The 69,226-nt window shown below is 40.4% G+C and overlaps 6 protein-coding genes across 7 annotated transcripts in view; 4 read left to right on the top strand and 2 right to left on the bottom strand.

Annotated features, from left to right (window-relative positions):
- The first annotated feature begins 12,391 nt into the window (after positions 1–12,391).
- cers4a (ceramide synthase 4a) lies at positions 12,392–27,024 on the top strand. Its single transcript, XM_059341965.1, has 11 exons — positions 12,392–12,508; positions 14,006–14,182; positions 16,688–16,805; positions 18,560–18,678; positions 19,678–19,735; positions 19,995–20,045; positions 21,707–21,799; positions 22,937–23,065; positions 24,358–24,464; positions 25,706–25,862; positions 25,956–27,024. Exons 2-11 carry the CDS (start codon positions 14,007–14,009, stop codon positions 26,151–26,153), a joined length of 1,206 nt encoding a protein of 401 aa, XP_059197948.1. The 5' UTR covers positions 12,392–12,508; position 14,006; the 3' UTR covers positions 26,154–27,024.
- A 2,244-nt stretch (positions 27,025–29,268) lies between these two features.
- Positions 29,269–32,466, bottom strand: LOC131977882 (kelch-like protein 23). Its single transcript, XM_059341341.1, has 4 exons — positions 32,437–32,466; positions 30,869–31,899; positions 29,947–30,358; positions 29,269–29,572 (listed from the first exon to the last, which is right to left on the bottom strand). Exons 2-4 carry the CDS (start codon positions 31,857–31,859, stop codon positions 29,269–29,271), a joined length of 1,707 nt encoding a protein of 568 aa, XP_059197324.1. The 5' UTR covers positions 31,860–31,899; positions 32,437–32,466.
- On the top strand, positions 32,159–34,106 carry lsm7 (LSM7 homolog, U6 small nuclear RNA and mRNA degradation associated). Of its 2 annotated transcripts, XM_059341343.1 has the most exons (4): positions 32,159–32,213; positions 32,464–32,554; positions 32,688–32,759; positions 33,579–34,106. In XM_059341343.1, the coding sequence occupies exons 1-4, from the start codon at positions 32,208–32,210 to the stop codon at positions 33,719–33,721; spliced, it is 312 nt and encodes a 103-aa protein (XP_059197326.1). In that variant the 5' UTR covers positions 32,159–32,207; the 3' UTR covers positions 33,722–34,106. The 2 variants fall into 2 exon arrangements, with proteins under 2 accessions (XP_059197326.1, XP_059197325.1); XM_059341342.1 differs by lacking the exon at positions 32,159–32,213 and having other exon boundaries at positions 32,221–32,554.
- A 1,505-nt stretch (positions 34,107–35,611) lies between these two features.
- On the top strand, positions 35,612–45,720 carry tmprss9 (transmembrane serine protease 9). The gene is made up of 16 exons (XM_059341816.1): positions 35,612–35,742; positions 37,095–37,327; positions 37,462–37,589; positions 38,435–38,502; positions 38,589–38,764; positions 38,916–38,960; positions 39,693–39,806; positions 39,984–40,149; positions 40,805–41,079; positions 41,327–41,469; positions 42,477–42,762; positions 42,849–42,962; positions 43,037–43,205; positions 43,309–43,574; positions 44,217–44,353; positions 45,018–45,720. The coding sequence occupies exons 2-16, from the start codon at positions 37,177–37,179 to the stop codon at positions 45,177–45,179; spliced, it is 2,400 nt and encodes a 799-aa protein (XP_059197799.1). The 5' UTR covers positions 35,612–35,742; positions 37,095–37,176; the 3' UTR covers positions 45,180–45,720.
- A 992-nt stretch (positions 45,721–46,712) lies between these two features.
- On the bottom strand, positions 46,713–48,833 carry timm13 (translocase of inner mitochondrial membrane 13 homolog (yeast)). The gene is made up of 3 exons (XM_059341815.1): positions 48,607–48,833; positions 48,166–48,234; positions 46,713–47,390 (listed from the first exon to the last, which is right to left on the bottom strand). Exons 1-3 carry the CDS (start codon positions 48,724–48,726, stop codon positions 47,292–47,294), a joined length of 288 nt encoding a protein of 95 aa, XP_059197798.1. The 5' UTR covers positions 48,727–48,833; the 3' UTR covers positions 46,713–47,291.
- Positions 48,834–55,167: 6,334 nt separating this feature from the next.
- The window catches only part of enc3 (ectodermal-neural cortex 3), a 14,721-nt gene continuing 662 nt past the window's right edge, over positions 55,168–69,226 (top strand). The window contains exons 1-4 of the mRNA XM_059341258.1: positions 55,168–55,457; positions 57,274–58,308; positions 58,746–59,525; positions 67,768–69,226. The exon at positions 67,768–69,226 is cut by the window's right edge and continues 662 nt beyond it. Coding sequence (XP_059197241.1) covers positions 57,286–58,308; positions 58,746–59,492 — 1,770 coding nt within the window. The 5' untranslated portion in view covers positions 55,168–55,457; positions 57,274–57,285 and the 3' untranslated portion in view covers positions 59,493–59,525; positions 67,768–69,226. The remainder of the gene's footprint in view (positions 55,458–57,273; positions 58,309–58,745; positions 59,526–67,767) is intronic.

The raw sequence follows: 69,226 nt of genomic DNA, 5'->3' as shown, positions 1-69,226 counted from the left end.
AGATGTGTTGCCGTGAGTAATTCAGTGATGTCACTGGAAGACAATGAGAAGCTGAGGTGAAGAGAGGCAGCTGTGCGTGTCTCAACCTGTAAAGCAAAGGGGACGAGGTTGAGGGCAGCTGGGATGAAGGTGGACTGACGAGACAGGATGACAAAACTAGAGGAGTTTATTAAAGAGGGTGTCTTCGCCAGTCTTTTAGATATTTGTCCACACACCAATGTAATTAGTACGATGTCTGAAGCCTTGCCGACTGGTGAAGGACATGTTACACAATGACTGGGGTAAAAAAGATAAAGGTTGCTGGGAGAGCAGGGGAAAACATAAAAAACACATTTTTATTTTAAACTACAACAAAACGATGTTCATCTGGGACTTAGAGCTAAAAGGAAAAATATGTGCTAATGCAACATGGCAGGCAGTGATGGTTTCCATTTGAATTTGGAGTCCTAGTTCTCTGGATTCCAGAGTTTCTCTTGTTTCCAAATATTAGTTTGATTGCCCCAAACAATATGAACAACACACGAACATACAAGAATTGTTAAAGGATAAGACTGGCAATTTATTCTATATTTATCTTACAAATTCCTTGAAAAGACCAACGGCAACAATGAACTCAACCTATAGTAACAAGTACTTCCTGCGTATCCAAAGCCTCATACACCTTATTCCATTGTCCCATACCACTGTTGTCCAAAAACTATTCAAAACAAATCAATAAGCTGCAACTTGGCTCTGGGTGTTGTTGTTGTGTCTTAGTCATAATGAACATGGACACTGTGGATTACTGACTCAATTGCACATGAATTTTTCTGCTGATGAATATACTCAACAGTGGGGGGGTGCATTAATCATGTCTGAAAATAGTCACAAACAAAGTCACTATTTATTCCTGTTTGAGTAACATTTGCCAAAAGCTCCAGTGTCCAGATGTTTTAGGAAATTACTCAGCCTTTGTAGAAGTGAAATTACATATCTGTGATCAATTTTTCAAGATTTATGCATTTACTGGAAACAAATTGGCTTGTGTCTGAGTGCCACAGAGAGGGAAAGAAGTAATAGATGAACAGATGCATTGCTGGTTTCATGGGATTTGTTCACAATAAGAATATGACAGAAGAATACCAGGCTTATTGTTTGAATTAGGCACTTTGAGCTACGTATGAATAATTACTTCCAGTCAGAAACATTCCTTTTCTGCCTACAGCTGTACGCCCTTTATGGCCTTCAGTAGAGGTGTCAGGTCTTGACTCCATTTATCATCCCTACTGTCTGATGAAGTCTGTAAATGTGTCAAAAAAAGGTGGATGACCCACTCTGTTGTGGAAAATGCAAATGTCATGCTCTCAATCTGTCAATCACAGTTTTTCCCTTATTAGGATTCTTTTGAACACATCTTTCAGTGTATCCTCACACAGTTCACATATCTCACATTATATGTTGTTAACGTTTATTATATTCTTTAAGTTTATCAACGTTACTGTAACTTTTTTTGTTGCTTAAAAATCGACCAAAGTCCACAAAACCAATGAGTGTGTATGTATAGTCACCTGACTTTGTCCTTTGCTTTCGTTAAATTCACTACAGCCACTAAAGGTCGCAGCTGAACAACAACCAACAACCAATATAGGATCGGTTATAATAAGCAGCATCTCCTAGCTATCATGAGCCAGAAGGCTATTCGTATATAATGATGGGTATTATACGAATTAAGTGTTGTGTTAGGTATAAAAACAAACAGTATATGAGTACAGCCTGCTTTTAAGAGTTGTATGGGTAACTTGATCTTGAAATATGTTGATTTTACAAGAAAACTAGGACAGAAGTGAGAAGCAGGAGAAATAAGACAGTTTTCTTTGTTGAGGAATGCCATGAAACAGACCTACACCTGTGAATACCTGCGACCTTTACCCTCTAAACAAAAGTAGCTGAACACCAGCTGGACATAATAGCAGGTCATTAGTGAGGTGTACCGTTAGCTAGCCGATAGCAATGATTTTAGTGCTCAGCTTCACCTGGTTTCTCTTTCCAGACGTTTCAGAGCTGTTTGGTGAAGTCGCAGGTACAAGTTAAGCATGAAAATGAGTCTCGTCAGAGCCTTTATTCACTATCCAAATATAAAAAATATCAACCTGGGTCAAGTAATATTCTGTTGTTCTATGTTCTGTTCATTCCGTTTGAGAGACTTTTACCGCAAAGAAAATTTTATGAAAAACAAAATGTTAGATAGAATCTCACGAAAGAATTTAAAACTCAGTCTTCTGCTTTTGTTCAACTTGACTAATAGCGTTGTTCTAACCTCGCCCATATGTGTTTCATGTTTCTTGAAACAAACAATACTTAGTATTTGCAAACACAATACATGGCTCAGGTTGGTTCATTTCTGTTGCCATTATCTTAATAAAGTTATGTTTTTAGGACATTTCTATTTAACTTTATTTTCTTTTTTAAAATATGGTTCAGATTATAAAGGAGATTTTGGGTTAGGTTGTACTTTTTGTGAATTGAATTTGTCTTTTGTTTCTTGTGTTTCTCAATTTTTGTATTGTTCATTGTTTCAGTGTAGACATTGTTTCAACTTAGTCTGGCATGAGAAGAACACCTGCCCACACAATTAAAATGAGCAATTTGACCTTTATAAAGTCTAATTGAATTAAACTAAATTAATCTTGTATGCTGGGTTTCTGTGATTGTTTCTTCTTCTTCTTCTTTTTGCCTCCTCTATGTTTCTATTTAAAAAATAATAACCTCAGCGTTGGTATGTTCTCTGGGAGGTTATGTCTTATGACCTCAGGGTCTCTTAAATACTTCCAGAATGAAGCAATGAGAGACTGACCCCCATGATGACGTAGCCTCCATCTGACTTGAAGTTTGCCTGTTAATTAAGGCTGTAAACAGGTGGGTGAGAGAGGCTTTGTAGCTGACTTTATACTTGACAATCAAACTTCCTCACTCAAAGTTTAATGATGTTTACCTCCTCAGGCTCTCCTTGAAGGATGGAAATGTACTTTTCACTGAGCACACAAGCACATAAACACACAAACACACAAACACACAAACACACAAACACACGTCTGTACGCAGACAGACAAAAGCACACAATGTGAGGAATACCCGTACAGCTGCTTGTTCTATTAGGTCAAATGTTCTGGCTTCCACAGCAGAAATAAATTTACAAAAATACCTTCCAATATTCTCTTGGCACGCATAATGCACCTGAAAATAATATTGCCTATTGTTTAGTTACTAGGTGACCACTTAGAGTGTTTTTTTCCCCATAAATTTCTGGATAATAATAGAAGGATGTGGTGTGCTTAGCAGCAGCAAAAATAAATAACACAATAACTTTCTGCAATTACTGAATATCACATAACATATACTACTTATAAATAACAGTAACTTCAAAATGAGTATAACTATTTATCTTTTTAGAGGGTAAAAAAATCCAGTCTTTCTTATCTGGGTTTTTACTAAAAAGATCAATTATACATTTTAAAATCATACATTCCAGCATAAAAAAACTGGCTACTTATTGTGAAGGAATATATTTTTTGTAAGATGGTGCTTTTTTTTTCTGTGAGCTGCAGAACATGTTGATTAAAAATATGTGTTGACAGTTTAAAGAGATATCTCACATTAGTTATAATGAATTATTGGAGAAAACTTTCTTTCTTGCAAGTCTTCACGCTGACAGGGGAATTAAATATGGAGTAAATCCTCAATAAATGCCTGGTACAAGTAACATCTGTGTCATTCGTGAGATTTTGGCCAAAATGCATGAGTTGTGTGAGACTTAATTTGTAAACAAATGTTTTGTACAGTTTTGCTGTTGGTGATTACCATTTACTTCAAGCCAAGATTTTATTACATTTTCTATAAAATTAATTCATCATAGAGGCATGGGAGAGTTTTTCCTCAAGAATTCAAGGTAACATGGGATGAGTAACAAATGATCTTTCAGGGTTTAGAGTCAACTTAGGGAAAGTGAAGAGGCATACAGCCATCAATTTCAGTTGCAACATGAGTTTGGCCATGATAGTTATAGGTTAGAGCTCCAAAACTGTACCTAAAGTTTACAGGGGGTTTTCTTTTTACATAAAAAAGACATAGGTCTAGCAGAAGTGGAGGATGTACACACAAATTTACTTATAAAAATACCAATACCACAATGCAAAAATACTAAGTACTTAAGTAAAAGTATTAATTTCATGAGCTAGACTAATCTAAAGTGTTAAAAGTAAAAGTAATTGTTGTTCAGATAATCCCTGTCAATATTTTAAATTTAAAACTAATGCATCAGTGCACATTTTATATACAGTTACATAGTTTTGGTCAGTGGTAAGCAACAACATACTGGAGACTGTTTGATACCTCTGCAGATCCTGTAATGTCTGGCGCCCTCTGCTGAAATAAAGTGGTATCAATCAATATTTAGTCCAACATAGAAATGAGGTCACACCTTGTCTATGAGGGAGACTTCAATTAACCCCAGGACCTCCATCTTTACTGTATGCCCCCAGATGTTGTGTTAGCCTGCTCTCAGATAGAGTGTGTGTTAAAGAGGAGGCCTCACTCTGTTGTCTTTAGAGCTTAGAGCTGGAGAGTGAACGGGCTTCACTCTGGGGGTCCGAGGGAGAGCTGACACCAAAATCAACAGACAAAAGAATGAGAAACAACAGTAGAGAGTTTGAGGAATGCCTTGAGAGAGAATGTGATAGATGAAGAAACAGAGAGAAACTGGGAAAGAGGGGAAACACGCAGAAAGAGAGCATGCATGTGAGAGCTCCTTCCACAGGGAGCTGAGAACAGAGGCCCTGTTGTGTTGGCAGCCACGGGGTGCCGACATAACACCTGGCAGAGTGCAGGAGAAGGGGATGACAGGGAGTGTCAGAGCTCAGAGAGACCAGGGGGATATTGAAAAGAAAGGCCAGAGCATGTGCTGAGAGACTGTGTGTCTGTGTGCTGATGAAAGAAAAGAGAAGGGAACAAGAAAATCAGATGAAATCATGTGTTTGACCTATAAAAACGTGCCTGTGTATGCTCTTGTGTGTCTAGACAAACAGCTAATGGATAAATGTGCATGAGTGCTTTTAACTATAATCTGCAGTCAGGGTCCTGTGGGAAAGCAGTGTGTGTGTATGTGTGTGTGTTTCCTGGAGGAGCCCCCCTGGCCCCAGCTGAAACGTGACTGTGCTCCAGCCCGGTCCTCAGCAGCTCAGCTCAGCTCAGCCAGGCTCAGAGCCACCACCGCTGCTGCTGCTGCTGTGAAGCACTGGTTTCCTGTGCACATTCCCCACCTCCATAGCTGTGTTATTGTTGGCCCAGACAGAGGGGGTACGCAGCTAAGAACCAGGGGTCTGCAGAGGCCTCTATGGTCCCTACTCCTCATGGCCTGCAGAGCCCAGAGAAAGGTTGCTGCATGTAGATGTTGGACCTTGTGGTAGCAGCATGGCCATATAGATAGTGATTAGTGATAGTAGCTTATGCTTGCATTCCTTTGAGTTTTTTATGTACCATCTAAAGTCCTTATTAATGTTTCTGTGTATGTTAATATACCAGACTGAACACTCATCTACCAGGCCTCCTTGTTTATTGTTTTTTTTGTGGTAATGCTTTCAGTCTTCCTGCGGTAACCCTGTTTTAACATCACAACACTATAAATTGTGGGCATTTCCCCCAGGCAGTCTGGAGAAATGCTGACATAAGGGAAGCATGCATCAAGTGCTCAAAATGTCTGCAGGAGGGCCCTCAAGCCCTTGACGATTTGACAGTGAGATATAAGCCTTTGCAGACCTTGCAGAACGTGCCATAAACTCTGTGAGCATGGACATTGAGATTGGACGTCAGTCAGTCAGTCAGTCAGTCCAACACTCTGGTGCAGACTGAAATACCTCAACAATTATCGGATGGATTGCCACGCTTTTTTGTGCAAACACAAGAGAACATCGACCCAGTGACTTCTCATCGAGCACCACATTCACACTGTGTTACATTCACATTTGGGTTTATCAGTAAAATTTCCAAAACTATTACATAGATCGTCATTAACTTTGCTACAGACATTCATGATCCCATTTGGAGGAATTATAATGATTTTGGTGACTTTGGTTAAGTCTTCATAAGGCGCCATACTTTGGTTTATGACCAAATACCAAATGCCTAACTAATGGCATTCCCAGCTGACCTTTGTTTTTAGTGCTAATGAGCAGATGTTAGCATGCTAAAATGCTGATTTAAAATGTAACACATGGTAAACATTGCTTTTGCAAGAAGTTAGCCTTTTTTATGCTTTTCTTGATCAGGGTTAGGGGGAGAAAATAAATCCTGATTTTGGGCAAATATTCTGCCGAGAAGTGCTTTTGGATAGCCTTGAAGACTAACTGCTCCCATCTTTTTTCTAACCAGTAGCTTTGTTTTCTAAACCAAGTCAGATTTCTGGCAGAAAGGCTAACTTTCAACAAATTGCTTTAGCTTGCTGATGTTAGCATTTGGCTAAACCACCACTGTGGTAAGTCTTGTTTCACTTTTCTGCATGCTGTACCCTCCTTGTGGCTGTAAGAAAAAAACAGCAGAAACCAGAGATACTTTAATCACAGAGGATAGGATGGATAAACAAGTAAAGGCAGCAGACATTCAGTATTTCTGAGCATGCATATGTATACATTATTTATACAGACTACAGTCACTTTTACACATGATTTGTCAAAATGTCTCCTGTATGCTCAGCATTTAATGAATATTTACCGCCTTACCCGCTGTGCCATGTCTGTGCATCTGTTGTTGTGATTGGCCGTAAAACAGGAAATGAACTCAGTGGTAGTCACACTTGTTTGGTCACCGATGTTCCACTCATTATACCAATTATTATTATCCACACCTAGTCACACACAGGCTTGTCTGGGCACACACACTGACACCAGTGTCCCTCGGAAAAAAGAAAAAAAAAACAGTCTATAAAACCATATGGTTTCATTTCAAAACCAACAGTGAGGTGACTTTTTTTTCATAACTGCTCTTTTACAATGTTGCAGAATATTCATTAGAATTAAATTATGTGTTTGTCTCTCTTCACTCTCCATGCAATGTTGACATCTGTGTGTGTGTGTGTGTGTGTGTGTGTGTGTGTGTGTGTCTGTGTTTACTGTCTACCAGCCTGATCCATTAAATGATGTAACCTGCTATTATTCCCAACAGCATACATTCCACCTCTGATGTTAATAACATATTTACGTCACATAGATTTTCTGATGGAAAATAAAGTCAATAAACACTGAGTGTATGATCAGGAAGTAAAAAAGGGGGCCACGCATTTGCATAATGTGTGATGATGTCATGTGAATGTACATACACATGGTGTGCTTGTGTGGGAAACGGGTCATCTTACAGGTATGTGGACATAAAAAAGCATTAGCTAGACATGTGAAAATGACAACAGCTGGCCAACACAACAAACATGCAATGATAAGAGATCACACCCAGCTGGCAGCCTTTGTCTCACTGCAGAGATGATATCATGGGATCACGACGACAGAATTACACGCGTCAACCAGAGGGCTTATCAGGGTTTCTGTGGTGCAAAATTAATCGTAACCCTGAAAACAAAACTCAGGCTCAGAGGCCCGAAGAATACATTATACTTTCACTATTTCCCGCAACATTATAGTATGTCATTGACCTTTTGCAGGATCTATTACATGTATTTCAAGAATTTCTAAGCCACTGACAGAAAAATCTCTTCATCTCGCTGCCTCATCAGTCACACGCTAATGTGTACACCGAAACAAGTCCTGTGAAATAACATATTTGTCACAAGACACATGTTGGTTTAGAGAAAGCACACCCAGGCATTCTTAGACAGCAGTCTATTCTATAGGTGTTGCCATACACTGAACTTTAAATTTACTGCCTGGCATCCACAAAGTGAACAATCGAGAAGTGGTGGTGACAGGAATCCACCGGTACTCACAGATCTAGGGTTACTGTGAATATCCTGCATTAAATGTCCTTCAGGGTTTGTCCCCTGGGCTCTGTATAGAGTAACAAATGTGGCAAAGAATACACTGCCAGTCATTGACTGTGTACAGGGAAATGCCTAGCTAGACACCTCCTACATATTGCCTCTATTGCTTAAAGTGATAGTTCAGCTTTATCAAAGTGGGGTTGTATGAGGTATTCATTCATAGTCAGGAAAACTGACACAGAAGCTAAACAATGTAGCGCAATGTACCAATTCATAGCTTAAGGTTTTTATGATACAAAGAGAAAGGAGAGTGTGTATATATTATCTACATTAAGAGTTCTAAATTAAATCTCCTCTGTAACTACTGTTGGAGTTTGATCGGTATGAAAAGCAGTGGCATGTGAGCACAGCTCTAAATCTTATCAGCTTTGTTGACGTGAATGATGAATTATATCAGAGGCTGGACATACCCCGCGGTGTAGCTTCCTGAATCCACCCAGTGCAGTGAAAACGTGTTGTTATTTTTGCTGATGATAAAAAGTTTAAAAACAAACTTTTAACATTGTTAAATTATATGTCAGTGTGTCCTCGTGCCATGAGTGAGAGTAGATTAGCTGTAACCACGAGTATATAAGCTGCAAACAAACATGACTGTTGAAAGTCACATTTTCTGTGAAATACTTAAAGTCTTCAAGGAATTTCCTCAGTTGACATTAAGACCTTCTGTTGTAAGTTGCTAAAATGATAAGCTCTTTTACAAAATAATGAATTACCTCTTATAAATGTATCTCTGTTGTGTGTTTTCTGCAAAAAACTGATACAATTGTGTGATCTCCTTTTCCTCCTGTTGTTATTGCACTTTTTTTGGTGCAGTATAATATGGAGATGCTCATCTCAAAAATTAGAATATCATGAGAAAGTTCAATATTTTTTGTCAGTCGTTTCAGAAAGTGAAACTCATACATTATATAGATTCATTACACATCAAGTGAAATATTTCAAGCCTGTTTTTCTTATAATTTTGATGATTCTGGCTTAGAGATAATGAAAACCCAATACTCAGTGTCTCAGAAAATTTGAATATTGTGAAAAAGTTCAATATGTGAGTCCTCAGTCACTGGTGATTTGGGGCCATGTCCTCTGCTGGTGTTGGTCCACTGTGTTTTCTGAAGTCAACAGTCAACATAGCAGCCATCTAGCAGGACATTATAGAGTCTTCATGCTTCCACAAGCTCTTTGGAGATTTGATCTGGTTTCATTTTCCAGCAGGACTTGGCACCTGCCCTCACTGGCAAAGGTACCAAAAGCTGCTTCAATGACCATGGTGTTACTGGGCTGGACTGGCCAGCAAACTCAGCTGACCTGAACCCCATAGGAGTCTATGGGCTGTTGTCAAGAGGAAGATGAGAGACACCAGACGCAGATGACCTGAAGGACGCTATAAAAGCAACATGGTGCTGTAGGCTGATCACCTCCATGCCACCAAGTATTAATGCAGTAATTCATGCAAAAGGAGGCCCAACCAAGTACTGGTGTATAGAAATGAAGATACTTTTCAGAAGCATGACATTTGTGTTTACATTTTTCAAATTTTCTGAGACACTGGATTTTGTGTTTTGATTATCTGTAAGCCATAATCATCAAAATTACAAGAAATACAAGCTTGAAATATTTCCCTGTGTAATGGATCTATATAATATACAAGTTTCACTTTCTGAAATTATTGACAAAAAAATTGAACATTTTCACAATACTCTAATTCTTTGAGATGTACCTGTATACTGTATTATAGGTCTTTCGCAAAGAAATCAGTAACAAAAGTGAAGCCTACTTTTTATTCTTGGACTCCAATTTTAATCTCCCTCTGCTCACCTTAGGAAGTGGAACAAGAGGAAAGTGGGACATCTTTCAGGCTCCTGTGGTTTTCTCGAGAAATTTCCAGGGCTATTTCTAAAAGCTAAATATGCATGAAATTAGAAAAACACTGAATGATGTATATGGATGCTTAGCTCCAAGAGTCATATTCACATCCATTCTGAAGACAGAGTAACAATAAAATCCAGTGGAAATACTCCACTACAATTCAAAATCCTGCTTTAAAAACGGCATTTAAGTAAAAATATGCAAGTATTATCAACAAAATGTATCACCCAAAGAGACCAATCAAGGAGTGTAGGAGGGGGAAATGACACAAGGTCAAATTACGTCATATTCTTGGAGTACTCATGCTGTGATGTTGGAGGGTTATTGCAGGCAGCGACAGTAAAAAATGATGGTTTTAATCCAGGTGTTCATACACAGGTGTTTCAGCAGGTGCAGGCCAGATTTTGCTCTGCATGTGTTATACCCCAAGGCTATGATGTCATTTGAACCTGTGTCTTCTCTTCCATCTACATTCCTTGGTTTCAAAGAGGATGAGACTCAAAATGACCACAGAGAAACATAAACTGACTATGAAGACATATGAAAAGACTGCAAAGACACCGAAACAACTCCAAAGAGATGCAACACAGCTACAAATAGACGCACAGCAGCTTTGATATGATGAATAGCTACAGAAGACCAGAACAACTACAAAGTGACATAAAACAAATACAAAGAGACAAATTGACTTGCAAGAGACACGAAAAAGCTACAGAGATATAAAAGGACAACATAGAGACACAAAATGACTACAGACACAAAAATACCAACAGAAAACACAAAATTACTACTAAGAGACAGAAAGTTTAACAAAGAGACTCAAAATTACTATAAAGGCCAAAACAAAGAAAGTGATATGAAATTAAGTTTTATTACTTAGTTCAGGAACAGGGACCACACCTTAAACACACACAATTTCCGCCACCAGTATACTTAAGCACACCTTATCCGTTCCCTTCCTCTTGGTCTCAGTTTGTCATATCCCTCCCAGCCAAAAGAACCCTTTTCTTCCTTCCCTTGTTCTTTCGCCTTATCAATTTACCAGTCATCATCATACTAACTTTGTTGCCAGGAACCTGGGGTTATTTCCGGGCCAGGCTCGCCAGAGGTGGCTCCACTCCCCCACCCGGACGGGTCTCTCCATCTCCACTTCACAATAAACAATTCCAAATTCATACATCTGTCGGTGTGATCCCTGTTAGTGAAACAACTACAAAGAGACACAAAATGACCACAAAGAGACACAAAACAACAACAAAAAGAGGCTTACAGTTGTTCAATTGCTAAAACACTAATTCCTGATGTGTGAATCAATTGCTCAGTTGTCTAAACTCATTCACCGAATCGAACATCCTTTTGAGAAAACCATAAACTATCTTCATCTAGTAAAACACTATTTGCATTCCTTTTGCAAAACTCTAAACACAATTCTCATGCAATAAGACACAGTTGTCACTGTGATTCACTTGTCATACAACAACAAGTGACAAAACACAAACACAAATGAAACATGTGTCATTCATTGAACACAACGTCTCATGTCAAGACAAGATGACAACCAATATAAACCAGTGCAGAGTGCAGGCAGGTTGGTCCTGCAAGCTCATGACAACAATAGATCAAAGACACAGAGGACGAGAGGAGGGAGAGACAAAGAGTGGCAATTTCTGACGAAATTCGGGCTACCGTCATTGACCATGTCATGGTGCATGGCATGACCATGAGGGAGGCAGGCCAAAGACCTTTTGTTTGTTTTTGTTTTTTACCTTTTACCATGCATTGTAGGCTGTACACTTTCATTTGTATTTGTCAATTTCAGGGTGATTTTTTTCACAGTGCCTATGTTTCAATGCAGAGTAAATGCTGAATCCACTGAGATGTGCAATCTTTTTTTCTTTTATTTATTTATTTTTTACCTTTGAGATGCAAAATGCATGTGTTATACTTTAATGTGACCAGTAAACATTTCTCCATGAACACTGTGTTCTCAATTATTTGGTATATTGTGTAATGACTGCTTAGCAGTTTTTCTTTTTTGACCAATTAGTTCAAGATCTGACAACATTGTTTGGTTTTGAGAACAGGTAAAACGATTTTGAGGCGATGGGATGGTTTTGCTAAAAGAATCAGAGGTTCTGTGAATGCAGTGTGAGAAAAGAGTTTTGTATTTAAAATTCTGAGAAAAGAACAGGAGGGTTCGAAAAATGTGTTTTAGCAATTGAGAAAAACTGTAACATTATACATATAAAGTCTGTGTCTTGCTGCTGTGTAGGAGATGTGGTGGGACCCTTTTGCATGTCTGTGCTGGGGCCCATTGTCTCATAGTCCACCCATGCCGACATGACAGGATGTTTTCTCATATTTATGAACATTACTGCGTTTATTGACAGCATGATGTTGTGCTGTAACGCAATGACTTGATGACTGGCTCAGATAATAAGTTTTGGCTGGTGGAATATGACCATATCTTTGTCTCACGCAGGGTGACGCCAAACCCAATCAGATGACGGTGGTGACAGCGCGTGGCTGTCCCCGCCCCCAGCAGGAGCAGGTTGCGTCGAACTCGCTCCTCCTCTCTCATTTGCTGCTGTGCGCTTTACATCTTCTCCATCACAGGAGCGCGGACAGGTAACCGCAATGTCGCATTTATATTCTGTTCTGGGACAACCAAATGTCGTCTGTACGGTGTTTGCTGCATGTGAAATAGATAAATGTGACGGAATAGTGAGGCTGTTTGTTGATGGGGCTGTTCAGCTCGAGGCTGTTTGACTGTAGCGGTGATGTGAGAGGATTCCTGCCAGATGTCATGTGGTTATTAATTATATATGTGACGTGTTTTTGGTGTATAATCTGTTTTATGTGTCTCTGTAGAGAAGGTGTGTGTGTGTGTGTGTGTTGTTTCTGTGGTTGCGCCTCGCTGTCACGCGCACGTTTAACATATGCTGGACCGCTATAATCAATGTATGCCAATCAGTGTGACGCCATAGGAAGCAGCTTTTATACACAGGTCGATCAGCTGTGAGCATGTGGTTTCATAGTCGCATAGGCCCTCATCGTGTTTGTGTCTATATCTGTTGGTTTTTCAGTGTGTGTGTGTGTGTGTGTGTGTGTGTGTGTTTATGAGTATGCGCGTGCTTGCGTGTGCCTTTGAGCCTTCTTGAAGTCAGTCATGCATCAGTGCTTCGTTGTTCTTGTTGGGATGCAGAGACTCGAGCTTGGATTGTGCCCTCAAGTGTTGAGGGTTTGTGTATTGGCAAGAATCTTGCAACATGTTAAGTATCAGTATCAGTTTTAGGGCTGCCTCCTCTTAGTCAATTAGTCGACTAATTGGTCTTTGTGTTCTTATTTGACTCAGATTTCTTTTGTCAATTAGTCATTTATGCCTTTTTCATGCTGAGTGAAGATTTAGAGTGGTACATTTGTGTGATTCTTTATGTAGAAACTCAGACAAGTTGACTGAGAATTTATTTAGGCGAGGAGCTGATGACAGACCTAGTTTTTTAGCCATAATCTTGGAATTATTTACTAATTTTAACCAGGTCATTTTGGTGCCTTAACCTAACAACTTGTTCATGAGAACAGTCAGCCTGCAACTTAAAAAAAAGTGTTAAAAGCAGAAACTGTCACATGTTTAAAACAGCAGCTGGTAATATTTCGTCAGCTATTACTGCATTTACATTTTAGTCCGTGTAACATCCAAAATCATAGCACTACTCTTTGTTGATCTGTCTCCTTGAATAATTGCATGTATATGATTATGAGAATCTTTGTTTTCGCAAACGGATTTGCATTTGTATTATACTGTAATGTAATGTTGATCTTGTTGTTGTTGTTTTGATGCCAACTTGAGGTCTGGGAAGTTTAAATTGCAATTCCCCAATTTTCTGATATTTTTATAGTCATACAATTAATCAATTAAGATCAAAACATAAGGAAAACAAACTACAGATTCTGTTTTTAATTGAGATCAATGTTAAGTGTGAATATGCAAGACGCTGCTTTGTTCATTGTGTCTTTTAAGGTCTAATATCTGCTGCTGTTTGGCATAAATATGAATAAGGCATCAATGTTTTATTAACAGGTCAGGCCCGACTAACACTCATACTGTTCTCCTGCTCTCCTCAGGATGGAGGCCCTGCTTAATGAGTGGCTATGGCAGGAGGAGTACTGGCTTCCTCCTGGCATGCACTGGAAGGACTTTGAGGAAAAGGAAGATGGGGGCAGCTTTCCTCGACCCAGGGATCTCATCTACACCTTGCCGCTGGCCTTCGCCTTTATAGTCCTCAGATATGTCTTCGAGAGGTGAGACACACCTGGCTCCATCTGAGCTGGACCATGAAATCTGTAAAGGAAACAGTATAGCATGATGGGGAAATGTTTAAACACATAGTGTGTGTCTTATTTCCTCTTGGCATTGGTAATGATGGCTGGCTGATTAGCTGGTTTCTTCCTGCTAAACTGCCTGTGTAGCATAATGGCTGCTTTACTCTTCATTAGAGCTCCCAGTAGATGGAGGGAATAGATCAGACACGCAGGTGGGGGGCAGGCATCATGAGTGGACAGTTTTTAGCTGCTGACTGTGTGAAAGTCCTTCCTCCTCCCAGAGGGACTGGGCTCGGCACATCGGAGAAAAAAGAACATATAAATGCAATGATGATGTTTCTATAGAGCTGAAGCAGTTACTGGGCTAAAATATAATAATAATAATGGTAATTATAATAATAATAATAATAATAATAATAATAATAATAATAATAATAATACATTTAATTTGTATAGCGCTTTTCTAGACACTCAAAGACGCTTAACAGGCAATAATATACCTTCTGACATTTAATGATGCTGTGATGATTCACTGCACAAATTGCTGGAACAGCCGCTGCAACCACTGGGTGTCACATGGAAAAAAGACAGATGGGAAAACAGTAATGTAAACCCCCCTGGGTGCTTATTAAGAGAATCACGCTGAAGCATCTAGAGATATCGTGGAAAAGATCAAAACACCTCTGTAACTCATATCTTCAGTGCAATATAGTGACAGTACTTTGAAAGATGTTGGGTGTTTCAATATCCGAACAACAGGAGGTGGCTTTTTGTCATCTTTTGAAGCACTTAAAAGGATAGTTTTGATATATTGAAGTAGGTTTGCATGAGGTTATAGTCAGTGTATTACATAGTCAGTGTTATCTATAATAGGTGGCAGTAGGCCTGCTCCCAGTATGGAGAAGCAGCTGGAGGACACAGAAGCAAAGCAATGTGTCACTGTGGAAGGGGACAGCAGCGAAACTAACTTTAGGCTCCTAAAAAGACGTTATCTTTGCTCTCGTCAAAGCCACCAGACTCCATTAATAAAAACAGTCACTTAACATCACAAAACACAGGTGTCTTCCAATGCCTTGATTGGTTTGTTTGTTTCTGTGTGACCTTGGTGTGTTAAAGAGGCTGTACACTGGATTCATAGCGTACCTATTGCCTGGACAAGACTCAAGCTGAGTTCACCAAATGTAATGCCATTTAACAACAAGTTTAAACAAGTTTGTTAAAACAAGGGCAACTAAACTTAATCACAAGCCCAAGTAATGTCAAGTGATTGGTGTCAAAGTCCAAGTCCAAGTTGTTTTTTTTTACTAGTTAAGAAGATGGTTTGTAACAGACACCCAGCAGGTCAGGTGTGCTATATGTTGTCATTTGTAAACAGAAAGTGAGGAGTGTGTGACTGTAACTTGATGTATAACAACTATGTTGCTGCCTGTACACTTAACTAGTTTTGCTGGTAGCAGGACAGGAATTGAGAATGATGGAGACGTGTGATAGATGACAAGATAGGAGCTCCCTATTTGCATGCTTTACCTTATCAGCTTCTGCATTTTCTGTGTCAAAGTTGATGCGTGGGCTCATATGGCATGAGCTGTGTAAGATTAGAGGCATTGTTCGGCGTAAAGCCTCATTTGTACCTTCATCAGGTATTTATTAGCAGAGTAGTAACATTAGATGGATTAGTAGCAGAGGAGGGGTCAGTATGTATATGCTGTGTGTGTGTGCGTGTGTGTGTGTGTGTGTGTGTGTGTGTGTGTGTGTGTGTGTGTGGTGGACAGTGAAATATGGAGGTGTCGATTACGTCTGAGGAGTCAGTCAGCTGGAAGGTGAAGAGGTGTGTCTTAACTTTATCCCGAGCCGCATCTGTTTTCTGTGTTGACAGGTGTACACGTGTGTGTGTGTGTTTGTGTGTGTGTGTTTGTGTGTTGGAGGTTCCTGTAACCAGAGACAATGTTTGTCTCGGTGGAAAGGTGTCGTGACCTTCTCATTCTCTCTGATCTCTCCCTCCCTGCCCACTTCAGGATGATTATCTCTGAGATACAGTTACGCACATGTGATTACACACACATGCACGCAGGTAGCACGCACGCACACACAAACACACACACACACACACACACACACACACACACACACATTTACAAAACAAACCCCTCTCTCTGGTGCTTCTCAAATTGTCCTCTCTCTGTCGCTCTGTCTGTCTCCATCTCTCTGTAGCTCACACACATGCAGATCAAGTGTCCCTTGATGCCATATCAGCTAATGGCAGAGGCCGTCTGGCCAAATGTCACAATACGCCCATGGGATCGGCTCTACAGGCTGTCAGGAGCAGCTTAATGAGCGATCTTGTTGCCTCTGCTGTACTGTACTATAAACACATTGGACATCTGTTGATTTCATGTCACGTTTATTTGTATCCTTGTAGATTGAAGTTGTTTAAAACCTAATTATTTTCTCTCCTGTTTCTCCTCTTGTATCCTCTCTTCTCAGGCTCATCGCCGTCCCATTGAGCAAATGTTTATATGTAAAGGACCGGATTCGGATTCAAGCCGCTTCCATCCCAAAGCTGGAGACCTTCTACAAACAGATCAGTCGGCAACCATCGCAAGTTCGTATCACTATTCTGTCTTGTCCATTATCTATTAAATCCTATTTAAGATCTCTGCACTTTTAAATCTTAACTCACTAGAATTTCTTCAGGGTGATATTTTATGCTGGGTTAATAAAAGATGTTTATCTGCATCCATTACCTTGTTAAAATGAGGGTCAGCAGACATTTACTTACTCCTCTGTGTGTTTTTCAGGTTAAAAAAACATTGATTGAATCCATATTTTGATCTTCATATTCTCCTAAAAAGACACAATAGTGATGACAACAATGTATTTATTGGTTTATTTAACAAGGACAATGCACATTAATAAACATTGCTGTAAATGTACCAGTGCAAGCCAAAACAGCTGTGCTCGTGGTCCCTGGACAGATGTTACCAAGTAATTCAAATGTATTAAAAGTTTCATTTAAAAAGTTATTGAAATCATTTATAACCATGCAGAGCAATAATAAAAGAGGATATAATGTTTATTTTTTTTAAAACACATTATACAGACATCATGTTGCATGTTTCAGTAGCACAGAAGATTAGCAGTGTGCTGCTGAGGGTGGGGGCAGCAGCAAAACATATTTTGACACCTTTAAAACCATAACCCACTTGAAAAAGAATCTTAACTTTACCTTTAATAGGACTGCTCACTGTGAAGTCACCATCATGGCCAGTGTGTTAGGAGTAGTGAAGGAAAATGTATGATAGGCTAATGCAAACACGCATGTTTGCATACATTTGCAAACCAAAAGATTTTGCAAATGTAAAGTAAAAGGTAAATGTGAAAATGCATAAGCAGGAATAGCACAGTTTGATATGTGAAAGTGTGTGTTGCATCTTGGCTGAAGAGAATGATTGTTTGGCGGATCTATTTTGGTGAGATGTCGGCTGGCTCGGAACAAGGAACTGTTTAAAAAAAAAGAAGTTCCAGAAAAATGTGAAAGTCACTGTGAAGCTGAGTAGTATTGCAAAGATACAAAAATGAGCCGTGTGAGGAAATTATACTTCCTCTAAACACCTCCACCATCCTCGTTTATTAGTCACCTTTTCATTAATTCCTTCTGTGAAATGCTTATTAACCTCTGCAACAAAAATCAGCATGGCAACAGTCTTGCTGTTCCGTTACATGCTCCACTGTGTAGAGAAAGTTGTAATTTTCTCACATAATCAGTAAACAGGTGCTGACAAGTTTTAAAAAGTTTCCCATGGAAATTCTCCACCCTCCTTGTGGTTTCGTTTGGCATTGCGACACTTCAGAGTTCCCAGCTCTGCTCTGCTCTGCACCTGGCAAGGACAAGACATGACTTGACATATCAAATAAAAATACACAGTTTTACTTCATAAGCACTGCTTTAACTTTTATCCTTCAATACAACACAAGTGGAGGACATATAATTTAACTCATTGTAATTCAACTAATTATTTCTCTTCAAGCACAAAGACCTTTTCAAAAGCACCACAAGACAATGTAAATTATCAGGATACACAACGAGATAGTGGGTCACTATAATCTGGTTACATGCTCATCAGTGTAGAACAAATGATTAAATTCAGCACATTTATCATTGTAGGAGACAGCTTTAATATGTATGATCTGACTGTCAGGGGGATCAGCAAGGATCCCTGGCTGCTGGTAAAACGTGTGAAATATGAAACAGCAGCCTGCAGCATAAAACCTCTTTGCCAGTGTCTCTAGTCAAACCCTGTATGTGTGCACCCATGCTGTACGTGTTAATATGTGTTTGTGTTTGTGTGTCTTTAGAGTGAGGTTGTGAGCTTGGCAAAGCAGTGTGGACTCTCCCAGAGAAAGATCCAGACTTGGTTCAGACACAGGAGGAACCAGGACCGACCCAGCAACACCAAAAAGTTCTCCGAGGCCGCGTGAGTTTTTATTTCCTTAAACAAACAAACTACAGGCTGCTCTCATGAACAGTTTGTATGATATCCTACAAAAACGAATGCACAATCATTACTACGGGTGTAAATATATGATGTTGTAACATATAACAACACAACAATACGATACTGTCACACCACCTGCCACAATTTGATTTCATTTCAGGGGCCTGCAATCGATATGGGACAATATCATATCCCCATTTAATCCACAATCAGTTAAATTTGTATTAATTCACAAAAAGCAACTTAAATAGGATTTGACTATTTTTTATCAGAAATTAAAAATTTAAATTAATCTATTCCTTTTAATGACAAGAATCAATATATAATGATACACTATCTATAGTTTAACCCCTAATGGTTAGTATGATATCTGACCGTTAGATATAATGTTGTGAAACAGATACACAATCACTGTTTTCAATACATGGTTAACAGTGTGAAACAGAACTACTTGGTTAAGGTTAGTAAATGTGTTAAAATGGCTACTTTCCGTACAAACGACAGGCTTTCTTGGTCCTCACTTTGGCCACTAGAAGTCGCTGCCTAACAACAAGCATCACCACGGGTTGTAATAAGCTCCGCCTCCTGGTCCATACGCAGGTTATTTACGAATTACAGTGCAATAGATTATGTAGCCATAACTATGAATAGTGAATGAGTACAGCTTGCATAGATTTACTTATTTTAACTGATGTCTCTTCAGCAAATTAATTAAATCATCATTCAAAGTAAAAGCGTTTATTTAAGATTGATGTATGTCTTGACAGGAAAAAAAATTAACAACCTGTTTTAAATTTGAGCCGTTTTTAACGAATGAGAATTACATCAGTATCATCCAGCATGTTTCACTGAAACCTTTTATGTTCACGTGAATACCCAGTAATGCTGCTCAACATGCCTCTTTGACATTTCTTCAATCTGTTCCTGTTTTAACTAATTACATTTATAACGGATGATGTTTATTTTTTATCTGTGCAGCTGGCGTTTTGTCTTCTACTTCATATCGTTCACTGCAGGGCTCGCCTCTTTAATTAATGTAAGTCTGTTAGTCGTTTTGATTTATTTCAAAAGATCAGCCTCTATTACTGATTACAGTCATTCATACCATGTGTAGGACTAACACTGGAATGATACTGGGTTTATTATTGGATTTATTTGGATTGGATAGCTGTAATACAAGTGAGCAGTAATATATATACACATATTCGTATATGGCGTCATAGTCACACACTGTATAACTTTATTTGTTTACATGGCTTGTATTAATATAATGTGATGATTGTTTGATTTTACAGACTCCGTGGTTCTGGGATCACAGAGAGTGTTGGAGGGGTTATCCCAAACAGGTGAGCGGGAAATAGCGTGATTTCAAGTGAAAGTTATTGATGTAAACTGTCCAACTTTTCATGCCATGCCTCTTTCTTTCACATTTCCAGTTTGCTAATGAACTCTTCATCCATCCTATAAAGGCAAAAATGATGGAAAAAAAACTATCAGGAAGGATTTCAAGAAACAATCTAGCCTCATGTAAAGTTATTTTAAATGTTTGACATCTAGTTGTCTTATTATTTAGACACAATAGAGAAGGGTTAGATCATAAGACAAAATAGTGCTGCACTAATTAGTAGATTGATTGATTAATTAAGGTTTTGCTCCTTTTCTTTTCTAACAAAATTTGAAAAAAAACTCCTTGAACTTGCAGTGGGTATTTATTTCACTATTTGCTGAGTCACTTTATAGACTAAGTAATCAATTATGTGAAAAATAACATGACCACTGCATAAAAAGACAGATTTATTAGTAGTGATATTATTGTTGTCTTTATACAGCCCTAATACAAAATAAACATTTAAAAGAAAAGTGAGGAGAAAAACAGCAGCTGGGCGGGACCAAGAAAACAAAGTCTGTAAAAGAATTTAGCTGCAGAGGACTTTGAACTTATAACACAGTTTTCACTGTAAACTCCACCCACCAATCAACGTTTTTAAGCTGACTTTGTAGAGCTAATATCTCTGCTGCGTTGACGACAGTTAGGTATGCCTGCAGGTCGGCATTCCTCCGGGGAAGCCAGCCTTTCCTTGCGGGTTCATGGCCCCGAACAGAAAACACTAGAAAAATAGCAGCTCTCCATATCTGCAGTTTGACTGATTGAACACTGAAGTCATTTCGGAGGTCTCGTTGCGTCTGACAGAGGGAAAGGATGTGTTTTTAAGGGTTAAATGCCTCGGTCAGCTTCCTGCCATTGTGCGGCTGCAGACTGTGAATGCATGAGCTGTTTGATTTGAGATAAAACACCACCCCGCTCTCTGAATAAAAATACTTCCTCTTCTTAAAAGCAGGTTTGTAATGTACTTTGCAATATGTACAATAGTGCTTTCGTGATGGGAATGTTAAAGAGTTACTATATATATATACATATATATATATATATATATATATATATATATATATATATATACATTACATAGTACATTTTTACTATTCTTAATTAAAACTGCATAGGAGTAGCAAAATATGGGCTTGTATTTAAAAGAAGAGGCTTGTGGGTCCCCATAAAACCCACATTTAGTCAGATATCTTGAGGTCTGAGGTCAAGAATCCCCTTAGAAAATGGTCACGTCAGTTTTTCCCTCGCTACAATTTCAAATAACTTTTGATCGTTATTTAGGCCGCTTCTCGACAAGATATTTTGACTTGATTGGTACCAATGGAGTCTCTATGTTTTCTAGTGTCATATGCTACCAATACAGTATCATATCAGCTTCCTGCAGACAGTAATGCCGGTTGTCTCAGAGGTTTAAACATCAAATTGAACAACATACATTTTAGCATAGAGTTTCAAAAAATATGTTTCAATGGTTTTGCTTTACTGCTCGTAAATGTTCCAACATACGTCGACAGCATGTTTTCCTGAGGCAGACAAGCAGGATGATAAATGCTTCTGTTGCTTCCAGACATACCACTCACTGTCATTTCTGATTGTTTCTCTCTTCCTCTCATTCTTTAGCCGGTGGCCAAGGCTCATTACTGGTATTACATCTTAGAAATGGGCTTCTATTTGTCGCTGCTTCTGAGCGTCTCTGTGGACATCAAACGAAAAGTGAGTTTGAGCTTGGTTTTAAAGGACGCAACCCACCCCACACACACACACAAACACATAAACTAAAAACCCCAGAGCAACACCCTGTTAGTTTACATATGGTTTCCTCTGTATTTCCTCTTATTTTGTGCCTCAGATTTCAGTTACATGGTCAAAACCAAACAGTTAACCATCATCACTCAGACTCTTGTGTTCATTTCGTTTGGCTTTTTTTGCTCAATTTAATCCAAATGTTGTTTTTCTCTTGCACGATTATACTTAATACGGATTATACACTGGATTATCTCCTATTACATCATAACTCTGTGTACTTTGCGTTTGCTCTCATTTTACAACTAAGTGTTACAGGATTTTAAATTCTTTAGTAAGAGATTAGTGCTGTACAACTAGAAATAGAAGATTTTATTTTTACCCCAACCTATCCAGAGGAACTTCAACTTTTTAAATGTGCTCTAAACGCTGTATTGCTAAGATGATTTATATATATATATATATATATATATATATATATATGTGTGTGTGTGTGTGTGTGTGTGTGTATTTTGGTGTGTATATATATATAACTATTTCATACACCTATCATATCCAAGTACCATGCTAAGCCTATTGTTCTTTTTTATGTTTTTTTTATTATTTCATATTATTTATATTTTATAGATTGTACCTTTTTTTATTGTATATTATTTAAAATAATCAGAATCTGTGTTTTATTGAGCCTTTGTTTGCACTTCTAATGAAACACTATCTTGAAATGTCCGTGCTTATATTCCTATAAGGGGTCCGTGGGTGAAAAATGATTGAGCACCTTTGCTCTATATACAGAAATTACAGTAAATAATTCATCTATTTTTCATGTTTCTGTGTTTTAGGAAGGTGTTTGCTTTCTTAGGAAATATCCTTAATTCAGTGATAGAAAAAAAAACCAAAAAACTAAGGTGGTTTCCTCAGCGCCTCCAAGCTGCTGATCTAAGATATCTCAGCTTCAAACAAATCACTCCAGACAACATGTAAATCTGCCTTTCCAAACCTCAGATATATCTGATGAAACAAAACCACAGACAGGGAGCTGCTGAAGTTAAGCCACTATACACCTCCCTCATTCTGTGTGGTCTCTTTGTGTTCATGTGTTCGCTCCAGGACTTCAAGGAGCAGGTAATTCATCACATCGCCACCATATTCCTCATCGGTTTCTCCTACTGTGCCAACTATGTGAGGGTTGGCACCGTGGTGATGCTGCTGCACGACTCCTCTGACTTCATTCTGGAGGTAAAACACCACACAAGTTTCATGTATTTGGAGAAAAGGGAAAGAGGAAATGCATCATGTAAATGGATTTTAATGTTTAATAGCTTCCTTGTAGCATTCGTGCGGTGCTCTGACATGCCAAAAAGGTTGTACAACGGTCACAGGGAACTTGACTTGAATACAGCCATTGTGTTTTTACTGCGGAAGTTTCCCTTACACCCTAACACATAAGAAACCTGTTAACTGAGCTGCACTGGTGAATAGAAAAGTATGATGGTCTATGGTAACTTTGTGGCTGTAAAAGTCTGATCTGCACGTCCCTCAGCGAGACAACTGCGTCACTGTCCTAATATTTCTGAGTGTAGTATATCACTGATAGCATCTGAAAAAAAAACACGTCATGTCAGAGTTGAGGAAATATGTGGAGCTAGTCATGTGACCTCAGGCGTGACCGGGTGACGCCTGTCATCTGATAAAAGTCAGAAAGAGATGATATGGGAAGGCCCGCCCACAAAAATGGCTCAACCCCTGAAAAAGAACAGGCCCCTCCCTAAATCTGCTTTAGTTATATATGAAACACATGTGCACACATAACATAGCAAGGACATTCACTCCATAATGAGCTAATAGTCCCTTTAGTAAATGTCTCAGATCATGTGACCTGCCACCTGTGATTCCTGTTTTCTTTTAGGTGAAGGGGTTTCATTATGACACAGAAAACATTTTACGAAAGCAACATTAAATACTGTTTTTACTTTTGTTGTTTTGTAATGATGATTTTATATATATATATAAAATCATTGTAAATGTTGTTTTTTGTTGTTTTATGATGGTGAATATTTTTTTGAATAATATTAAGGATAGATTTATTACTCACCTTGTCTTATCTTAAATTCTTGAAAAAAAAACATTTTTCCCTCACATATTTCCATGGTAAACAAAGATCCAAAAAACAAATCCGTGCCAATCTGGACGAGTAACATATGATGATAAACAAAGTTTTCTTGAAGAATTGAAGGTAACACAGGGTGAGTTATTGATGTAAAAAACATAACTTTGGGGTGACTTATTCCTTTAAGGGAAGCCTATAGGCAGCATTTAGGAGTATAGAAGTATAGAAAATATTTTTTTGAATATTTTTTGAATGACATTTTCTATGTTACAATAAATCAAAATCGATGAAATCAGGTCAGGGAAGGTTCAATCAGTAGTAAGACGAAACCGTTCACTGTAAGTCACTCTAAAAAGCCTAAGAGAGATTAATTCTAGATGTAAGCTGTAAGATAACTAACAGACACTTTTCCTTCTGACAGTTTGCCAAGATGCTCCACTATGGTGGCTGGACGAGGGTGTGCGACGTGCTGTTTGTCGTCTTCTCTCTGGTGTTCCTGGTGACGAGGCTGGTGGTGTTTCCCAGCAGGTAAAACATCATGGAGGAATATGATACTTCATTTATGTTTTTCTAAACTTTGCCCTGTTTTCCTATTGGGGTGGTGTTGGGCAGCCACAAGAGGCTCCAAGAGGTATGATATTATCACCACCATATTTAAGCCAGGATATGATATTATTGCTGTTTTTAAGTAATGCAACAACATATATTGCAATTTATTACTTTTTTCAACTGCCAATAATGTCCCCAAAGATTTGTCAATATCTGTTTTATACAATAATTTCAACTTTCAGTCTGTTAGTCTCATTTTAATGCAGCAAAATAGGATTGTTATGCTGAAAGACTGACCAAGACTGTCATAAACCTGATGAGCATCTTTGCCCTAACAATAGTAGTCAACCTTTACACAGATGTTAATATTGCAGCATACACAACCACTTGTTTTTATAGTTCCTGTAGCTTGTACTAAAGTTGAACTGTCGAGGATCTGCTCTGTTGTTCTGGAGCAACCAACTGTGTCCGTGTTGTCTCGTATTTCTTCAAACATCTTTCACCTGCTCTCTCTCTCTCTCTCTCTCTCTCTCTCTCTCTCTCTCTCTCTCTCTCTCTCTCTCTATCTCTCGCTCTCTCCCATCAACCTCACATCACAGGTTTCATACTTGAATAAACAGTCGGGAAGCTTCATTGATCAAAATGCTCTAAACCACTCAAACCACTACTTTGACCGACATTACAGCAGCGTATTATTTATTGACTGTTCTCTGCCACAGCCACTCTGTTAATAGATTTAGCACTTAAACTTCCACTTTCCGCAAAAATTGAGCCCGGTTAATTGTCGTCAACTATTATTTTCAACCAGGCTTCTCTAAATATTCTCCTCCAACCCCCCACTTCTTTTTCTAATAGTTCCTTTTTGGAACCACTATTGTAGTATTAAGTAGTATTAGTATTATTGTAGTTTTAAACCATTTAATGTGACCTCCTTCAAATGTATATGAAGACAAAAACAAGATGTCGAATGCTCAAACTGGGAAACTTTTTATATACACATACACACTCATCTTCAATTTGATGCATTCTGCTTTTATTCACATCTTTGGAATCGGGTGTATGTATGTTTAAATAAATACATTTAAAAGTTGTATTAAATATTTTGGTTTTCACCACTAGAGGTTGCTCATGTGTCAGCTGTGAAATATAGCATAGTTTGAAAAGCAGTGTTCTAAAACTATCAAGACTAAAGCGGAGTGTCTTACTGTGTTTGTTTCCAGAGTGATCTACACAACCTGGGTGGTGTCTCTTGAGTTCTTCGAGCCCTTCTTTGGTTATTATTTCTTCAACTGCCTTCTGTTAGTGCTGCAAGCGCTGCACGTCTTCTGGGCTTATCTCATCCTGCGAATGGTCTACAAGTTCATGTTCATGGGCAAGGTGAGGAGAGTGCAAATGAACAAGGCAAGGGGAGAATGAGTACAATTACTTTAGCTCCAAGAATTGTTACAATCATTTTTGCTTTCTTCATAGGTGGAGGGTGATGAGCGTAGCGATGAAGAGAGTGAGGTAGATGATGAAGAGGAGGAGCCTGAGGAAGAAGGGGAGTGCAACTGGGAGCAAAGAAAGGGCACCATCAACTCCAAACTGGTGTCGCTGGCTAACAACTGTGTCTTGAACAACCTGACCAACCAGAGGAACATAAACAGCAGGCTGCCCAAAGCCAGATAGTGGAGCAGCCTTATTCTACATCAACCAAGCAGTACCGGAAAAATAGGTTATTTCCCCGACAGCCTATTGGAGAGTACTAATTTCTGACATATGATACATACACATGGCTTGTGAACATCGGTCCATTGATTATTTCAGAACAAGAGAGGTCGACATTCTGCTTATTTTCAAAATAAAAAAGGGCGAAGAAGCACAGATGATTGTAAGTCTGCTCACCCAGTGTGAGATTAGGAAGAAAGGCCATCCTTACTGTCACCCGTATCACTGCATACTGCAAAAATATTTGGCAAAACAAGCAGAAATCATGTGTTTTTTTGCAGATTTTATATTTATGCTGTTTCTTTTCATTGTGTTATAATAACTTGTTTGTAAATACACGAGGACCTGAACTGTAATGCAATTAATCATTCTTTGGTCAACAAGGAAAACAAATAGTTTTTTTACACAAAACCCAACTGTTCTAAACTAATGTGTGTGTTTTAAAGAGAGCAAACTAAAGCTAGAATTGAATAGTAATTCACTCCCGCAGCTTTGTATCCACATACACGATAAAGTTGATTGTATATAGATTATTAAGAATATTGATTGTAGTAAATCTGTTGATAAACCACTTTATATATCTATTTTTTATGAGCCATTTACTCAACAGGCAATTTTTATGTTGTTGTAACCTGTGGCAGAATCTAAAAGGCTCCTGCAGAAACCTCTGAGGGACGAATATAAAGTGATATTTTTCTGTGATAGGATTTGGTTGTGTCAGTTACTTCTTAGAAGAGATGTGGCGCCCTCTGGTGCACAGAGAAGAAGTAGTCTCGTAGAGAAGGCACTCCCTATGTCTGATTTCTTTTCTTTTTTTACAAAAAATGTACTGCTCCTTGATATATGGATTTAAAAAACCATATGTTTGTGTGAGAGTGTGTTTTGTTTCTTTTTCTACTTTGAATAACATTGTGACAGGCAGCATGATTTCTCAACGAGGTTTTTGTTAAGGTTTGCTCAACTGGACTTAGTTTTGTGCCTTGGCTGCTGTTTATACACTATTCTGTGACAAACACTTGATATTAGCTCTGTGTGTGAGTAGGATAACCTTTACTGGACAGGTTTTATTGTGACTGGTTTTAATGTTTTGTTTGAAATGTTGGTGAGGCTGGTAGTGAATAGGTAAGCCATGAAACGAATGCACACAGATGGGCATTAGCGAGACGAGGTGTCTACAAAGGTCAAATGCTTTATTACTCACATGAAATGTAAAGATTTAACAATTTATATAAAAGGTGGTTGCATATTTTGATAAGAATGTGCTTTACTGTGCTATCTGGATTTAACATGTCTTTAAAGGGGACATGTTATGTACCTTTTTCAGCTTTACACTTGTATTTTGTGTTTCTACTGAAACATTTTTACATGCTTTAATGTCTGTCTGAATATACCTGTATTCACCCCATGTCTAAAACACTCCATTTTAGTGCCTGTCTCTTAAAGCTCAGTCTGCTCTGATTGGCTTGTGAGATTACATGGCACCATTTGCAAAGGTAGTTCTCAGGCCCTGGGTGGAGATACTAAGCACACATGTGACATAGAAAGGGGAGCTAAATGTGAATGGCTTGTTGAAACCCATTTTTTCTGCTAAGAAACCCACAAAAAACTGTGAAGGTTGTCGTCCTGCACAGTTCACTCCAGATACCTGAATGTAAGAGCATAAGTACTGAAAAAGTGAGTTTTTTGCAATATGTCCCCTTTAAACACAGCGAATGACTATCTCATTATCCGTAAACTGTTTCTAGACTTGTTTCTAGGTTCAATAATCAACAGTACAGCACAGAGATATTGATCAGAAACCATCATCAATTAAAGTACACATCAGTCATTCAACAGCAAAAAACAGATGTTACATTTTCACAGGTTAGTAAGAGCAACTCTTTCAATAAAACCTGGGTTGTGTCTGTCTGCAGCCCACACATGATCAAGTTGATCAATAGCGCACTTAACGTGACCCCCATTGAAATATTTTTTAAATTATAAAATAGATTTTAAAAGAACAAAGTAACATGAGAGTAACACTTGACTGTTCTTTTATGAGTGCACATGGATGCTTTGTTGATTGTGTAGCCAGTTGGAAGGTTTTAATAAATTACTTCTATTGAATAAACTATTATTGCTGTATTCATTTAAGTAGAAGTATGTATGTGATGATTCAATCCAGTTTTGTCTTTCTGAGGCGTTATATTTACAGGTTGTCTGTCCACGGACTGATTCGATTTTGGAGGTTAAAGGTCAAAGTCACTGTGACCTCACAAAAGAAGTTTTTGGCCAAAACTCAGGAATTCATACACTAATTATGACAAAATTTCCCACAAATGTCTAATAGAGAAAAAAATGAAGTGATGACATCTACTACCCAAAAGGTCAAAGTTCAACTTCACTGTGACATCATAATATCTAGCTATTATTTAACGCTATAATTTAGAAACAGAAGGGGAGATTGTGAACGCAACATCTGGTCAGATTCTGAAATGGACACTAATCTTGTGATTGTATCGACCTTCTGTGCTGCCGGGTTAAAGGTGTGTTTAATGCATCTATGCTGTAGAATTTGCAGCGTTTTTTTGCAGCAACATCCATATCTGAAGCATTGTCTGCTGTCATTGTTATCTCTGTATTCCTCTGGTAGTCCACCATGAACTTCAGGCTATTGTTGTTTCACAATATGACAAAGTACTCTGTCAGTCATCTGTAAAAAATGAGTCTTTAAGCGAAGACAGCATACTTCCCACTGGAAGTTAAATTTTACTCAAGTATCATACTTGACAGCAGTTTTGAGGTACTTGAAGTTATTCACTGGACACATACATGTCAATTTAGTGATACACATACTGCCGTTTTTTATTAATTCCTGTAAAATCTCCACTTTATGAATCTGGACAGACATGGATGTACATGCAAATTGACTGGCTGGTGGAGGCATACAATACAATATACGGGTTTTTTTCACCCAAATTATAGCCTCTTAAAAAAAAACCAAACTGACGTGTCTGAATGACACTTCACATGTATGCATATACTTAACCACAAATAGTTGTATTTGGAATAGATTGCTGCATTTTCATTCATCCCATCAAATGATCATCCTCATGGTGACACACCCTCTGATAGGCACGGGGCAGGGTATGGCATCTTCCACCTCAATGCAAGTGTCGATGTAAGGGTCCATCAGCACCATGTTTGGAAATGCTTTGTTAATCCCCCTCTCACTGACCAGGTAGATCTGGCCGCTGACTGTCGTGCAGCCGCAAAAGAACTTTCTGTCCAGACATTCCTCCTCCAGCAGAGTCCACTCGTCTGTCTCCACATCAAAACGCAAAGCTTGTCCTCCAAACAGGTAGAGGGCACCGTTGAGCTCCGTGGCAACCAGGTCATATCTGTGTAAGAGTTTTAAAAAAAAGAAAGGTTCAATTTTCACATGCCAACCAATGCTGAAAGGAGAAGTTATTTCAAAAGAAATACCATTCTGAAACAGAATATTTGATATTGAAACATCATATTCTATCATATAACATCATATTTCTACATATTGTTTCAACTGTTTATATTTTTATTTTATATTTTTTTACGTTGACCTTTTCTATTCTTCTTATTTTCTATTTATACTGTTGTTTTTGACTCACATGACTTACCTTAATCTCTATGTACATTTTTTGTACTTATTTTTTGCACCAATATACGACAGCAAATTCCTTGTATGTGAAAACCTACTCGGTAATAAAACAGATTCTGATTCTGAAAGTTAACTCACCGTGGAAATGGAGAATATGAGATCACATCCCACTGATCCTCCTTCACCGTGTACCTCTGAATCCCTCCAAACACCTCCCCGTTCTCATCCAGGCCACACGCCACATAGAAACACGACCCCAGTGCAGCAGTGGCTGCCCTCTCCACAGCCCTAACCATGGGGCTGACTGCCTCCCAGCCCTCTTCTGACCCCAGGACCAGCCTCTCCGCATCGGCCACAAGCCCTTCATCCATGCTGCCCCCCAGGACATACAGTACAGAGTCCAGGCCTATGGAGCAGTGGCTGTGCCTGGATTTCTGCAGGGCCGGCCCATCCACCCAGCGCTGGTTTCCACACTCGTATATCCTGACCCAGTCCACACTGAACCACAGCACGTCCCGGAAGTAGCCGCCTGTCACAACCACATTGTCTCCTGCATAATGAGAGGATCATAAAATAAGTTTAATGTAATGTACAATGGAAGTAAATTATCCTTATGTCCAATATACTGTACTTATGTTCTTTTATTTTTAACATAATCATTTTATATATTTAGAAGCATCATTTAGCTGTTATGTTGCATGCAACTTGAGCAAACTGTGAAAAGACTTTTGATATGTACCAAATGAAGCAGTTTTTTCAAATCTGGGTTAAAAACATTTTTTCTCTCGTCTGCTTTAAAACTTGCATTCTATTTGGTTTTAAGTACAATATTTTTTATGTCACTTAATTGCATTACACTTATATATATAAAGCACACAAAATCGCCCCGTGTACAAAATGTGCTCTAGAAGAACTTGCTACTCCATTGTGGCATTCAATGTAAGAACAAAGACAGATGATTGAATTGTTTTAAACTACAAATACACATTCAGCCCCTCACTCATTTTGAGCTACATTACTACCCTCATCTTCATCACTATCTTTCCCATCCCGCAATTACCTACTGCAGCTACCGAGTACTGTGTGAGGCTCTTCCTCTGCAGAGGTGGACAGCTCTGCCATCTACCACTGAGGGGGAAAAATTGGTACAGAGACTGCTGCTCCTGATCGTGGTGTCCACCCAGGACAAAGAGGGTCTCTCTGGCCCTGGTCCTCGTCATTGACCTGCCCACTGACCAGGATGTTGGGAAATGTTCATCCAGAATGCGAATGAGCTTGGCTCTGGGGTCAGAGCTTTTCATCCTGGTCAAAAGTTCAGTGATAAATGTTAGAGAGAGCGACTCAGGCCTCACCAGCTGAATGAGCTCCAGGAAATGTTCCTCTCGTTTAGGGTCAAAAGAGACCCAGTGTAGGGTGGCCTCCAGGGCCAGGTCGTCTTTATGGATGGCCAGGTCATCACAGTTAAGAAGGTCTGCTACAGTCTCCTTAGACAGGGACAGGAAGTCCTCTTCAGCAACAACAGCAGAGAAGTGTGTGAGCACCACCTGCCGTGCTGCCGTGTAGAGCTGAGTGCAGCCCAGCCGCCATGCGTACGCCATCATTCCCAGACAGTTACTGAGGTGCAGCTCGCGCTCCAGGAACTTGCAGCACAGTAGCCTGGCTCGCTCCAGTTGTAAAAAGTCTGCAGTCTCAAGGATCCCCAGGACATTTTCTCTGTTTAAAGCTAGGTTGGATGTCTTGCTGTATTCCATCAAAACCCTGAAATGCTGCAGACTCACACCTTTGATCTCCACCTTCCTTTTGCTGCTCTCCAGACCACAGCCAAAAAACAGAGCCCTGAAGTAGGGACTCTGGAGAGCCAGTCGGTGACGGTTCACATAAAAACTCTCTCCCTCCACTCGTAGAACGGCATCAGGGACTACATCGGGCCCAGAGTTAGAGTCCGTCACCTGTGAAGCAGATTCATCCTCCTCAAGTTGGTTTATCTGTTCAGAGAGGACCGTGAATTTAAAGCTCTGCGGTTTCAGCTCAGTGTCGGCTCTGCAGGCCATGTCACAGCCACACCGACCTTCTGCTGCACAGTGCCTCGTCCTAGTTTACAACACACCAACTTGTGATATTAATAGATTTTCCCCCTGACTGACTGCTGGCTGAAGCAAGAAGGAAAAGGAGGTCAGTTTGAAAAACACATTATCATTTTAAAAAAAACAGGCCAAACCTATAATCTAAAGTTAATTATTTCATTATTAAACTCTGGTGACACTTCTGCTGTTAGTAAATCAATAATAGAGTCAACAAACTAATAAACAACAATCAATGACGTCAGGTGCAGGCGCTCAACGATTTGATTGGTGGAAACTTCTGAGGTCACAGTTTAACTTCCGTGTCACGCAGCTAACATGGCGGTGAGTTCGTTTGGTTTTCGCTTTCATTCAAATATCTTTGAACCTTTGCAGCCATAAATATTATCATGAATATTTTAAGCTACCAATTGTTTTATCCAACATGAACTGAGATGTCGAACAAATATGCTAAACTAACGTGGCGTTTTTTCTCTCCTTTGCTAACTTGGCTAGTCTAGCAGAGCTAACCTCCGGCTAAGTGTTTGTTAGCTTACATGTGACTTACAAACAAATGTCGCTTCGCTCTGTGCAGGATAAAGAAAAGAAGAAGAAGGAGAGCATCTTCGACTTGTCCAAATACATCGACAAGCCGATTCGTGTGAAGTTTCAAGGAGGACGAGAGGGTAGGTGCATTCATCCTGATGCTAATAAGCTATGCTAATCAGTGTAGCTGGTGAAAGCGGTGTGTGTTTGGGCATCGTTTCCCTCAAAGTCTTGAGCCTAATGAAAGCTGTACTCTGTGTGTTTTCCTATTAGCTAGCGGTGTCCTGAAGGGTTTTGATCCTCTGTTGAACCTGGTACTGGACGGCACAATCGAGTACATGCGTGGTAAGTTACAAACCCGTTATACTTTAATTTGAAGAAAGTCAAATGGGCCAATTCGGTGCTCAGAAGTAGGCTGACTGTGACGTTATTGAAAACATGACACTGTGAGACATGTTAAACTTTTACATATTAAAATCTATAAATCTAACTAGCCCTAGGTTATACATATTATTGAGTTGTGCGCATACAGTTTTCCAAGTGTTTCAAACAATGTTCCAAACCACAGAAATCTGTAGTTTTGTTCATGGTGACAATGCAGCATATCCCCTTTACCCACTCTAGTCGCTCTCATGGACACATGGCTAAAACATGTTTTTTTTGGACAGTTTTTAATAGGTTTTTCAGGGTAATCTAATAGCTTGGTGATGGAAATAGCCCAGATTGGCAGACATTGTTACACTCTAAAATGCATTTTTTTGCATTAGCAAGTGTGTTGAACAGATTGTATTACTCCTATACAATTTGCACAGCTGATTTGCCTTAAAACCTGTGTTTACATTGATGCCTATGTGCTGGCAGGCTTCTTTACTATCTTTGCTGGCACATTGCTGCATGTGTTGGTATGTTACAATCACCTGTACGTCAGTGGATTAATGTGATACGTTTGGCAAGACTGGGTCATCTATCTGCATCATGTGTGAGACTGAACTAAATGGGCACCCACACACCTTAGCATCGCTCCTTAGCGCTTCCAGTGGTCAAACTATTCTGGATACCTTTTTTTTGTCAAGAACAGGTTGATTTACGTTCATCTTCACTTCTTTGACACGTAAACTTTAATTTTTGTGTGTCTGTAACCTCCATCCATTCTCGTCTATCCAGATCCAGACGACCAGCTGAAGCTGACAGAAGACACCAGGCAGCTGGGGCTGGTGGTGTGCAGAGGAACCTCCGTAGTGCTAATCTGTCCTCAGGACGGCATGGAGGCTATACCAAACCCTTTCATACAGCAACAGGACGGCTAACACACAGTCTGTTTCCGGCTGATTTACACACACACACACACACACACACACACAAATACAACAATGCACACACATGAACATTTTGTGTAGTTTTTTTGTTGTTTAATTTTTAAAAACAAATTATAACAAACGTAATAATGCGTCCAACTAAACAAATTTCTGTTTAAAATCATAAGTTGATCAGCTAGAGGACACTTGAAAGCACTTTGCTTTGTTTCTGTCTGTGCTGTGCAGGTTTGCAAAGATTTGAGTTGTGAAGAGCCCACAAGTTTGGGAAGTGTTAATAGAACCATTTTCTTTTTATCCACAAAAAGAAACTTTTTTACTATTCTTTGTTGTTTTTGATAAGAAAATAAAATTAAAATGTATGTAAAGAGTTGCTAAAGTTTGCTCCTCCTTTGTTCTTGTACATATTGGATGTATGGATGGAAAACTACATGGCTGAGTTACTCTGTCCTTTGTGGTCAGACCAAGATATGACAAATTCACCTGAGTTAGCAACTTGTAATGTACACCTGTAGTCCTTTTTAATAATTGCACAAGCTAATATTTGTCTTTTATAACCACTGGCCAACTACTTCAGATCAGTTGAGGGACTCATTTTACATTTGATGGTAGTCGCTGGACAAAGCCATGGATTGGCTGCAGCTCCATCCCTCTTTTCACACAGTAATAGAGGTATTTGATTGTCATCTCTGAAAGTGTATAAAGGGAATGTGTGTGTGAAGATAAGCCACTCAAGCCTGCCTGCACACTGACAAAGAGACATTTGTGGTAATAACTGCGCTGACTCGGAAGTGCTTCAGGCAGGGTGGGGGGATAATATCTAAACTGCTCTACCTTTGTTAGGATTGTTCCTTTAGGAGGTAAAGACAGAAGTGATAATGTGTTGACTATTGCAACAGAAAAATTGTCAATGTTTCTTGTTAAAATAGGATCCAAGAAATTTTAAATGAGGGACTTTGATTAAAACACCAATTACAAATAAATCACAGTTCAAATATGCCACTCATAGAAAAGTATGTTTCTCACAATTTCACTAAATATGTAGATTTGTGAATGTAAAATATTTTTTATTTGTGAAATTCTAGGCTGATACTGATGTTTAAAATAACAATATTATTGCATATAAATAACAATATTGTTTATTTTATTTTGTGTCAGGGAAATAAATCTTATAAAAAGAACGGTTTTAGGACAGTTTTTTAAGAGTTCCACTGTAAATAATTAACATTTAGCACAAAATTGATGTGACACATCAGATAAATACTGATCGGCCGATACTGAGGTTGGGCCGATAAATCGTCATTCCTATTTTATTTTATTATATCATAAAACTGCAAAAATCAAAACTCCTGAAGATGGGCTTTGATCTAACTAAACCCTCTCTCTCACTGTCAAACTAAGTGCATTGGGTTAATAAACTCACAGAAAATCTACTTTAACAGATTAGAGAAACTGTAATCCCGGTAAATGGACCCTAATGGTCTGCTAGGTGTTGTGAGCCCCGGACCTGCAGCCAGAATTCCAGCAGCTTCGCCCCTCCTCTGCTGCTCAGTCACTGTGTCAATGGAGCACAGGCAGACAGAAACTAGAGGGAGCCCTCATCTCTGCTGAGGAGATCTTTTATGTCCAGTTTTGCATTACTTTCATCCAACTCGCTGTAATGCGCGTAAAGGAGTAGCCGATGTTTATTATTTACCTGGAGATTATTGGAGCTCTGAGGTGACAGGAGAAATGCTTGTGCACATCGAGGTGTAACCAGAGGGATCAAGACCGATGGGAGGAGGGTCGGCCGGGGATTTCACAAGCCGAGTCGCCTTCCTAAAGTAAACTGAAAAGGTGAGCTACCTGCGGGACGGACGCGGCACGCCCCTTGGCAGGTGGAACAAATAGCGGACCTCTCTGTCCTCTCCCTCGTCTTCCTCCATCCATGCATCTATTCGTGTGTGCGCCAAGTCATGCACTGAATACTGCGGGATATCGTGAATGTCAGCGTGAAGGAAAGCGAGAAGAAAGAGGTGAGTGAGTTTGCTTGAGAACATAAAGCCTGTATTGTTTAAAGCTTCACGCAGTGATGCACCTGGAGTCACCGTGCGTAATTTGCTGGTGCAGTGAATATTCTCACCGAGTCCAAGTATTCATTGAAATCCTGTTATCTGCCGCTTTTAAGGGAAGTTAACTTGTTTTTAGAGTGACATTTTTCCACATCTGATGTGTGATCGCCAGGCAACATGGCCTCCCTGGCCTGTTTCACGCACCTCCCGTACAGTCTCAGGCTGCAGCTCTCCCGAACAGAATCACTGCTGGATGTTTCTGTGGTCACAACGAGTTCATAATCGCTATTTTCTGATAGGGGCATCTGAGTTTTCATTTAAACACGTTGACTTCCCTGTGAGCTACATTTCCATAGTTAATTCCTTTTTGGGTTTTGGGGAACGCCGTACAATAATTATATAACTTGGTTTGTTTGAGTGACTGAATATAATTGAGTAGTTATCGGACACTGAAGGATATGAATGAAGTTTATGAGAGATGTATTTTTCAGTTTTCTCTGTCATAATGCAAAACGATACACCTATTTATGAATTTGACCGTATTTCACGACATTAAATGTGTTCTTAGTGTTTTCCATCCTGTTACAGCCTTACCCATTGTATTATCTATAATGCTTAATTTACAATAACATCTTATTATTTTCAGTGGTGGAAGAAGTATTCACATCTTTAACTTAAGTAAAGATACTACTAATGCCAAACTGAAAATACTCCTCTTCAAGTAAATGTCCTGCATTCAAAATTTTAAGTTATATTTGTAAGTATTATCAGGAAAATACTTGAATACTATGAAAAGTAAAAGTACTTTATATATTACTGCTGCATTCATATTTATGTTGCATTTTACCGCTATGTGTTTGCTAATTCTAACGCCTCTATATCCTGTTGGGTAGTTTAAACTACAGCAATGCAAAGACCATCATGTTTGTAGCTTGGCTGTCCTCTGAGAACCATGCATCTCCCAAAAAAAAAAAAAAAATCAACCTTTCATCCTTTCAGAAAAACCTCTGTTTTCAGTATTGTGATGGTGCATTTTACAGCTGATCCAAGATTATTGTAAAATGTTCATTTAGTGTAAGAAGTAGAAGAGTTTTCTCAACATACAAAGGACCACCCTTCAGTTTATTACCAACAGTCAAAATCAACACATCTGGACAGGAAATGGATGAAAAAGTAATTAACTATAAGTGAGGCAAATGTAGTGGAGTAGAAGTACGTAGTTCCATAAAATGCAAATATTCTAAGCATATGTCTTAAGTACAGTACTTTGGTACTTAGCATCATTCCACCACTGGTTGTCACTGTATGTTTACCAGGACTGGATCATTTTGTCTGTCGGGCATCATGATACTGGATACAGTGGAATGTGAGTTGTGAGGTTGGTGCAGTGAATCCAACATGGAGGAGAAGAAGAATGGAGGAGGAGGGGAGCAGTGGTCTTCTCCAGGAGCCTCGTCTGCTCCCTCCAGCCCTGCCTGCTACAGGAGCAGCATCATAGCTTTCCTCTTCTTCTTCCTCGTTATCGGGGTCTTTGTGGGCCTGCTCATTGGTGAGTTTCACCACACAATGTCACACTTACACACATTATAAAGATGTTAAATTTTATTAGCTTTTTATACACAAACTGAATTATTCTATGAAGCTATCTGTGAGAATGAACCATTTCCACTCTATCATTGCCAGCCTACTTGGTGCAGGAGCAGCACTATTTTATGGAGACGGTGGAGCTGAAAGGTCTGAAGTATGATCCAGTTCTGCAGGATGAGAACTCTGGTTTTTCCATAGTGCTGACATCAGTTTTAAAGTCCAAGGTTGGTGCAGACTTTTGCCTCGTTGGGAGCTCACCATTTCCTTTAAATGTCCCATATCATAAAAAGGAAGATTTCCAAGTTATTTTTTATTATAAAGCAGGTCTGGGTGCTTATAGATACTGCAAAGGTATCACTTAACAATACTTAATCCACAGAGAAATGCACACAGCCTGTATTCAGAGACTGCCTCTTTAAATGTCAGGACTTCCGTGAGCCTGTTGTGTCAAAAATACAATATATATTTAGGTAGAAAGGGTCGCTGCAATGTCGTTACAGTCAATAACACAATGACTGCAATAATAAATAATAAATCCATGGCACCTGCAACGGTGCCATGGATTTATTATAAGACTGCATGCCAGGGCCAAAGAGGGAGTCCAAAGGGAGTTGCTCATAATTGATCTTGTTTGGAGTTTAAGGTGTCCTGAAAACATTTTTACAGACATCTCTTGTATAATGCTGGTTTGTGGAGAAAATGGTTTTCGGGCCGCACAGGCACTGCAGTACCATGAGTGGCCACTTTATTAAAAAAATGTAAGGTTTAAGGCTTAGTGGCCATGCCGTATCCAGTTCTATAATACATCCATGGACAGTGCATGAGTGTGCAGATGTTGAAGACCCAGAAACACTGACCTATCAGAGCAGTTTTTCCAAGGGGGCGTTTTGAAGAGACAGGCGTTAAGTCAGATTGTTTTATGAAAAATAATGTGTTTTTTTTAAGCATTAAAGCTAGTAAACATGTTCGAGTAGAAATGCAAATTACAAGTATAAACCAAAAACATTTAGCACAGCATAATATATTCCCTTTAAAAATAAGTTCAATTGCTTATTACCGTTTCTTACAGATTAAAAATGTCTTCACTGCCTCGTCGATATCACATCACTACGTTGATTGGAGTATTGTTGCCTATGGGTGAGTGAAAGCTGAACTGAAGACGATGAGTCCCTCCAAGCAAAAAAACACTCGAATATTAAGCAACACTTGTTTTTTCTTCTCAGTAACATTAATGGTGATGTGATGGCAACATTCAGACTGGTCTTCAGGGTGTCCAAGGTCCAGCGGTATTCAGATAACTTTATTCAGGACCTGCTGAGAGCTGGACTCAGCGCTGTAATGCACGGGCAGCCACTGGAGGTGCCTGGATTTGGAGAGATCAACGCTATCATCTTACTGGGTAGTAAAACTATACTGTCAGATGACTGTCTGTCCTACAAGTGGGTTGTGTAGTGTGAGTGACAAAAATAGGCCACAGGTGTGTGATGCATTGTGCCAGCAGTTCCACTGTCCTCACTTGGTCTAATGTTTGTCTTTTTCCTCCTTCCTAGGAGCCAGTGGGAAATCATTTTATGCTATTGGAGATGAGATAATAGGTGAGTGATATGTAGACTCATGAAAGTGAGCCTGCAAATAATCCTCCAGAATATGTTAACAGTGTCTTGGAATGCCAAATAGGTTGTGTTTTTAATATCATATAGTCTGACTTGTTAAGTCACATACTTGTGTTATCTGTGACTCTTAATTTGCACATGCTGTCAATACTGGCTGTGAGGAGAGCCCTTAATGATGCAATTTTCAAGTGTAAGGTGAGGGACAAAATCCACAGTCCTGGTTCTCTGCAAAAATGTTGAAGCCAGCTTAGAGCTTTACTAATCCGTCAAATGAGGTTGGTAAAACATCCAAAGTTACAGGTATTTTTTAGAGAAAGTTTCACTCTTTTTGTTACTGTCGTTCCACCATGGCTCAGGGAGGAAAGGAGGGACACAAAGAAAGATAATTTTGTACAAAAGAATTAAAACTTTTAAAAATACAAATATGTGATTTGACTCGAAATGTTGAAGACTGTGGATTTTGTTTCCTTCATGCAGTATTAACAGCAGGAATAATTACAGTAGTATAATAGTTTCCTGCAATGTACCTATCGGCAAGTGAGTTTTTATTTAAAACAGACAAGTATGAAAAATTGGAAATCTCTGCAATATGAACTGCACCACCATCTGCCCCGGATATAATTGTTATGTGAAAACAAATGATACTACAAAAAGTGTTTTATTCATTGTATCTTTTCTGTAACTCTTACCTTAACATTTTTTGGGGCTCTGCAGCCAGGTGTCCTGACAACACCTTCAGCTGTGACAACGGAGAATGCGTCACCAAACTGAATCCAGAGTGTGACTTCATCCCAGACTGCGCAGACGGATCTGATGAAGCTCGTTGTGGTAAATGATTTTCAAACTACTACTGTCCTTCTAAGCCTTGTGATTCGGTTTTCTTTTTTCGGTTGTTATTGGTCAATAAAAATAAACTGGAACTGACAGGTCATATTGGTATGTCGTGAGATATCTGTGGGAAAAGAAAATCACCTTGTTCACATGATGACCAACTTTTCCCCTCAGCCTGTGGTACACGTCCCGCTATGGGGAGTCGGGTGGTGGGTGGTGAGGATGCTCGCCAAGGGGAGCTGCCATGGCAGGTCAGTCTGAGGCACCATGGACGCCACACATGTGGAGCCTCCATCATCAACCAACGCTGGCTGGTCAGTGCAGCACATTGCTTTGAGAGGTACGCATCATTTTCAAGTCTCCAAGGAGTTATAACTCTGCAAAGCAAAGAGAAAGAAAACATATTCAGATCTTTTACTTCAGTAAAAGTACTAAAATCATTCTTATTTAAGTAAACTACAAAAGTATCAGCATCACAATGTACTTAAAGTATTGAAAGTAAAAGTACTTGTCATGCAGAATGGACTCACTCAGATTGCTTTATATATTCCAAATATATTGTTGGATTATTATTATTGATGTATTTATGTAAGCAGTGTTTTAATTTTCTCAAGGTATGGCTCATTTTAACTACTTAATGTGCTTGTATGAGATTGAATAAGAAAAATGTCTAATCACTTCAAATTGATCATGTTTGATCTATCTATTTAATCTGTCTATCTAATCTATCTAATCTAATCTAATCTAATCTAATCTAATCTAATCTAATCTATCTAATCTATCTATTTTAATTCAAAATGTAATGGAGTAGAAGTATAAAGTTACCCAAAAAACGGAAATACTCAAGTAAAGTGCATGTACCTCAAAATTGTACTTACGTGCATCACTTGAGTAAATGTACTTAGTTACATTCCACCGCTGCCAAATAAGTGGCATTTATTACACCACAACAGCATTCCAAAATTAGGGAATAACAAATTGTGCTATTATTTTAGGGACAACGACCCCAGAGAGTGGACAGCCCTTGTAGGGGCCAGTAGAGTGAGCGGAGAGGAGTCTGAGTCCACAACCATTAACATCAAGTCGCTGGTTGTGTCTCCGGACTACAACCCCATGACCACTGACAACGATGTCACTGTGCTGGAGCTGGAGACTCCTCTCACCTTCAACTCTTACATCCAGCCTGTGTGCTTGCCCTCCCTGTCTCATGTGTTTGCCCCTGGACAGAGCTGCATGGTGTCAGGGTGGGGCGCACTGCACCAGTTTAACGGTGAGTCTCACCTCCACTCGCTAACAGATAAGGAATGTAAAGGGAAAGGGAGCTTTTTTTGGTCATCAATGCTATCATGTCAATAGTGTCTGACTTAAACGGAGACATATACGTTAACTAAAGTGTAAAGAGTAAAGAGTAATTATGGCATTTAATTTCAGTCATTTGAGAAAGTTAATGCAGCATTGTATGTTGAAATATGATCAGTATGAGTAATGCAGTTATCTTGTTCTCTTTTATCATTCAGCGGATGTGCCTCCCGTACTGCAGAAGGCAGTGGTGAAAATCATTGACTCCAAGGTGTGCAATAAATCTTCTGTGTACAGAGGAGCTGTTTCCCACAACATGATGTGTGCCGGATTCCTGCAGGGCAAGGTGGACTCATGTCAGGTCAGTGCTGAGTCACTTGGTTCACATAAGACAGCTACAATAGCACGAGCTATCAACTTACATTTTCTTACAAAACTTTCTTGTCCCAGGGCAAAGTTTGTATACATACACTTATGATCTTGAAACTATAAGAAGGGTCAAAACTGTTTGTTAAACTTGCTCACACCCTAAAAATAGAGGCATGTGGGCTGTTATACTGTTATTTTCATCTCACGATGTGTGCTGTCAATGTTACAGAGAGAAAAACATGGCATTGTTCCCTAGTAAAGGCTCAATCCAGCCTTCGAATACAGCTCAATCAATTGAATTCACATGGACAGAATTCAGATTCAACCCATTACTCAATTTATGACAAAAACTTAAAGGGATAATCAAGTTTTATTCAAGTGGGGTTGTAAGAGGTACCTATCCAAAGTCAGTGTATAACACATGTGACAGATGCTGCTCTACCGCTGTCTCAATCTGCATTACTTTGGTGTTCAGGTTCACCAAAGTCACACAATAATAATATATAACCAAAAATAACCAAAAACAAACAAAACAATTGAGGCTGCGGTAGACCAGTAACTCTTTGTTTTGCAAAGTTAAATAACTACTTTTGTCAAAGGAGTCTGGTGGCTTTGTTGCAGGGCTTTTTGACAGCAGGCCAAAGTGTTGAAAATATAGTGGATGCTTAAAATGCGTCAGGCTTTTTTTAGCTTAGCCTTCTTTTTTTTTAGGTAAAATACAGTATTTTTTGCTGCTGCCCTCGTCCACAGCAGTAAATTGCTTAGCTTCCGTCCCTGTCCTCCAGTTGGCTTTCCCAAACGTGGCTGTCTTGTCTGTCATCTACTGTAGGTAATCCACTGAGTGTGGATACCTCATACAACTCTGCTTCATTCAAACCAGACTATTCATTGGAGTTGAAACAGGGTTGTCACTAAATTAATGCATTTTTCACATGACACAGCACTATGCTGAGTAATTATTCACATTAAAGGATCAGAGGTCTTGTATTTTCCCTGCAGGGTGACTCTGGAGGGCCTCTGGTGTGTGAGGGGGCCCCAGGGAGGTTCTTCCTGGCTGGGGTGGTGAGTTGGGGTGTTGGCTGTGCCATGATCAACAGACCTGGGGTTTATTCTCGCGTCACAAGGCTCCGCAACTGGATTCTAAGCCATGCAGATCCCAGCTTGGTCCATGATTACTCCCAATCTGTTCCCACTGTGCCAGTAACTGTGACAGGTGGAGTCTTCCATAATCTTCCAGTACCCATAACCATAGCCATGGATGTGTCATCTGCACCAACACTAACTGGTAAAGCCATTCTGAAAGGAGCTCAATTTATTGATCACATCAATAATGAAATACTTGTCTTACAATGCTACGTGATCTGTCTTCAGGGTCAAACTGCAGTGGAAATTTCCAGTGTAGCACCACATCCTGCATCAGTAAGGTCAACCCAGAGTGTGACGGCGTCCCAGACTGCCATAACCAGGCCGACGAAAGAAACTGTGGTACGTTTATATGGGTAAAGACGTGCACATACTGGCTTTAAAGGAAATGCATGTGATGCAGGTTTTTGTTTCAGACTGCGGAGCACGTCCTGCGTTGGGCTCCCAAAGGATCGTGGGTGGGGTCACAGCTCGAAGAGGGGAGTGGCCTTGGATTGGCAGCCTCCAGTACCAGAGACTTCACCGATGTGGCGCCACACTCATTCACAGCAAATGGTTACTCACAGCGGCACACTGCTTCAAAACGTACTGCTGGATTTAAATTTGTCAAAAAGAACCCATTATAACCAGAATGGTAGTGAGAATGCTATAACACTTAATTTCTTCTGCCTTCATTTATTACCCCCAGTGACCCCGGCCCCACTCACTGGGCTGTGAGCCTGGGATCCGTGCTGCGCTCTGGGTTAGGAGCCCTGGTCATCCCCATCCAGAGGGTTGTCATACACCCAGCCTTCAATGGCACCAACATGGACCACGACGTGGCTCTGTTGGAGCTGGTGGTCCCGGCCCCCATGTCCTACACCATCCAGTCTGTCTGTCTCCCCTCCCCGGTGCACCGATTCCTCAAGAATGCAGAGTGCTACATCACAGGCTGGGGATCCATGAGGGAAGGAGGTGAGAGATTTAATCCCATCAGCATCAGGCTCAGATTTCTTAGAAAGCATCGAAAAAATTGCATAATTGTGTTGCATGTTACAACATCCTGCACACTTGGAACATTATTATACACAAGTAATTTTAAAGAGGAACTTTTAAGTGTCTAGTGAAAGCAAAAAATAATTTGAGGGGCAAAAGCTTCCACATTGTTATGATCCTAAAGCCTTAAGAAAAAATACTTTTTTAAAACATCTCTTTATTATTAATGATTGTCTCATTCACATTAACAGAGGTTTTATGTTTAACAAAATTTCTCTGAAAACTCCCCTCCATTAAAACAGGGGCAATCAAAAGTAAAGGTAAGGAAAATAAACATATATAGTAAAATAAATACATAAATACAGACAATTAAGCCATTTCTCAACATTTTGCTCTGACAAGTACCCTCCATAATATATTGGATATTCTAGGTCCCACATGATTAACAAATGGAGTCCATAGATTAAATTATACCACTTTGGTCCGTAGTGCTCACCATAAACACACCCAAAAACTAAACAACCAACTTATCTTTTCAAAAACAGTGTTGTAATCAGTCTTTGTAGAATTTTTTTTTAAAAATGCATCACCCACTCATATAATGACATTTCTTCGGAACAGGTTCGTTGACCAACCTGCTGCAGAAAGCTGCAGTGAACATTATAGACCAGGCAGACTGCCAGCAGTCGTATGGAAACGTGCTGACTCCTACCATGATGTGTGCTGGTTCCATGGAGGGAGGCAGAGACACCTGCTTGGTAAGATACAGGGCATTATACTTGGTGACACAAATACCTTTAACCTAGCCTGGAATTGGGCCGGACATCTGGGTGGTGCAGTGTTGGCAGCACCTGAGTGGTAAGATTGTGGACCAAGATTAAACAAGTGCTCAGAGGCTCAGAGAAAACAGGGCCATGGCTCCGATAAATCTTTTACAGAGGATGGTTAACCAGGTCAGAGCAAAGTAAATCTTGCCTTTTAGTCTTTCGAAGTATCCAGGACTTGTTTTTGGAAAAAGTCGAAGTGAATGAATAATTCATGGGTTGAAAGTACTTGTTGGATAATATAACAATTGAGAAAACCAAGTGTTGCTTGTTCAGGAACATTGCAGCACTTATGTTAGAGATGCTTATCTGATGGGTGAGAGTAGACTTTCTTTCCTCGAAAAAATACAGAGCCCCCCTTTTCACCTGCTTCCTCTCTGTAATCTTCTTATGTAAGAAAACCCACATGCATTCCTGTCTCGGTCAAAGCACCTGGCATCTCAGCAGCGATCCAAGTGACATTCTCCTTGTACTTTACTCTTCTGCTTCCTTACTCATCCTCAATCATGTGTTTTATTCTCTGATACATGCCGGAGACCTCAGTGCATTCAGGTTGCTTTATTTCTGTTCTTTCTCCCTCCTCTCCTCCATCATCCAGGGAGACTCTGGAGGGCCTCTGACCTGTCGTGAGCCCTCTGGCCAGTGGTTTATTGCTGGAGTGACCAGCTGGGGACATGGATGTGGCCGAATTGGTTTTCCAGGGGTTTACACTCGCGTTACGTCTGTAAGGAAATGGATATCTACATACCTGCCTTTCTGAAGAGGAAAAATAGATGACAAAATACACTGACGGGATTTTCCTGATACATCTCCAGAAAACTGTACTGTACAAGGACCAAAGTCATGCTAAAAGCCACACATTATGACCTGTGTGAGGTGCTGTCATAGGTGCTGTTTGTAATACTGTGCAATCATCTCAACTGGGACCATCCTCTTTCATAATGTACTGAAGAAATATGGAGAATACTGAACTGTGGCTTTCGGACACTCTCTTAGCACATGCATGATTGAAAGTATTTATTTCAGTTATTTATTTTCCTGACCGGTAACCTAACTGTACATGGTGCATTTTTATTTTTTTCATTTTGTGTGGGGGCTCATAATATATTTGGTTCATTTATCGGTAAATTTCCTTGTCTTTTTTTTGTATCTATTCTGAGAAAATAAGACAAAGGTGCAATGTAAAAGTTATAACTGAGAGGTGGGTTTTCTGGGAAAAATATAGTTCTGTATGGAAAAAGTGGAATTATCTTTTAAGTAATTGTGTTGAAGCAATGAGATGCAAAAAAAGGGCTCTGATTGACAAGATTTATTGATTTCTCATGAAAAGTATTCCATTTGCTCACAATCACACTGCAAAAAAAAATAATGGTCACAAGCATTTGTCACTAACTTCCCTACATAAACTCAGCAGGATAGAAAAAAAGGATTGTGGTTCCCAGACATCTGACAAGCCGTGCACACGCAGCTGAGAAAGGTTCACTACCCCGTGTACAGCAAGGCAGACACTGCTGAAACAAGCCCACTACTGTGGAGGGCGGCAGATAGAGTGACAACTAGAAAACAGGTCAGACAAAACAGTTTTGTTCTCCAGGCGTACTTTGATATCAGACTGTTTGGAGGCTTGTGAATGTCAGGTTCACGGTTGTGAAAACACCAAGTTGTTCCTCAAGTCTTCCTTTTGATTTTAAGTAGGTCTTTTAGAGTGAAAGCATGTTAAGGAAAGCCTGTGTTGTCCCTTAAGGACTCCTGTTCTGCTCCTTATTTTCTAGGCACAAATGTTTAGTCTCTCTTGGGGCACAAACAAATGAAAAGAATGAACAGTGTTTTAAGGACCAATTGTGGTGACAGAGGGACATTATTCACAGTTCAGTTATTACAGGCATCACGTGTCCCAATCATACAGGCTCTTTATCACAAGAAACATTCAACCTTAGCAGATTGGCAGGAAGGTGTCAGTGTTTCTACTGAAGCCATACTGTAGAAATCAGTTATAATTACTCCAAATAGTCATAGTGCTGCAGTTGACTCACATCAATAGCTTTATTTTCAAAACCACTTATCCTATTCAGGGATAGGGCAGGGCAATATGGTAATATACATCAAAAATGATATAAAAATGTGTATTCTATATACTTTTCTATATTGTTTACCTCACAATGTTGAAAATCAGCGGCAGAACTGCGTTAAGGTAATTTTTTTTTGGGACAATATTTTGTGTTTTGATCTTTGCACATGGGATCAAAGCAGATGGTGTTCTGTTAACATGGAGTTTACAAAAATAGGCTTGTGATTATTTCATAGACTTTGATTTATTAACTGAATTACCAGAAAGCATGCTGTATCATGATATAACTGAGATGTGAAATGGCCTAAATTAAGGTAGAATATTTTGGCCATATCGTCCAGCCCTATGCAGTGACACACAGAGTTAAAACATATCCCAGCGTGCACTGCTCATGCACCAGTCAATCACAGGGCTCGCACATACTTTCTGACAAATTCACACTTCAGTTCACTCCAACTGGCAATTTAGAGTTTCTTTAAACATGCAGGTGTAAACTGCAGCTTTTTACATTTTTACATTTGCATGTTTACTTGTTAACCAGATTTATTATTCTTAACATAAAAACACGATCAAACTTTATTATTGAACTGTTCCTCAGAGCAAAATGAAAATGTCCACAGAGACATTGTTATGGCTAGAGTCTGCAGGCTCTGCTTGCCTGTCTGTCTGTGAGGTATTGTGATGATGACGGTGCGCTGCTGCCACGACACACCTGTGCACAGCTCCTGGCCTCTGGTGGAAACACTGTGCTGAGCCTCACTGTAAGCAGCGGCCCGAGGAAGGGAAGGGTGAAGAGAGGGATGATCACATGCGAGCTCTTTCCCTCTGTAATCTGGAGTTGTATGTTCGGGACACGGTGTTCCAGGCATCCATATACCGGTCCATACACATGGCAATACATTTCTGAGGACAAAAGCAGCAATATGAATACAATTTATGACCGCTTTAAAAAAGGTGTAATGTGTCATTTCTGGCCATATGCTAAAAGAAAAAAATGGGGCAACATTCAACTTGCACACACATTGCATGATTTACTAATTAAAGCATCAACACCCATCTCCAACAGTAACCAGTTTACACTTAAAACTGATAACGACCTACACTTGAGGATAGATTCTGAGTTTAAGTGTTACAATGGGTGGGTCCAGAGCATTCAGCTCTATCCCAGCAAAGACCAATAGCCCAGCATAGAGGAGGGACAAGTGCAGAGTTTGGTGTACAGTAGCCTGCACAGTAGAGAATTGCAGCCTGCGAGCTCCATGAATAAGCTTGTGGGTGTTTTTATGCAACCAGGTCAGCTGTCCATGCAATCTTGTCCAGCTTACTGATGAAAGAGCAGGCATTGGCGAAAAAAGACGCGTCTCGTCTGCCTAGCATCTGCTTCCTCTCATACCATCACCTGTGCCTCCTTTCTGCCAGGCTGTTAATCTCTCTGCACTTCAATGAGCGAGTCAACCAGGAGGGACTATCCAGGGACCCTAACATTGAAAGTCTCTTTAATGCAGAATCTCGCTAGATGTCTTAATTTTAGTATGATGTGTAAAGCTGCTTACGGTTGGACATGTTGGAGTGTCACAGCTGCAATAAGTGAATCATGTAATCCTTGCACAAGGAGAAAAATGCCCCCCATAATATGGAGCATGTGGTCAGGAACTGCTCATTGTGGCCCAGTGCTTACCTGCTCAGAGTTGTCCAGTGTGCTCCCAGGTTTACCTATACACTTCTTGAAGCATTTGTCTGTCATTCTCTGAAACACAAAGACAATTTTTATAATAATTAGTTACAAACACCTGACAGTTCACAACATCATCATCCGGTAAGCATGTAAAAAAGGTTAAAACATTGTGATAACTCTGAAGTTAAACTGGTTTTAAGGTCAAAGGGTCAGTGTTTGTGGATGTTAACGTTACATCATGTCAACAGCATTTCAATAACTGTTGTTTCTGTGAGCTGTGCTTCATGAACGTGCTGACACATCAATGAACATACCTTCATGTAACGTTGTGACAAGATTAAAACTATTCTTCATACCATCCCTAATAAAAGTCACTATATTTAACGTCACCCTTCCATTTGTTAAGTTTTATGCTGCTAGCTTAGCAGCTGTCCATTGGTTTACCTGCAGCAGCTCCTGAGCGTTAGCCACCGCGATCTGGACCTTGACTTGCTCCATGATGGTCCCGGTGTCCACTTTGCCTCCTGCGCCACCGGCCGAGAAGTCTGAACCGAACCCTTCCATTTCTTACCGAAACCCGTAGCTTTATTGATCTTCTATAAACACACGTGCAGACAGCTACTGCTAACTCTGGCTAACGTTAGTTTCCAATGCCCTTGATAGCGGCGGAAGACTGTATACGTCACTTCCGTCTAGGGGATGCCACAACATGGGAAATGTAGTTTTTAGTGCGAAGACACGATCGGGTTACAGTGCAATAAATATCCCACTGCCAAAACATGCGTGATATTTAAACACATGTTTATAATGATTATGAGACACAGACGGCCTGTCAGCACCATAGACTGTATGGTCAGCACACATACAGCCCGGTAGGCCTACCCGTCCCTCCTAACGACCACCTGAACACACGCATGTTTGACTCACGGTGGCGATATAGTCCACTGAATCTCAAAGCTCTTTAATAGGATTCAAAAACAGAAAGGCATTCTTAAAATGAACAAAGCAACACTTGTTTGATTATAAATTAAAACAGAAATAAATACAGAGAAATATGTTTTTGCAAATGTACATTTCCTATGCTACGAACATAAACCTCTAACTACTGATCATAAAGAGATCCTGTGCATTTCATTATAATTATTATTTTTATTTCAATAGTTCAATGCACACATTGTTTTGAGATTGTATCTGATCGATCAATCGGCCAGTTTAGGACTGTTATGTCTGTCTATATTTATTTTTTAAAATGCAATCACACTGTATGTTGTGCTACTTTGTTTTGTTTTCATGTTTCAAGTTATTTGTTGTCATATCCACAACAGTTACAAGTTCTCAGGCTCCCTACTGTAATGCTACTACAAAATATACAGCAAGAAAAACATGTTTGTAAAATGTGAATCTGAGGGATAAAAAAGTACAAAAGTTAGAATATAGGGATAAAATATAGAAAATATCAAAAGAAATAATATATATTAGTGGTAGACAGGTGTACGGTAATTGCAAAATGACTGTACAAACACACTGTGCAATGATGAAGTGGGGTAAGGAGAAGTAATGATGTAAATAATAAATAAAACAATGAGTAAAAGTATGATAAGATAAAGTAAGATAAGATAATATTTTTTAAAACATTCAATTGAGTGATAAATATATGGAAACAAGATAAACACAATACAAATAAAAGTAAAATAAGGCAAAATGCCTATATACAATATATACAAGATAAAAAGGGTAGATAAATACAGAAAAAATAGCAACTTACAATATATACACCTTTTACTTACATATATTACATTACATATATTCTGTGATAAATAGAGTGACAAATGTTTTTGTTATAGCTTGGCACGACTAAGCAGTTTGAATGATAAAATGTATTAATCAAATGTGGGGGAACATTTTATTTATTTGCAAAACATTCCAACAACCATTTATCTCGTCCTGATCCTCCACTGCAGGCTGTAATGGAAAATAAATGCAATTTAAAATGAATAATATGCATTCACAGTGTGTAATTTTAATCAGGATATTCCATATTCCCTTTATCAGTGGCATAATTATACATATTGCATTCATGTTCAGTCTGTCATTCCAAGGTAATTGTAAGATTGCTGTGCCAACATGCCTGTGTAAACAGATAAAGCATTCACTTCAAACTGACACCATGTGGAAAGCAGGAGCCAACGACATAAATAGAAAGTCATAAGAACCTCAGCACTGTTTGGTGTCGAGACTGAGGCATGAGGATGACCCCCTCTGAGGACCCCTCTCCTTAAGTTTCAGAAGGGATGACCTCACTGAGAGGACCACCTGCCTCGAGCGAACAAATATGTGGTACAGTGAGTCTGCAGGCAACAATGGAGTGACGGTTACTGTCACTGTCAACAGACGCTGTGTGAGAGGCTGGCTGCAACGCTGGGGGCATTGACGGATAATTGCGGGGGGTCTGATTAGTGGCGTGCCTGCCTAGGAGTAATTAATGGCCAGTTACACAATGCTAGCACCCAACAAACACACACACACACACACACACACACACACACACACACACATAAGTCTACAGATCAGTTTGGCTCTGAGCCACGGGGCTGAAAGGGGGGAAGGGAGGGTTGGGTTAAAGTGCAGCAAAATGAATTAACCCTAGATTACAATCATGAGTTCATTAATCTAATCTTCTTAAATTCTTAATCTCCTTTAGGCACACTTGTGTGTATGAAAGCATTTAGCCCAGTCAGCTATATACCATGGAGGCTTCAACAAGCACTGGCAACAATGGCTACGAGAATGTGAAGTGTTTATGGTGTCAAACGTTGAGGTTAAAAAGATGTTTGTTGGAGATACAAGTAGCAGTTAAATTTGAGTCCCTCGCGAGGAAACAATAGGGAAGCTGACTGAAAAACACACAGGCTCACAGACACACAAACTCAAGACAGTTGGGAAACAGCAGCAGCTTTTAATCTTCAAAAGGAGCTGCTGAGTGACAGTGAGAGGGAGTGAGTGGCAGAGAGAGAGAAACCTGAGCAGTGTGGCATGGACTCTGGCTCTGGTGTGGTGCTTGTGGTGTTGGAGATCAGTCAGCTCAGTGCACGGACAGTCTCTCTCAGTCAGTCAGCTTTTAGTAACTCTCCCCAGAGTCTCCATTGTTTGAGTCAAAAAATGAGACCTCAAATTTTCTACTTCTACTGTTTCTAATTTATGTGTCATATACAATTTTCAATTTCTGACAATAATTCTGTCTTTTTTTTCTTTTCCGGATTTCCATGTGGCCTTTTTCAGAGCAGACATATTGGCCTTTTATAGAGTACTTGAAGAATACTTTACTCGGAAAATTTCAGTTTGTATATTCATTATTTTGTGAATTATTTAAGAAAACTTAATTTTTCTTGCATGCTTCTACAGTGAATGACGAATCCTAAATGTCCTTGCTGAATCAAAGTGAATGGAGTCTGCATTTAACAACAGCAAAAATATATATATATATATATATATATTAAAAAAAACTATTTACGAACTCCCACACAACTCCTTCAGTGAAGTCCAAGTCTCATTTATCCAGTCAATACTTCCCGAACATCTTACTATTTTATTATCATTAGTCTGACTCACTGGACAAAGCTGCCAATAGTTGCCTAGTCATAGGTGAAATGTAACAAAGTACATTTACTCAAGTACTGTACTCAAGTACAATTTTGAGGTACTTGTACTTCACTTAAGTCTAGGACAAACTGGCCAAACAAGACAGGAAAGAGAAGGAGAAGAAGCGTACACAGAGAGGTGAACACAGGAGATAAAACTAAGCGAAAGGACACTTTGTATGTGGAAAGATTTTGTGATGAGACAAATGAAAAAAAATGACAGTCAGTGACTCTTAATACTTTTATACTTCTGCTCCGCTAAAATTTAGAAGCAAATATTGTAACTATTTTAAAGCGGCCAGCTTTAGTCAGTAGTTCATTTTCAGGTCAAGATTTAACATAAAATTACAATTTAAAGTGAAATAAACAACCACATAACAGTATATCAAGCAGTCAAAGTTAGCTCTATGTTGACAACAGTAAAACGCTGCTTACATAAATGCATCAATAATAATAATCAGATAGTATATCTAGAATATGTAAAACAATCTGAGTGTGTCCACTCTGCATAATGCTACTTTTGATACTTTTAAGTCAATTTTGAAGCTGTACTTTTACTTCAATACATTTTTACATGCAGGATTTTACTTGTAGTGGAGTAATTTCACGGTGTGGTATTAGTACTTTCACCAAGGTAAAGAATCAGAATATTTTTTCCACCACTGGCCTAGTTCATGTGGCCTTCTTCTCCATTTATTCTCCATCTTTTTTTGCAAGTGCACAATAGCTGCATTCTGGACTAAACGCAGCCTAACACCATTGTGCTGTGAAGAAAATATAACCCACACTGTGAGAAAGGTCTGGCTATGCAAGACTACTTCCACATAAACTGTCTCACGCTTGTACTGGCAAGAATACAGGGTAGCATGGTGTGGGCAATTGATATACAAATGGTCGTTTTAGGGGGTGAAGGATTCCTTCAAAGCATGAAAAGCACAGATGCAGCTAATAACATATACTCTGTTCCATTTAAGTGTCGCAGTCAGGCAAAGAGCCAGCGTGCACAATACCAGGCGCCCTGGACCTGGCACACCCTAAATGGTAAGAAGTCATTATTAATGTCATTAATTACACCTGCAGACATGTTGGGACATATACCAACAAAGAGTCTTTCACAGACAGAAGACACTTTATCCTTGAATCTGTTGTGTATTTCTTGCAATTCTGCAACATGTTTTTAAACTACTTGGATTCTACTCATTTTTATAAAGACATAGAAGTCTAAAGACAGACAAAAAGAAACTTCTTTTCTCAAATTTTGACTACAAAATATTTACACAACTTGTCATAGCTTCTGCGTTGTACCATGTTGTAAACAGCCTCATGAAATTCCTTGTATGTGCACTTGGCTGATTCTTGACTGACCCCATTCTTGTCTTGATAGCTCACGAGTACTTAAATCCTTCAGAAAATGCTAGGAATTCAGCTGGAGAAACGATCTCATGGTCCTCGGAAGGACTTTAACCTGCCATCATATGATCATTAAGACTGCTGGTTATGTGAAGCTGCCAGGCACACAGGGCTGTGTCTGCTGCTCAAGCACTGGACTCAAATTTAAATTAAATTTGACAATTTCCAGGGCAAAAAATTATAAATGAATGAAGGCTTCAGTATTTTATCCACCAAAATGACATTCCTGGCAGTGTGGAGGTGACATTTAGACCAACATTTTACAGAAAGCATGAATCAGGGGTACATTGTCAGGAGAGGTAAGCTAATAAAAAAATGAGTGAAAGGGAACCCTGTTGACCACTTACATTGGCACGTTTTGCAATAACAACTATAATGCCCCCTCAACCTCCACATAAAAGTACTATACAGTGTACCGCCTGAGGAAAACTCTAAGTGGGGCCCCTTCTAGCTGCTGGATACTGTTAGTTAGAACAGTCAGCGAGCAAAGGATGGGAATCAATAATCAGTTCCAGTTGAGAAGCAGAAACCTTCCTCTGAGCTTATCAGTTGCATCCATCAATGCTGGCATGTTTTTCTAACAGTTTCACAATTCAAAACAAGTATGTGAAACTTAAGCGCCTAGGTATGCTGGAAACTTACAAGAAGAAGGAAGAAATAGTTTGGCCTCATTTGACAAGGAAAGATAACAACAGTGCTGGTTATGTCTTTTAAATGACCATTTTAAGAGTGGAAATAAAAGCAATATCCTGAAACAAGCGCCACGCTAAGCAGATTTTTTTCTTTGACTAAGAAAACCTCTCAGTAATCAAAAAGGGAATCTGAGGCTTTAACAGTTATTGCAAATTAACTCTTCATTAAAGAATCTAATTAACTCCATTATAGACTTTTGCAATTCACTGGAATATATCCATCACACAGACAGATAAGACAGTATTGATAATGACATTGGAATAAAAAAAAACACCTAATCAATTCCCATCCCAACATCTATAAAAGTCATACATACAACATTAAATATATTGTTGTAGAACTGCAGACTGAATAATAAAAAAATAAAATAAAGAAATATAAACTATATGTCACTATATAAAAATATAACTGTGTTCTTTTAATCAGGCAGATATCATATTTTGCCACTAAAATATAGGCCTGTTAAGTCCTTTCTCTCACTGACTGTACTTATTTAGGTATTTTATTTTTTTAAAGTCACACCTATATGTGTGTTTTTATATCACCTTGTATTTCAAATATAGCTTGTCTTCGTGCTGTTGAAAGGAGCTGTACAAATAAACTTGTTTGGCCTTCGACATAACAGGCAAACTTGAGCTTTTCCTCTGAGATCTTCTGGGTGAAAGTGAGAAACATAGCCGGCAGGTGAAACACACACACACACACACACACACACACACACACACACACACACACACACACACACACACATACACAGTTATATAGTTGTGAGGGCCACAAGAGTTGAGTTGAGTTGTTTGTGAGGACCACCACTTCCCCTAGCCCAACACACACATTTCAGGGTTTACCATCTCTGTTAGGACCTTCCCTGAAATTCATACAGAGGATTAATTAAGGCCTTTAGAGGCTATTCTAGCATTTTCTTTGTGAGGACTGGGCAAAATGTCCTCACAACTACAAATGTTCTCACAATGTTGCTGTTCTTCCAGGGGGTGGCCCTCACAATTATATAAAGACAAGCAAACACACACACACACACACACACACACACACACACACACACACACACACACACACACACACACACACACACACACAGGTGTTTCTGTATTCTCTATGGCAGAGCTATTGTAGAATAATGCAGTGCATTGACCCTGAAGTTGGCCAGAGAATAAAGGAGCCTTGCTGCAGTCAGAGTGAGAGCCCATTGGTCAGAGTGGAGGAGGGGGCGGAGCCAGAGTCACCACCACGGCTGCCTCGGCTCTTTCTCTCCGCTCTGCTCGGTGCTCTCCTGCAGGCTGCGTGGCTTCCCGAGAACAATCCGACCTACCAACAACTTTTTTGTTTGTTACATTGTTTCTCTTTTTTGTGTTTAAACTTGAAGCTCGCGGCGCAGACAAATGGCTCAACCGTTCACGAACACTTTAGGATTTCGTATAGTTTTAAACTCGGATAGAGGATTTGCCTAAATTGTGCCACCACTACAAACAATTCAGCGACGGAACAAGTTGGAGCCGAGATAAAGGAATCGGGATCAGCTCTGTGCCCATCAAGGTAAGCATTAGACAGCTAATCCTGTTTTTAAAAAGTATCGATCACCAAGATACGTGCTTGTTTGACGTCTCTCCAACTTCCGAAATGTGAGCAGTTTAGTCCCAGGGTGTAACATCGGGACGCTTTGATCTCGGGGCTTGTAGCAGCCTGGATGTTTGCAGGCTAACTTGGGAGGAAAGTTGACCGCATGCTGAAGTGCTGACCGTAGTTTCACATTTACTGCACAAAACGAATTGGATTTCACGCTGAGTCCCTCCACGGAAGTCCACAGTCCCCCTTTCAGTGGGATTGAATAGCCGACTTAAATTTATCTGCTATGAAACAATGGAGGCTTTAAAGCGGAAGATATTTATTTGGTCGTTTTCAAGTTGTGGACAGTCTTTATTAACCTACTGTGCCATGCCACGATTATTGCGAGCTGGTTTTGCATAATTATATTTATTATACATTCAAAAAAACTCTTCTTCTTCTTCTTCTCTTTAGCATGCAATTCAATTTGCTTGTTTGCTTTTGTTTTGTGTTTATCAGAAATCAGAATCAGAAAGATCTTTGTCATTATTTAGTATAATGGACTATAATTGTGAATGCCTCTAAAAGCATTTAGAAGATAAATATAAAACGCATAAAGTATAAAGACATAGAAAAGTCTCACTGTTAATTGGTATGATTGTATTGTTAACTGGCTTAATATAAAGTTGTTTTGGCTGCATCTTGTAACCCAGGGCAAAATTACTCCACTACAAGTAAAAGTCTTGCAATGATCATTTTATTTCAGTAGGAAAGCATTTGCATCAAAAATGTAATTTTAAAAAGCACTCATCAGGCAGCAGACTGACTCCTGTTCATGTGATCTTATATTAATGCATTATTATTATTATTATTATTATTATTATTATTATTATGCATGCATTGCTCTGCAAGCAGTATTTTATGTTTTAGCTGGTCAAAACTGAGATAATATCAACTCCTTTTGGATTGATTAAATTGTAATCTTTTTAATGCATCATGTTTTATAAACTGAGCACATTTAGTATGTCTCCCCTTGATGTTTTTAACTTCCGCATAAACATCATCCCACTTGATGCAGTGGCTGCAGGCCCGTCTAAATCCACTGCAGATGATCAAAAGAAAGATTGGGGGTTTTCATCTGTTGCACTGTGGTTACATAATTTCATCCTCAAGGAGCTGGACTGAGGTGTCACATCTTATGTGGGCTTGAAAGCTTTGGCACCATGTTGTATGTGATTCAGCAGCAGAGGGAACAAGCTAGAAGGAATTGATTGGTTCTCTCTGTGGTTTGAGGTGACTCACGGCCATGAAATGTTTATACTGGTAGAAAGATGTGATACAGGTCCACACGCCCAGGTGTTGTTTCTTTGCCTATCATTAATTACATAAGGAAGGTTGAATTAGAAGCTCATTTATTGTCACATGTTTGAGAATTAAGTCTCGACAATGATGTATGTTTTATGGTTTAAATCTCCGTAGGCATTGGCTGGTTTGTGTGGGAGTGCTCCTTATCTGATCTCCTTTCATCTCTGAAGTCTGAAGTTTATTTCCGTTGTAACTCGCTGTACTGATATGAGTGTTTTATTCCTGAGCGACTCATTCATCAGCTGTTGGCACAGTGGGTTTGTTTGATTATAAAACGGGAGGAGTGTTTATGGTAGTGTTCACATCAAAAGGAGGGTGAATAACCAGATAAAATCTCTTCCTCCTGTCCAAATCTTCCGCATGGTTGAATTAAACAAATGTAAAGGAGTGGCTCTTTCTGTTTGTACTCATATATTTTTTTATTTTCTGTTTCCTTCTCCAGGTCCAAGTCAAGATGTCCGTCAGTAACCACGAAAACAGAAAGTCTCGCTCTAGTTCCGGCTCCATGAATATCCAGCTCTTCCACAAGACGTCCCATGCCGACAGCCTGTTGACTCAGCTCAACCTGTTGCGCAAACGAAAAGTCTTCACAGATGTCATTCTGAAGGCTGGAAACAGATCCTTCCCCTGCCACCGGGCCGTCCTGGCCTCCTGTAGCCGATACTTTGAGGCCATGTTCAGCGGCGGGCTCAGGGAGAGTCGTGACGCCGAAGTCAACTTCCACGACTCTCTCCACCCGGAGGTGCTGGAGCTGTTGCTCGACTACGCTTACTCTGCGCGAATCCTCATCAATGAGGAAAACGCAGAGTCGCTCCTGGAAGCAGGCGACATGCTACAGTTTCACGACATCAGAGACGCATCGGCAGAGTTTCTAGAAAAGAACCTCCACCAGTCAAACTGTCTGGGGATGATGCTGCTGTCAGACGCACATCAGTGTCAGAGACTGTACGAGCTGTCGTGGAGGATGTGCCTCGCAAACTTTGCGACTCTTTTCAAGACTGAGGACTTCCTCAGCCTGCCCAGAGACAAAGTCCAGGAGCTGATCCTCAGCGAGGAACTGGAGGTGGAGGATGAGAGCCTGGTGTACGAGGCTGTTATCGACTGGGTCAAGGCCGACATGGAGCACAGGCACAGCGAGCTGCCCGAGCTGCTGCGTTGTGTCCGCCTGGCGCTGCTCCCTGAAACCTACCTGCTGAAGAACGTCGCTTCAGAGGAGCTGGTGATGTGCCACAAGGTGGGACGGGAGATCGTTGAAGATGCCGTACGGTGCAAAATGAGGATCCTTCAAAATGACGGTATTGTAACGGGGTTCTGTGCCCGGCCGAGGAAGGTCAGCCAGGCCCTACTGCTGCTGGGAGGGCAGACTTTCATGTGTGATAAAGTCTACATGATCGACAACAAGACGAAGGAGATCACGCCCAAAACCGACATCCCAAGCCCCAGGAAAGAATGCAGCGCCTGTGCTATTGGCTGCAAGGTATGTTTATGATCTATATTGGAATATGCTATGGAAATGCAAATTGATGTGTCCGTTATCAGGAATAATGGACAACGGGGCCTGCATTAATTCCTGATAATGGACACATGGAAGGCCATTATCCCACTTCTACCATGGTCACCATTAAATTGTGTTTTCATGTGTTTTGCAATCAAAGTCTAAGTCTTTTCTAAGTTCAGAGGGGTGGTGTACTTCTTGCAGCTTGTATGTTACAGTTGCCATGCTGTGGTGTTTAAAGGGCTACGCTCAGTGTTGTAATTAATTAAAATAAGCTGTAAACCAACAAAAGGTGAACATTTTACAGGAATTATTGGACACCCAGCAGCCAGTCAGAATTCATCCAGATCATTGTATATGTGCTTTTTGTTGATACTGTAGAGGTACGCAGAGATATGACTCCTCTCCATCTGTTTCAGGTTTATGTTACCGGAGGACGTGGCTCTGAAAACGGGGCCTCCAAAGATGTCTGGGTCTACGACACGTTACACGACGAGTGGTCCAAAGCCTCACCCATGCTGGTTGCCAGATTCGGACACGGGTCGGCAGAGCTCGACCACATGCTGTATGTTGTGGGAGGACACACTTCTCTTGCAGGATCCTTCCCCGCATCTCCATCTGTGTCTCTCAAACAGGTGGAGCAGTACGACCCTCAGACCAATAAATGGACCCTGGTGGCCCCGCTCAGAGAGGGGGTGAGCAACGCTGCTGTCGTCGGTGCCAAAAACAAACTCTTTGCCTTCGGGGGCACCAGCGTAAACAGAGACAAATACCCCAAGGTGCAGTGCTTCGACCCCCTTCAGAACCGGTGGTCTGTGCCCGCCGCTTGCCCGCAGCTGTGGCGCTACACCGCAGCGGCCGTCGTTGGAAATCATGTCGTCGTGATCGGAGGCGACACTGAATTCTCAGCCAGCTCTGCTTACCGGTTTAACAGCGAGACGTACCAGTGGTCCAAGTTCGGTGACGTGACGGCCAAGCGTATCAGCTGCCATGCAGTGGCGTCAGGAAACAGACTTTATGTGGTCGGGGGCTACTTTGGTGCTCAGAGGTGTAAAACACTAGACTGTTACGACCCATCATCAGACTCCTGGGACAGTGTAACCAGCGTGCCCTATTCACTCATTCCCACTGCCTTCGTCAGCACATGGAAGTACCTCTCAGCATGAAGAGAGACGCACTGACTCTCTGAGTTTTCCACGGTGAGTAATTGTAGTTTCCTTAAACCGACACAAACAAACAAAATGTCAATTATATGTGCTATACATAGTGTCCCTTGTATTGTCAGATAATATATGGGAACTCACTTTATGGAGCCAAAAATATCTCGAGATACTTCACACAACGTAGTGACTTAACAGAGGTGAATGTCAGTTTGAGCCGGACGAGGCCAGTTTAACAACCCCTCACTGTTTTCAGAGTTGCTAGTGGTTACAGTTACACATTATCTAGCTGCTGTGACGGCCGGGTGTTGGATAAACATGGTGGAGTCCTGGTTTAGAGAGCAGGAGGAATGTAAGCGGCACTGCTGATTACAGAGCAAGAGCTACAACACAAGACCTCTGTCACTGACAGGAGCAAGGTGGAGAGGCAGGGATCAGGTCTGTGCTTGTAGTGGGCCGGGTGCTCTGCAGGGCCCAGTATGAGTCAGTTTTAATTTGTAAAAGGTGATGTGACACACTGTATTTAACCTATGGAGGAGCCAGGGAGGCTTCAGCGAGCTGACACATACTTTTTACCAGCTTATGTATGTGTGATACACTACTTTCTTTTACATGGTTAAAAAAACAAATTTTCCCCAAATGTCCACTCTACACTTATGCATAAAAGCCTCCTTTTTCTTAATACAAATAATGAATTATCCTCAAAGTGTTTTAAAGGGCAAAAAGAAAGTACCATGTGTGCTGACAGATGCTCAAAAGTAAAAAAAAAAAAAAAAAGCCATCAGTAATCTTATTCAGGAGGTGGGTTAGTGGGGATAAAAAGGGAGGGATACATCTCAAGGGTATGAGAGTATGATTGACTTAGATGTAACACACTATATCAGGGAAGAAATGCTCGGCCGAATCAGCCTGAAGGAACGACAGGTGGCTGTTTTCACAGCTTCATGCGAGATAAGACATGATGGATTTTCCTGAGGTGTTGTCAGTTTTTAGCGCAGGGATAGGATGCAGGGATGGAGGGGCCAGCGGATGGGGAAAAAGGATTTCCGGTGATGTTTTTGAGAGTGAGTTTCATGACTCAGGCCCTGTCCTGTGATCTGACTTTAGCACTGATGCAATCAATGGAAAACCGTTCATGGAGTTTCAGACGCCACTGCATCTTTTTATTGTTGGTTAAGATACTTTATTATGCTGACTAGTTACTGAGTTTTCACAGAGCACGTGGATGTTTTATTTTGTCCTATAGATTCAGTGATTTAATGCAGCACATTTGCCAAATAGCTTTAGTTCGTCATCGGGGATAACAAATGCCTTCACTATAAGACATTTGTTCACTTTCAGATTGCTTCAAACTGGAACAAATCACTTTCGTTAGCCAAGTGTTTGTTTCCAACCACTTTGGCTCAAAATCAAAGTGAAAACAACCCATAAATGTAAAGGAAACTGTGTGAAATATGTGACAGGTTAGGAAAGGTTGCTTGCATTTATTTCAGTGCCCCTTCACAGCTGAAAGTCAAGTCGAAGGCATTTCTAGTTGTTGCTAAGTATGAAATTCCAGCAGTGCCACTGATGTAAATGAGAATCTCCTTTTATGCTGCCAAGAACTTTGAAAGTGCAAGTGAGAAGCAGAAAGCTTATGTGTGGCTTGTGTCTACAGTAAACAGCTGGATATGATGGAGCTGGGGGCTTAGCATTAAGAGGCTGCTGGTATGGACCGCTAGGTTTTTGTTTTTTTTGTGACCGGGATGGAGACAGACAGGCTGGCTATGAAAGAAAGATCAAGGCACCGTATCCTTATGAACTCTTGCAGTTACGGTAGCTACCATCCTGCTGCCGGCTGCCTTTCTGTTTAATTACAGCAGACATGGAAAAAGCTCAGATTTCCAGCTTGTTAGGCAGGCGTCCTACCCTGACACCGGTCGACTCTCTCTCTCTCTCTCTCTCTCTCTCTCTCCATCTCACACAACACACAGGGGTCTCGAGAGGAGAAGTGAAGTGGCAAAAATGTAGCGAGCAACAAAGTGTCACAGAGCAGGACACACACACAAACAAACACACATATGGAGAGAGTGAGGGGAAGTGGAGAGCGAGTAAGACCAGGAGGAGCAAAGCTATATTTTGCACCATTTGGCAGCCGAGACTAACGCTTGCCTAAAAATACTTTGCTCCCGAGGTTGTCAACTTTCAGCTCGGGTCAGAGAGAAAAATAATTGTGTGTGTGCGTGCACGTGCGTGCGCAAGTGTGTGTGTGTTCCTTTCATGTTTACGATGGAGCAGAAAACCACCAGTCAGCTGTTCAAGTATTCACTAGTAGTATTGTGAGTTTTTACGCAGTTGTGAAACCACTCGTTTTCCACTTGTACTGCTCTCTCTCTCTCTCTCTCTCACTCACACACACACACACACGCACACACACACACACACATTGCTGGCATTGCCTGTCCTTTAAAAAGCCAGCAATCCTTACTCTAATTTGGGAGGAATGAAGGTGTGGCCTGCATTCCCATTAGTAAAGATTTGTTAATGTTGCCTTGTGGTTGAGGCCCTTCAGTTGTCTGGGCAGTTTGCGTGGCCAGAATGGGATTATCAGCCTCTTTGTCACAACCTACTCTAGTTTTTGGCCCTGCGCATTTCCACCAGATGTGACTAACCACAGACTCCAGGGCCAAACCAAAATCCCACTGTTGATGGAAAAGTATTTGTAAATGTTAGAGCATTATGGGCCGTATTTGTTATGGTCTAGCCGGGAGGAGTAAATAACATTTTAGGCTAAAATCATGCAGTGAGTATAACCGATGTGGCATTTTTAGAGGCTGCTGTCGATTTCAGAGGGGAAAAAACTCACGGATTATCAATATGGCTGGAATGAAAACAGACTCTGTGTGGATTTTGCACCAATATGACTGTGCAAAGGTACTCGATAGGTTGCTTTCTTAAACAAATAACTTTATCAAAGAATATTTAACATTATTATACATCAGTATACATTATACATTCAGCAGATATAATCCGTTGACTGATAAATTGCTAAGGCTTTACGAAATAGTTTTATTGTAATATTTTGATTATTACCTGTAGAATCTTTACCACTTATCAGTTATGCTTTAATACATATACTCAGTTTTATTTTTGGAGATGGTAAACAAAGTATCCTGATGGTGTAATCTGGTCTGTTGTTGGTACCAGACTGCAGCCAGACAGGATGAAACCAGAGATCCCGACACAAAGTTCAGGCCAGCCTCTCTCTCCTTCTAACCACTGAACTGTAACGGCCCCAGAGATGACTGTTCTCCACGGTCCGGCCTTTGTTTTCTCAGCCCCCCCCTTCCTCTTTTTTCCCTTCTCCATCCCTCCCTCCTCATCACCCCTCGTTGCTCCTAAAAATCACAGACATGAGCGGCATTCTCCTTTTTAACGGCTCTAACCGTTGCCCTTACGAGGTGGGCACGGCACTGTGTGATAGGGTACACCTGGAGAGGTCAGGGGCCACAGAGGGAGTCCTCGGCGGGCTCTCTGCTTCCCCAGACAGCTGCTGTAAAATGGAAAGGTCACAGTGGGATCAGGGAGGAGGAGTGCAGAGGCCCCCAGTCACTCAATACTAATGTTTTATTAATGCCTCGCTGTGAGGGCCACCAGGAACACAAGCTGAATGAAGCTTTTATTGTGGCATCTGTGTACAACAACGACCCCCCCCACCTCCTCCTCTCCCCTCAGACACACACATACACAGTCAAAGTTAGCACGTGCACACACACTTCGTCTTCAGTCCCTTGAGTAATCAATCCGCCACATTACAGCCCTCGGCACGGCTGCTTAAATTTGCATAAACGTAATGGAGTTTTTATTGGTCTTTTCTCCATGCTGCGAGTAACAAAAAAGGGAAAGGGAAAAAGATGCTTAAAATGGCTGAATAATCACCCAGACTAATTTGATTACGCCCTTAAAAAGAGGCGAGCTGTCATACAGTTACAGGGGCCTCTTCAGTCAGCCAGCTGGGATGGGACACAGTGTGTCTGCCTGGTAATTAATCTGAGTTACGTAATATTTGCACCTCTGAAGTAGTACTAAAGTGGCGCGTATTCAGTCACAGAGACGCTCTTTGTTTTGAGTCTTAAACTTGAGTTTCTGGAAGGATTCATCAAGACTCAATAAACTTTGCAGCTGTTCCAAGATACTTGTGTCTCTGAGCTCGCCTAGCAGGCCTTTATCCTCCCCCGAAAACAATGCAAACTCATGTAAATGAAGTGACTGTGATTCATGCGTTAGTCAATACTGTGCAATTCTTTGTGGTCATTAGTAAACATGGCACAGGCCTTGTTGGACACAAGGGACGGATAAAGAAAGAGGACTCAGCTTTGCTGTGGTGCATCGTGGGTAATTGGGCCTGTGTGGAAGACGCAGATGGAGTCCAAGTTGCAATAAAGCTAAATAAAATGAAGATGAATGTCATGATGCAGGTGTCGTTCACTTGATAAATGCAATCTCGTCTTGTGGTGTGTGTGTGTGTGCTTTTCCAACCAGACAGCGTGTCATTTTTTAATCATTGGGCCTATCCAATACACCTCCTGCCCCGACACTTAACCCTTCCCGTCTTTTTTTACATGCATGTCCTGATTGCTGTTGGAATAGAGGGGTAGGGCAAAGTCGTAGGCTTATATGATGGGAGAGTTAAGAGAAATCTTTGCAAATCATTGACTTGATGCTGTACAAAAAAAGAGCCTCCAAAATTTTTTTGGAGATGTGAGAGCTGCACACTGGGTCATGTGATGCACAAAGTGGCCATTTATGTTCCCAATATGTGGTCAGTTTATCCACATAACATCTGACTGTAAATTTGCTGCAATGTTTTCGTAGATGAGAGCTGCGGCTGAGTCAGTCCGGCCATAAGTCATGTGATTCTGCTGCCAAGTTTCCAGCAACAAACTTGGAGCGTCTGTTTATGTAAACGCTTTTAAAATGCTACCGATCAGCTCCTTTAAGGGTTGTCCCATTTCATAGGGGAAGATTTCAACCACTACCCTTGTAACTCTGTTCCGACAGGCAATTGGGACACTGAAAAGCTTTAGATTTGGTCTTTTTTTTTTTCCCCAGTCAAACTCAATCTGGCACCATTCCCATGTGGAGGAGAAAGATAAGTGATGGGAGCAGACAGACTGAGTCAGGTTAAACCTCAGAGTGCCAGATCCAATCACTTCATATAGTTCCAGCCCATCTGTTTGGGCTGCTGAAGGACACACACGAGGTTTCCCTGCGTCCCTCACAGCACCACACCGTGCTTACTGCAGCGGACCGGGACACACACACACACACACACACACACACACACACACACACACACACACACACACACACACACACACACACACACACACACACATACACACAGACAGCACCCTGGCACTTTCTGGGCTACAGTTATTAACCCCGCCACCTGTTGGCACCTCAGACGTCTTACTCCCTGTTGGCAGAAGGAAGTCTCATTTGTGAAGGTCGATTTGGGTGTTCAGGGACAGTGTGAGTGATTTTGAATGCAGGATGTCCATATAAACAATTAGTGGTTTGATTTGTGGGTGAAAAGTGAACAGCGTGGCTGCTGCAGCTCAGTGTTGAGTATAACTGACCTTGACATGACAGGTAATAATGACGGCATGGTGAGGCAGTCTGGAGCTCATTTCTGGTGACAGCGGGACCCTTGTTGTGGCTGAAGGAGCTGAAGTTTGATGATGCGAGACGGAGATGGTGTTTTTTGATTAATGATGACAGACATATAACCTTTGTGGGTCAGAGTGTATCCCCATGGAATACAATTTAACCTTTTTTTTTCTTCCCTCCTTGCCTATTATTGAATTTTTTAGAAATGAGTCCAGTAATGCACACACAAGAAATCAAAGAAAAATCCGACAAGTGTTGTTGATCTCTATTCTATTTGCTGTGCACACTGTGTACCTTGTAATGGTTGGCCTGGGTTCAGATCATGCTGGTGTCTTGACAGCAGCATGTGAAAACCCACTCTCTCTGCAGCAGATAGAGATAGAGGACTAAATATAAAGCTCCAACTCTTATGAAACAGTGATATTCTCGTAGATGGAGCGGAGCAGAGCGCCAGAGTGTTTAAGATTCAGAGGCATGCTCTTCATCTTCTGCACTTGATAGAGATTAGACCACCAGCAGCAGCATAACTGTGACCTGTGCACATGTATACACAGAGAGAGAAGCAATGGAAACTTCCATTAGGCCCGCAGTCGCATGTGATAGAGAAAGTCCTGCTACTGTGCCTGTACTTTGATCAGAAAGGGTGAGCTGAGTTTGCAGCGAATTTGCTGTTACTAGTCTGCTTGAGGGCCGAGTATCAAACATGAATAACAGAAATGTGTCTGTAGCACAGAGCATCATAAACTGTCAAGAACTGAGAGCTGGCAGCCAATGTGTGGCCAGCTTTGTAATCTTGTTTATTCTTGTCTTACTCACTGAGCACTTGAGTCCAGATTTAAATGATAGTTTTAGATCACTAGATGGTGTACAGCTGCTTGTGTTTTACCATTTGACATTGAGAAGGAATCCTTAATCCTTCTTAGGAATATGAAAGCGCAGAGGAAGCCACGGCGCAGGGCCAAGAAGTAGACCGATACATACATAACCCTCATAAACCAAAGCTCATCACTTTACACTTAATAAATTAGTCGATAAAATTGTATGAGTGACGTCGAACCTGACCCACCAGGTAGGTCAAAACGTTTTATAAGAGTAGTTAATGGTAGTGTCTGTGATGTGAATATTTTCAATATTAGTAGTTGGTATTCTTTTGTCCCAGAAATAAAAACAATAAATAACACGCTTAACGATAAACCTTAGAGGAACTAAGAAGTATAAATGCTGTCTTTATTAGGCCAATGACAACATGTTTGAAAACGGTGATAGAGCAGCCCCGCCCCCTGGATAAAGTGTGATCACTCACTCTGTCAGTCACATACACACCTGTGTGTAGGACTCCCTCTGCAGCAACTAGCAATGGGGATGAAATCAGTCACCTAATTTAGTGTTTTTCCTCAGCATATACAAAAAAATCAGCCTATGCTGTACTTTTGGTGGTGAAAGGGGGATATAAGTGATGTACTCCTTTTCCAGGCTGTAGTTTCATATTTAACCCGGAAACGTGAAAATGTCTCTTCTTATACATTTTAGGCAAGGAAGTAAAATGATCAAAGCCCCATAGTTGGTTTGTGCCTTGAGGCCAGTCAAGTGATCAGGAAATGAGCAAGATTGTTGCATTCCTGTTGTCTAGTACGTCTGTTTTAGCGTTGCAGTTTATTTCAAAATAGTTTCTCTGGCATAGCATCAACCTGACAGTAAATCTTCCAGAGCATTTAAATGTATAAGCAGATAGTTTTCCTCCTGCCTCTTACTCTGAGGCGTGTTTGTTTCTTCTCTCTGCCTCTCTGTTGTGGTTCCAGTAGTGCCATGCTCTGGCTGTGTCCCACTGTTCTGCTTCAGGCGCTGTGTGCTCGCAACAGTGACAGATGCGTATGGATCAGTTGGGGCTTCAGTAGTATCAGCCGGCTTTGTCAGCTATGGAAATGAGAACTCATTAGGTTATCCAAACAAGCCCCCAGCAGAGCCTGCCTGTAACTGTCAACTGTCTCTCTCCTCCAACAGAGAGCACACACATCCTTCATCTGCTTGTGGAAGACCTGAGTTATCATCAAAAAAAATGCAAATCAAAAGTTAACATTGCTCTTGAACCAGTGTAACATTCCTGCAAAACAGCAGGGGAGGAAAGTTAGACACTGAGGTTGCAGAGGAAGGCGGAAGTGAGAGATTCCAAAGAATTCACAATGTTTGTAGAAATAATGGTGCTTTACACATTCAGGAATTTGAAAATTGAGCCATAAAAAAGCCTCTTACAGTACGAATAATGTCGCAGATGGTTCTGGAATATGCGTTCAGTCCAGAGAAGCTTATTTTTGCAGCGTGGGGTCGTCTCCGCTGCCACCCTCAGATATTTATTACCTAGAGACATAAATGGCTTGAGCAGCTTAATCCCACATGCCAGGAGGACTTTGGTTAAATAACACCCCATCCTGAGGCATTATTAACGCTATGTGGGTAAGCCTGATAAAATGGCATGGCGATAAGCTGATGTGTAGCCCGGAGGACCGAAGTCTCAGCATTCCTTGCCGCTCCCTGAGAATGTCCAGGCCGCCCCTCTGGTCATGTGGTCACTCCTCATACAGCAGAGCTCACGGGACCTAAACATTAATCTCCTTCTTGTCTCTTTCCCCAGATCAGCCGTGGTGTCTGGTATGCAGGCATGTGTCTCCCTTCACCGGCTGCACAGAGGAAGAGTTTGTGTATTCCTGCTGCGGCTCCATCCAGCCTGATTCACATTATCTTCAGCTGCAGAGAAGTAAAGGCCTGAGTCCTGGAGACGGCCCAGAGACTGGAAGTCTGCCGCCTCTTTCCACCTGATCTGTTTACTCCTGCTTCTTGTGTGTAACTTTCCCATGTAGCCTGAGCTGGACTCGTTGCCATGTATACTGCAGGGACCTCACAATCTCTATAGAACATGCAGGAAGCAGACTGATCGCATCGATGTGTGCAAGCTTTTCTCTTTCCACCTCCTAGGGCTGAATCTGCTGCTGTGACTGCATCAGCCCTGCACTGGTCAACCGGCTCACTCCTTCATCAGCATGTGTTCATCTGGCCAGTTTAACAGACTCTGTAAGGACTAGGGGTGTAATGATGTGAAGTCCCTCCACTTCCGGTGTCCCCCATGGGACCTTATTTCAAAGAGAAATATGTACAGTAGTCAATGGTGAGACTAATAAGTCGTTAATCTTGTTTGAATCGCAGCATTATTAACACAAGTTCGTCAACTTAAATAATCATTTTGCAAGACAATGAAGTTGCAGTTTGTCACGGTAACATTTCGTTTTGTTTGAAAGTAAACTACATCTTTTGTCTCGCACAATATACGTCACCAACATGGCTATAACCTTGAAAACATTTTACTTCCAGAACAAGGGATAATGTCAATCTAATGTGATTTATGATTGATTTTTGTCACACATTTTTGAACAAGCAAGTCTTATTGCTCATATGACTATACATCCCAGTACGAAGCGCACAAACATCGTACCTCAAGCCAGAGAAAAAGTTAAGACATTGGAGGATGTAGTTTTCTAAATTTAGGACAAACTGCGTCTTTCTCAATTTGCAAAATTATCTTTTAACTTGACAAAGTGTAATTCATGGCTGAATTTAGACAGGATCATCGGCTAACAGCTCAAAATTTAAAATCTGTGGACATTGTGTCTTGGTTTCCGCTCTCAGACCTGTTACACCCCTGGTGAAGACTTATAAATGTCAGTTGTTTTTCAGTGAACTATAAAAAGAAAGTGAGCTTTGTTGTGGTTTCTCTCTCCTCCGGACACACTGGGCGTTTACTCAGGTGTAATTTATTTGGACTGCTGATAGACTGAATTAGACCTTTGCTATGCCAGGCGTATGGGGAAGGAGAGAAGACATTTGGGGAAGTGTATGATTTTGTGCACAGAAACAATCTTCCTGTCTGTATATTTAGACTTTGGACTTGGGCTTCCCTCAATTTTGGTAAGCTAAATCTGCATCTTCCTCCTCGACTTTAAATACACGCTCGCAAGAGAGAATGTGGCCCATTATGGCCGAAGAAGATACTTTTCTGTTTCAAGATGTTATTTCAAACTATGATTTTGTCATTTTTG

This window comes from Centropristis striata, chromosome 9 (genome assembly GCF_030273125.1).
Source record: "Centropristis striata isolate RG_2023a ecotype Rhode Island chromosome 9, C.striata_1.0, whole genome shotgun sequence".
Lineage (NCBI taxonomy): Eukaryota > Metazoa > Chordata > Actinopteri > Perciformes > Serranidae > Centropristis > Centropristis striata.
Note: the sequence above shows the minus strand (reverse complement) of the source record. Positions and strands in the feature narration are given on the sequence as shown.

What these genes read in the sequence shown, in the direction of transcription:
- cers4a (XM_059341965.1), top strand. Translation starts at nt 14,007, where the DNA reads ATGGAGGCCCTGCTTAATGAGTGGCTATGGCAGGAGGAGTACTGGCTT. An exon ending in GGAGGGGTTATCCCAAACAG is followed by an intron (nt 20,046 to 21,706) that starts GTGAGCGGGAAA and finishes CTCATTCTTTAG; the next exon opens with CCGGTGGCCAAGGCTCATTA. An exon ending in CTGGTGGTGTTTCCCAGCAG is followed by an intron (nt 24,465 to 25,705) that starts GTAAAACATCAT and finishes GTTTGTTTCCAG; the next exon opens with AGTGATCTACACAACCTGGG.
- LOC131977882 (XM_059341341.1), bottom strand. Translation starts at nt 31,859, where the DNA reads ATGGCCTGCAGAGCCGACACTGAGCTGAAACCGCAGAGCTTTAAATTC. An exon ending in GTACTCGGTAGCTGCAGTAG is followed by an intron (nt 30,359 to 30,868) that starts GTAATTGCGGGA and finishes CTCATTATGCAG; the next exon opens with GAGACAATGTGGTTGTGACA. An exon ending in TCATATTCTCCATTTCCACG is followed by an intron (nt 29,573 to 29,946) that starts GTGAGTTAACTT and finishes ACTCTTACACAG; the next exon opens with ATATGACCTGGTTGCCACGG.
- lsm7 (XM_059341342.1), top strand. Translation starts at nt 32,443, where the DNA reads ATGTCGCTTCGCTCTGTGCAGGATAAAGAAAAGAAGAAGAAGGAGAGC. An exon ending in GTTTCAAGGAGGACGAGAGG is followed by an intron (nt 32,555 to 32,687) that starts GTAGGTGCATTC and finishes TTTTCCTATTAG; the next exon opens with CTAGCGGTGTCCTGAAGGGT. An exon ending in CACAATCGAGTACATGCGTG is followed by an intron (nt 32,760 to 33,578) that starts GTAAGTTACAAA and finishes TCGTCTATCCAG; the next exon opens with ATCCAGACGACCAGCTGAAG.
- tmprss9 (XM_059341816.1), top strand. Translation starts at nt 37,177, where the DNA reads ATGGAGGAGAAGAAGAATGGAGGAGGAGGGGAGCAGTGGTCTTCTCCA. An exon ending in ATCTGATGAAGCTCGTTGTG is followed by an intron (nt 39,807 to 39,983) that starts GTAAATGATTTT and finishes TTTTCCCCTCAG; the next exon opens with CCTGTGGTACACGTCCCGCT. An exon ending in GCAGCACATTGCTTTGAGAG is followed by an intron (nt 40,150 to 40,804) that starts GTACGCATCATT and finishes CTATTATTTTAG; the next exon opens with GGACAACGACCCCAGAGAGT.
- timm13 (XM_059341815.1), bottom strand. Translation starts at nt 48,726, where the DNA reads ATGGAAGGGTTCGGTTCAGACTTCTCGGCCGGTGGCGCAGGAGGCAAA. An exon ending in ACGCTCAGGAGCTGCTGCAG is followed by an intron (nt 48,235 to 48,606) that starts GTAAACCAATGG and finishes TTTGTGTTTCAG; the next exon opens with AGAATGACAGACAAATGCTT. An exon ending in CACTGGACAACTCTGAGCAG is followed by an intron (nt 47,391 to 48,165) that starts GTAAGCACTGGG and finishes TTTTGTCCTCAG; the next exon opens with AAATGTATTGCCATGTGTAT.